Here is a 72,089-nt window from a genome sequence, read left to right as displayed (position 1 = left end):
AGTCAGTTCTACATTTTTTTAAAAATGATAAAAAGACGATTCATGTCCAACGGGGGGGGGGAGAAGAGAAAATTTACTAAAAACAAACTTACTCCAGCAAATATTGTAGATGAAAGTAATATCTGAGCAACACTTTTATGCCTCAGGCTGACATAATTTATTTTCAGGACAGTAGACATGTGCAAATCGTGTCTTAAAGCAGGTTATATAGTTACAGCAGTACAATTAAAATCAAACCTTTGAGAGCAAATATATTTGAATTATCAAGGCATCTAAGGAGTTTTATTCATAAGACAGTATTCTAGGGAATAAATAAAACAGAATCTAGGTACTGTGGGAAAGCCACTGTTGTTTTCAAGGTTATTCTATTATCTTGTAAGAAATTTTCATTATTTTAACATTTTACATTCAATGAATAATAGATTCAAGAGACTTATAAATAATGGACATTTACATTTTGAAAGTAAGAAATGTGATATTAACAAAATGTAACATATTCACTCTAAAGAAAAATTTAAAACACAAATGCCAAGATTACATTAAGATTACACTCATAGTAATGACTAGCCATCTAGAGGAAATTAGAGTGAAATATTAGAACTGTTTTCTAGGACAAACTTTCATTGCTAGCTGAATCTCAGGCCTGTCTTAAATCCCTAATTAAGATGAAAAGATGAAATATTGCAAAAATATAAATAGCTCAAAACTAAAGATTTTTTTATTATTATTACCATTACTCTCTCTAATATAGTATACAATTAATAATCTGTATAATAAAGTGTTCCAAACAGGAAGTGGAACATCACAGAACACAACATTTAGTTAGGTAATTCAACTTTAATTGAGAGAGTAGAAACTTTAATCTAGATTTTTCTTTCTGTAACAGAGTGAGCTAATTAGCTATTTTAAACCATTTGCCGTATTCCCTTTTAATCTTTATCAGCACTTGTTTTAAAACAAACAAACAAAAGAGAATTGCATGGTCACATCACTTTGTCTCATTTATTCAGATACAAGTCTAACTAAACTCCAAAGTCATTGCTATGCTCAATGACTTTTTCTCAAATACTATGTGGAAGACTTTTAATATCAGCAGGCACTTCTCCCTGGGACTAGGGACTGAGAGTCACAGGAGGCCCTCACAGAGGCCAGCAGGTCAGGGCTTCCCTAGCCAGTGGCCCATCCTGACCAGGAGACAGGACAGGCTGGACGTCAGGCAGGATGTCAACCAGGACATCCAGATAAATCTAAGGTCAATGATAGAGGTCAAATCAAGATCAGACAGAGGTAAAAGTATGCAAGTCCTGGACAAAGTCCAGGAAGTCCACGGTAAAGCAACACGTGGGATGAAGGCAGTCTGTGAGTCTTGGACAAGGTTGGAGGGATTCATGAGCAGCACTAGCATGGGTACAATACTACTGCAGTATAGGCATAGTTGGTAGTTAATCGTGAGAACTCCACTCAAAAGCAGTGTTATGCTCAGATTCTTGGTAATGGGCAAAGGAAGCACATATATAAATACATATATACTTAAGCATGCAAAACAAAGCATTTATTATTACTATAATGGGAATCTTAACAATGTAATTCAAAGGTCATCACTACTGTAGACCTAATTTTACAAATAAATAGACCTAATTTTACAAATAAAAAACTCATTATTAAAGAAAAACAAAGAATAATACTGCAGCTGGAGTAGCAATAGCAGTAACACAATTATATAACAGTTAGTTTTTACCCCTTTTCCTTATGTTACTCTCATACTTCCACTGCTTTTCCGGGTCCTATGGTTGATATTTTCACTCTGGTCTTGATTTGGCTATGGGGGCATTATCAGAAGTTGACAACATTTGGAGTCTTTCACTGTGAAAAAATGTTCAATTTGATGCTTTCTTCTTCCTCTCCTTTTTTCCCTTACAAACACACATACATACATACATACACATTCCTTTTACACCTTTCTCTGTTTTCACTGGTATGCTGATCCAAGTTACACCCAGAATTAGTATATCTGATGCTCTTTATATATATTAGATACTACTTCACTGTTCTCTTTGTTACCCCTAAAACAGTTTTGAGGAGCTTCACTTTTTTTTTTTTTTTTTTAACTCACCGTTAGCGAGTAGTTTATAGCTACAGGGTCTCTAGTAGTAAGTCTGTACACCCACCCCCCACCCATCCCCATCATCCCAGGCCTGTTCTTTCACCACATCTTGTGTCTCCACTTCTCAAGAAGTATGCTATCATACCAGTCCTGTGCCCCTACTGTGTGTGCTAGGATCATAAATACCCCATTGACTAGAACAATTGCTTGTTACTGTTATCTATATAAAATTATAGTTATACCACATAAAGACAAACAAAGCTAAAACAAATTAGGTATAGAAAAGTTAAGGCAGAGCAAGCCCAACAAGCCTCAGTCCTGAGGCCTCACAAACTCATACAAGCCTTATTGTTTCTAGCAATTCTAGCAATACAAAGTTACAGCAGCTCCCAAGTAAAAAAAAAAAAAAAAAAAAAAGCCTTTGTTGACAAGCCTTTGGAGGCTTCTTCTTGCTTTATATAAGGTCAACAGTTACTCTTAGCCCTGGCAGACATATTACCAGGATAGGGAGGAAGGGGATTTTTTTGGGGCCCTGAAATGGATGGTTTGGTTTCTGGTTTTAGTTGTACTGGATCTTATGGGAATGTTTGTTCTGAAGAGTTCAGGCAACGGGAAAACATGAGAATGCAGAATTATTTACTAATCAGCCCACTTTGGAGGTGGAAGGATTATTGCTGTAGTAGCAAGTTACTGTGTGTGCTATTTTTTGTGTAGAGTGCCTGCTCTCTACCCCTCGCCCCCCCCCCCGAAAAAAAAAAATAGAAAAAATATTCTATTACATTCCCACAAGGAAAATTAAGAAAAATGGTGGAATGAAGCCATAGTTGGCTGAACTCTTAGATGACTGAAGAAGTGAGGTTCTATCATGATCTCTCCTGGGCTTGAGTCTTACAAATTAGGTAAATGAGTAAATACTTAATAAAACATAATTTTGATACTGTAATAGTACGGTTAGAGAGCTCTTTTGGAATGGATCTCATTCCACATAGGGAATATTTTGTACTTAAGAAAACGCTTTGACTTCGGAAAGTTACAATGACCCACGAAGTCAGGAAACAATGTGAATTTTGAAAAAGGTTCATATGAAAAGGTAAAAGCATTTTTGAAAGTAAGTATATTTGTGAAATAGTTCATTCTGGTTAGCACTGGTAGATCTCAGCTGGAAAATTTTGGGATGCCACATTTTAAGAAAAACTGATAATGAATGAAGACTAAAGGATAGTAAAAAAGAGGGGAAAACATTTGGAAACCATAAACAATAAGAAAATGTAATTTTTAGTAAGAAAGTGTAGGGTTTGTAGCAGGTACAAATCTATGATGGGCTTTAATTGCTTAAACATTGATGTCTAGAGTTGATTTAAATGGCCCATATGTCTTGCTTAGCTTCCAGCAAATGTTTCAAAAGGACATGCATATCCTGTAGGTTCGATGCCATATCTGTCAGCATTTTAAGGAAATCCTAAATGCTTTAGAACATTCAGAAAGACACAGATGCCTGTAATTTGAACAACTGAATCTCGATCTACTTGTTCAAACATACATGAAGAATACCAAAAAATTCCAGTAGTTTGCAGCCATACAGTCAGTGACAAAGACAACAAAGACAACAAAGGAAGCAGCTGAGAGTCAATGATTCTGCAATTCCATTTGACAGAGGTCTGTGGAGAAAAAGAAAAGGAAAAGGAAAAGAAAAAGAGAAAGGAAAAGAAAAAGGAAAAGAAAAAGAAAAAGAAAGGAAAAGGAAAAGGAAAAGGAAAAGGAAAAGGAAAAGGAAAAGGAAAAGGAAAAGGAAGAGGAAGAGGAAGAGGAAGAGGAAGAGGAAGAGGAAGAGGAAGAGGAAAAAAGGAAAAGGAAAAAAGGAAAAGGAAAAAAGGAAAAGGAAAAAAGGAAAAGGAAAAAAGGAAGAGGAAAGGGAAGAGGAAAAGGAAGAGGAAGAGGAAGAGGAAGAGGAAGAGGAAGAGGAAAAGGAAAAGGAAAAGGAAAAGGAAAAGGAAAAGGAAAAGGAAAAGGAAAAGGAAAAGGAAAAGGAAAAGGAAAAGGAAAAGGAAAAGGAAAAGGAAAAGGAAGAGGAAGAGGAAGAGGAAGGGGAAGGGGAAGAGGAAGAGGAAGAGGAAAAAAGGAAAAGGAAAAAAGGAAAAGGAAAAAAGGAAAAGGAAAAAAGGAAAAGGAAAAAAGGAAGAGGAAAGGGAAGAGGAAAAGGAAGAGGAAGAGGAAGAGGAAGAGGAAAAGGAAAAGGAAAAGGAAAAGGAAAAGGAAAAGGAAAAGGAAAAGGAAAAGGAAAAGGAAAAGGAAAAGGAAAAGGAAAAGGAAAAGGAAAAGGAAAAGGAAAAGGAAAAGGAAAAGGAAAAGGAAAAGGAAAAAAGAAAAAGGAAAAAGAAAAGGAAAAGGAAAAGGAAAAGAAACAGAAAAAGAAAAGAAAAAGAAAAAGAAAAAGAAAAAGAAAAATAAAAAGAAAAAGAAAAAGAAAAATAAAAATAAAAAGAAAAAGAAAAAGAAAAAGAAAAAGAAAAAGAAAAAGAAAAGAAAAGAAAAAGAAAAAGAAAAAGAAAAAGATAAAGAAAAAGAAAAAGAAAAAGAAAAAGAAAAAGAAAAAGAAAAAGAAAAAGAAAAAGAAAAAGAAAAAGAGCAAAAAACAGAAATAGAAAAAGAGCCTTGAAACGAACAACTTTTTGTAATGCAAGCACACTCAGTTTTCCAAGCACTCTCATTCCTACCTAGAATAGGACAACAAATTCAGTGACATCTTGCAGTTTTTTCTATCCTGCTACTTTGTGATTTCCATCTGGAAATTAATCTTACATAACTGACTGAATCAATTAAAGTTTAATAATATTTTCACTTCCATCTCATGACAGTGACTGTTGAGCTTCCAATAGTTCCTGGCTTTAAAACTGGAGTGAAGCATCTCCTCCAAAAATTTATTGTAAAATTAAATAGGAAGTAGTATGGAGTAGACACCTGACAAGCATCATACATGAAAATGCTACCCTGCTGAGAACAAAAATAAATAAATCACATTTTAAAATACATATCTCAGATTGTTTAGCAAGTGTAGGATTTAAGTAGTAAGCTTTCTAAGCTTTCTTGCATACGTGTCCAATTATGCTGAGAATAGAAGGGAATCAGTTGTTCCATAAATAAATACACTTAAAGAGAGAGGAATATAAAGGGGGAAAAAAATCAAAACAAAATAAATGGAGCTTCCTATGGTTTCAGATAATCATTCTTCTTCTAGTGCTTTTCATGGTTCTTATCAGGGAGTATAGCTTCAAATCTTACTGCAACAGCTTTTGTTCAGATGGTAATTTAATCTTCACTTCAAATTAATGGTATCTGGTCACAATGACTCTTCTTGTAAGTTTTCTGGGTACTTCTTTTATCGCTGCAGATGCAATGGTATAGAGTGTATGTTTTAGCTCATATATCTGTAAGTTAAAGCTAATTTAAAATTTAATTTCAATAATTTCTCTAAATATGAAACTTCCTTAGTGGTGGAAAAGTCTAAACTAAACAGAGCTAGTAGATCAAGGGAAAATCTGATTGAAATTCCACTATTTTTTGCTCTGTAGTAGTGTATATGTTCTGCATTACTTATGGATTAGGGAACTGAATGCTGAAATTGATCTGTGTGTGGCTTTCAACCACACTTAGGAAAATGTTGACTCAACCGGATGTCTATTGTCTCCAGAGGTCTTATGTGCAAAGAAGAACAATACTCATATGTGGATTTTTTTTTTTTCTGACTTTATCAGAGTTATTCCAATATATAAAAGAAAATGATCTGTCATTGATGTATACTGCACATCTAATAACTATCTTATTAGTATTATAAGTTCCTAAAACGTCCTAAGGAACCAAACACCTGTTTGTGCTCTGGGGAGCACAGCTGTGATTCTTTTCTCAACAGTCTGAATCAGAATTTTATCTAGCATGGAGCCTTTTATAGAGAAAAGTCCAAATGCCTTGCACAAAGTGCAAGATTTGACTTCAGAATGCAGAAGAATTGTTGAATTCATTTACACTTCTCATAAGTTCTTTACCCATTCTGTAATCACTGGGAAAATTGGAGTTATATAAAACAAAGATTGTACCTGGAACAAAAGCTTCCCAGAAATTGCTCTTCAACTAGTCTCTCAGCTTCAGAACTGAAGTTGTTCTCAAAAACAAATGTTCCAAAATTCATCCAACACCGAATTGAACCCAACTATAACTGAACAACATATATAAATATGTAGATACATAGAAATATGGAAATATGGAAATTATTGGTATGCAATTAAACAGTCTTCACATACCAGAAAAAAAAAAACCAGAAAAAAAAAAAACAAGAAAAAAAAAAGAAAAAAAAATATAAAATGGGCTATTCATCACAAAGAGAACACCTCCAAAAAAACCCACCCACCCCCCAAAAAACAAACAATAACAAAAAAAAACAGTCATAACACCTCTCTGTTTTCTCAGTATTTCCTTAAAATAAATCTTAAAAAATGAATAAATGTATATATATATATACACAAATCAAAGCAAACCAAAACAACAAAAAAATCTTGAAAAGACTAGACTGGACAATAAAATATCATTAGTTCTCCAAAATCATAAATTCTAGAGATAATTGTTTCATGGATGGCCATAATTCATCTCATCTTTCTCCTTTAATAGATTTTTGGTATCAAGTCTCTTTTCTTTCAGACAGTCTGATTAAGGTATCTTATTACATTCACTGCATTTATTCAAAAACTAGTACTCAGATTTGAAAATTGCTCCTTCAATTTCTGAAGAGCTTATAGATCCAAAAGCTTGTCTCTTTTCTCAAGCTATGCCAATTGATCTAAAAAAAGATACTATATCTTCCCACAAGCTTTACCTTATTTATATACTTACACTGTCACAGCTACAATCAATATAATTGACTTAACTCCTAAGTTATGGTAACATTAAGTGAATGATCATAATGTCTTTTTAATGCATTTAGTTAAAGTTTAAACATTCTTTGTTTTCCTGAATATATCTGCCTCCACTAGTTCTAAGAAACCTATTCCTGTTATATTCTCTATATTACTCACTGTTTTTAATATATTAATCTTCTCAAGAACTTGTGCTGCTTTTATGGGTTTAAATCAATCATACATTCAACATTTGTGATTTCTCAAGTTCACCTAGAAAGTCTGTATGGAAAAAAAAGCACAATGCAAGGCTACTAAACCCTAGATTATTCTTCTAACCTGTAGAAATAACCTTTTGCTCTCTCATAAATGTAGGTAAAAAAAGAAAAAAAAATCCACCTTATGTTCAATCAATATGATTTTCTAGCATAGAAAATTTTTATGAGTCAAACCTACAGCTCATTTTAAACTGTTAATGATACCCAGATCTCACGTTAGTTTAAGGTAGTGTGGCATAGTTGAATTACACAGTTATGGCAGTAACTGCTCAGGGATACTTGATCATGATTCTTTCAAGTAGAAGTACATAAGAAGAAGTGAAACAAAGATTCATTTTTTCTCATGGTATTTCAGTTACTTTGTTTAAATTTCTGCCAAAATTTGGAAGTAAGACATATGCAAGTGGTCCAACTTTACTCCTATATAGAAATGTGAAGCTCACTGTAATTTCACGTTCCTCAGCTAGAAAAGAAAATCTTTTGAAATCTAAAACTATATTAAAGAGGTTTCCATTTCTGGAAATATATATGGAATATATATGAAACATATTTCATAATAATAAAAACATAGTAAGCTAGAGAATTTAGTTTAATAAGGAAAACACAAAGGGAAAAATTGCATTTTCAAAGTTTCATATCCCACACTGATATTTCAAGCAATGTTTCTGCACATATTAGAGATAGTAACTACCCCAGAAAGAATAATTCTTTGACAGGGTTACCTCTCTAGTTAGATCTTTTTATTTAACATTCTAGGCTTCTAGTTGGTTCATAAATCTGATGAGGTTTGCAAGTGTTCTTCTCATATTTTCTTTAACTGTGACCACAGTGACAGCAAAATTATCCATCCTGGTGAGTAGACAACTATGCATCAATACAGTGTAAAAATGCAAAAGAAGGAAGCTGGAAAATATATATATATAATTAATTAATGTAAAAATCTGATTCGTAGCTCTTAAGTAGGTGAAAAGGTAAAAATTATTCTTTTTTTTTCTTTTTTTTTCCACTAGTATTGCAGTCAGCTAATGAAATAAATATGAAGCTCTGCAAATTATTTCTTAGGTTAAGTCATAACATTTCCTGAATTATTTGACTGACTGAGAAATAATAACTGTTTGATTTGCTAATTGGCTTTTTTTTTTTTTTTTTTTTTACATGATGTGCTGCCCAGCACTTTCTTACTTTGTGGAGTTTTGTAGTTCAGTGGCTGATGTTTTATATCAGATTGATAGGAATACTATTAACATTTTTTTAAGTGACAGTTAAGAATTACTGCAGAAAAATGCAAGTTTTAAAAATAATCTAAAAATTACAAGCAAAATTGATTTTTTAGTCCTCCCTCTCCTACATCAGGGGGCTGTAGGGGTGGCCTTTGTCAGAAAAGTCCAGAAGCTACCCCATGTTAGATAAGAGCCAGTTTCAGCTGGCTCCAAAGGGGTCCCACCACTTGACAGAGCCAAGCCATTAAGTGATGTTGTTTGCCCCTCTGCGAGAGCAGATTTAAGAAAGGCATATTTAAGAGGAGTGAGAAATAGCCCTGCAGACCCCAAGGTCAGTGCAGCAGGAGGGCAGGAGGTGCTCCAGGCACGCAGCAGCAGTTCCCCTGCGGCCTGTGGAGAGGCCCCTGGTGGAGCAGGCTGTCCCCCTGCAGCCCATGGGTCCCACATGGAGCAGATCTCCATGCTGCAGCCCATGGAGGAGCCCCCGGTGGAGCAGGTGGAGGTGGCCTGGAGGAGGCTGCGGCCCATGGAGAGCCCCCGCAGGAGCAGGCCCTGGGCCGGAGCTGCAGCCCGTGGAGAGGAGCCCACACAGGAGCAGGGGGTCTGGGGAGAGCTGCTGCCCGTCGGGGACCAATGTTGGAACAGTTTGCTCCTGATGGTACGGAGCCATGTGGGAGCAGTTCTTGAAGAGCTTCTGCCCGGTGGAAGCCCACAGAGGATCAGTTAGGAAGGACTACATCGCATGGGAGTGACACCACGTTGGAGTAGGGGCAGAGAGTGACTGGGAAGGATTGGCAGAGGGGAGGATGTCGAAGAGGGTGGATGGCGGAAAGGTGAATTTATTTTGTTTTTTAGTTTCTCACTGCCCTAGCTTGTTAGTAATAGGTAATAAATTATATTAATCTTCCTATGCTGAATCTGTTTTGCCTGTGATAATAACTCTTGAGTGATCTCCCTATCCTTATCTCAGCCCTTGAGCCCTTTCCATTGTATTTTCTCCCCTTTACATCCAAGGAGGGGGAGTGAGATAGTGGTTGTGGTGGAGCTCAGCTGCCCAGCAAGGCTGTGTCACTACAATTCTACACATCAAAATCCATTGCTGCAAACCTCAGGGCATCTCATTACCACTTGTATAAGCAGAAGTAAAGTTGCCAGCCTAATTGTAACGTTTTTCCTGCTTCAACATTCTTGAAGTACAAAGTTATCTAAAGACCACTACTCAGAGAAACTCTATTCCTTGGGAAACATAGCTTAAGGGGATAAAGCATCAGGTCATTGTAGTGAGGATTTCTGTCTGCAGCTCAAAATTGTTCCATTTTCAGTAAAATTCTAACTTTATTCCAAATGGTCAGTCACAGAAGTTCATTTACAAAAACAGTTATACTAACGTTAATTAAGCATATGAAGGTAATCTTTAAAAGTGCAATTTGTGCTGTTTTTCCTCCTCTCCTACAGTTTTGAACCCTATGTAGTGCTGCTTAAAAAAATAAATTTGAAGCCAGTGAAATTGTTTCCACTGCAATCAGTGAGTTTTTGAACCAGGGCCACTTATGCAAATGAAATAAAACCGAGTGAGCCATTTGCAATGCATAATTTAGCTAAAAATGTTAACCTCTCCTTCTGTTCAAGGCTTATCCACAAGCAGATCGCATGTTCCTTGAATTTATTTCTATTTAGGCATGCTTTCTGGGAAAAAAATATATTAGTGTAGTGGCTTTATAATCACAAATATTCATGAGTATTTGGTAACATTTATTTATAGTTGTGTCTGGTAGTGAGTACAGAATTATTTGTTATTTCAATTTCTATTTCAAATGATGCAGTTTAAAATATTTGCAGCTAAAAAATCTCATTTTTTTTTTATTTAAAGAGAGAGAGTGACCTGTTTATCCTATTCTTAATATTCTAGAATACTGTATAGAGCTTTGAGAAGGAAGATTTTCCAGACTACCTGTACTTTAAGTCTTCCTATTTCCATAAAAGCTGGAATGTATAATAATGCTGTTTGAAATGGTGTATATGTCTTGCCTTTGCGAGAGGTCACAAAGATTAAGACAGAGTTGTAAACACACTGATATCTATAAGCTATTTCCATACAGAGGAAAATTTATTTGCTGACCATGCACAGACCTCACTGGGAGACCTGTGACCATACTAGCACACTGTAAATGTTAGTATCATAGAGCCCATCTCTTAGCTTTGATTTCCAACAGACTGGACAGCATGGTGATGCAGCCTCCTGTTGTTTGGCTTATAAGACTCAGCTTGCATCTGTTCATGTCATGAAGAAAGTGTAGCTAATCTGCAAAAAAAGTGCCAGATATACTTTCTTTTTGAATAACAAGGTTATTTTCTTTTTCTTTCTTTCTCTTTCTTTCTTTTTCTTTCTTTCTTTCTTTCTTTCTTTCTTTCTTTCTTTCTTTCTTTCTTTCTTTCTTTCTTTCTCTTTCTTTCTTTCTTTCTTTCTTTCTTTCTTTCTTTCTTTCTTTCTTTCTTTTTTTTTCTTTCTTTCTTTCTTTCTTTCTTTCTTTCTTTCTTTCTTTCTTTCTTTTTCTTTCTTTCTTTCTTTCTTTCTTTCTTTCTTTCTTTCTTTCTTTCTTTCTTTCCTTTCTTTCTTTCTTTCTTTCTTTCCGTCTTTCTTTTCTTTCTTTCTTTCTTTCTTTCTTTCTTTCTTTCTTTCTTTCTTTCTTTCTTTCTTTCTTTCTTTCTTTTTCTCTTTCTTTCTTTCTTTCTTTCTTTCTTTCTTTCTTTCTTTCTTTCTCTTTCTTTTTCTTCCTTCCTTCCTTCCTTCCTTCCTTCCTTCCTTCCTTCCTTCCTTCCTTCCTTCCTTCCTTCCTTTCTTACTTTTTCAATAAATGAAAGAAATAGGAAGTACAATTCAGTAGGTAGGATTTGGGCCTAATTTATATAGTAATACTTTACTATCATAATAATAGTTGATGAACATTGAAGAAAAACAATTATTCTTAGTAAGTTGTAAACATATTCAGCCATAAAATGTTTGTAATTTGCTGATATCGTGATTTTGAATAAGCAGTGTCTTAAACTTATGAGTATTTAACTGCAAGGAATAAAAACAGATATTCTAACAAGTTTATTGAAAAGAAAATTGTAGTGCTAATAAAGCTAACAGTTTATAAAAGAAATAATACAGCATAATAGAAACACCAATTATAGCAACATAATTATGTAAATTGTTCTCAACACAATTAACTAAACAGCATAAGACATTGATTGGGTGTCACCCATAAGCAAGAAAGAAATGATCATACAGAGTTTAAAACAGAAAAAAAATAAATAAAAATAAAATGGAACTGTGTTATAAACACCCACCTAGATTTGCTTCCTATAAAGGGACATAATTTCCGCTGCAGCTTACTCAGCATCCCCTTTCCCAACTGGTATTCCTTTGGGTTCACACTGACAAGGCTTAAATGAATGTGTATACACTAAAATCAAAAAGATCTCAAATCCAGCTTATTTTATATGTCTTAGATGACGTCTTTTGGATTTACTGTATTTAATTAAAATACTTTTTCAATATGCAAAATTTATTCTATATTCCTCCCAAATGGAATTAAGCATCTGACTGAGGCCAACTTCAGTCATTGCCAAATTATTATTTTTTTTGTAATTGATTAATTTACTCACAGAAACATGTTCTCCTGCTTTCTAAGGCAGGAAGAGGAAAGTTTTGAAGTAAAAGTAACAAACACTTTATCATCAAAGGAAGCATAAACTTTGTCTTATCATGCTCCTGAGCTACAATGAAAATTCTAATAGCATGTGCTTTGAAATGCCACAAAGCATAAAGATTTTAGACCTTGCTTCCTGTTTTCTTATATTCCTATATATTATATCTGACATTTTCTTTAATATACATACATGCATTTATTCAGGCTTCCTACCCATAGGGAATTATCCACATCCCTTGAGAGTGGATTGAGTATTATTCCCTAGCTCTAGGAAGCTGAAGGAGTTCTACTTGGTAAACCACAGTAGAACATTTAAAATGTAAACATTTAAATTTAAACATTTTTGTGAACTGTCAAAGAACCTGGTTTACCGCTGAAAAAAAAAATGTGTGATCTGTTGAATCCCACAAACTCAGGCTGAATGGGGGAAAAAAGGCAGGTGGCAATGAGGGGTTCACCTGCACAAAGAGGCATTTTTTGGGGGAAAAAATCTCAGACTTACCTCAGGATTGAATGGTAAATGAATTTGGACTTTTATATTAAGGCAAAGTTGGAAGATAACTTCTGCTTAGAGTAAGGAACTGAACAGCCTAATTCAATTCCTGTGGTAACACTCATAAGAATTGATTGCATTCTATATTAACTTGATAATTTGATTTCTGAATTAATTTGTTGGCCTGTGATTTAATTCAGTCCCACTTTTGAGCTTGATTTTCTAATTATAATATCTAATTTCTTGGACTAATATTTGATAGTGATTTAGACTTAAAGTGACTGGCTTGCTTTTTTATTTGTTTCTTTTATAGTTTTTCATAAAACTTGTAAAGATATATAAAAACAGATTATACAGGAAACTACCAACTCATACTGGCAGTCTTGAAGTTAGTTAAGTACATCCTTTTATCTAACCAAGTAGTTGATTTTCTTTCTCAAACTCAGAAACTGATTCCCAGGCAGAAAGACAAGAGTGAAAGGAGTGCTATAGTTTGGCCAAGTTATCCATGACTCTAGGCTATATGTTTCCCTATATATATTATATGATATCTCTTATAATTCCTGTGTAGACTTTGATGTAAGAATACCCCATGAACAACCAAAGGTAAAGATGGTGGTCATAAATGATTTAAAAAACAGTAACTTTAAAAACCTTGTAACTGAGTTCTCATGAACAGGAAAAAAAAAAATCTTTTATAAGTTGTAAGCACAATAGCATTATGACATAGTAGAAGCAAATTTTAAAGTAGTTAATATTTTTTAGCTACTTGCCTGTTGCAACTTGCAAGAAAATAACGTAAAAACGAGAAACAAAAATCACAAAATTTCATCTCTGCTCTGTAAACATACTTTATTCTTAAATAACATATATGTACACCTTCAGATTTTCCCAATTTTTATTTATTTATCTATTTATGGAATCTTCTATGACAATACGACATGTCAGAGCTAAAGATGTAGTTAAAAGCTTCACACTTGAATTGTCAATTTATTCTTTTGTGTAGAATTGAATACAGGAGTCCACACTTTTATTCAGTGATGTTGAGAAAACTGACACATAAATGAAAAGACTTAGAGTTGAGATTGTGTGTGCATTTGACAAGCTATAATGGAATTGTTTGCAAAGTTTTATTAAAATCCCTGCTTTCATTTATCTTTGTTAGCACAGCTACTGAAATCTATGATATTATATTCCTGTATAAATTAAGCTAACTTTAACAGAATTAGACAAGGAAAGGAACAGAGAGTAGCATATTTTATTCTCAAAGAAAAATATTTTTACAGTAAAATATTTATACATTATTACTTTGATTTTTATATCAATTAGTTTTTAAGAATGTCTAAAACTTGTGAGAAGCTATAATCAAGTTTGTGAAATGAAGTCCTTACTCTCTTTTGTCAGAAGGGGAATTTGAATACACTAGTGAACTTTAATTCAAATGTTTCTTCCTAACCACTGAAAGGGTAGAATACCATTCCTGTAAGTGCTTTGTTCTCTTCTGTGTTCTCTCTCTGTGTGATGCAAGGCAAAAAAGTCCAAGCCACTCTTATTTGTGTGTGCTGAATAAGGGACTAAGTTTGTACAAGCATTAATTCTGAGTCTACCAAAATATTTAACTTATGCATAAAAATAAACATTCAATAGGCCTCCAAATTCAATTGAATTCAAATGCTTCTATCCCCAGGTCCTCACCAAAAAGACTAACTGGAAAAGAAAGACATATTCAAATATATTTTCTCATCATTCTACACATATTTAGACTATGATATCAGTTAGACTATAGTTAGACTATATATCTTCAGGACAGATGTGCTCCCAAATCCAATTGAAAAACAATGAAAATTCACCTGTTAAGGGAATTCAGATTCAATTTTTTATTTCTACATTTCATACTTTTAGTATGTAACATTCATAAAATTAGTGAAAATATCTAAGAAGTTGTTTTAGTCAAGAAACTACAGTTTCAATGGTATATTCAAAAAAATTATGTTATTGCAAGTTAAGTTACCATCCTGGGGAAAGGTAAATATGAAAATAACAGCACTATCTGGACTTCCCACATATAAAGTGAAGAGAAAAAAATGCAATGAATATTTTATATTGGCTTGCATGAGCCTCCAAAAATTCCTGTGACATTGCAGTGTGTGACCAAATTAAAAAATATTGGAAAACAGAAAGGGCATATTAATGATGATGCAATTTTTAAGTATAGCAGAAGCAGCTAGAAGGAAACACAAAACAAAGTCTTGGAGAGTTTATGCAAGTTTTCAGAGAAATAGGAAACAAAATATTTCTGCTCATTTAAAGGGTAACTTCAAGAATATTTTTGTACCTGCCTTTCACAATGATGCAAACTAGATGATACAAGAAATCAAAATATGTGAAACATTCTAGGACATATTAAAGTAAACTATTCCATAATTCAGCAGAAGTACTTAATAAAGGTAGAATTTTGTGATAACTGTGAGTAAAGAATACATTACAACCATGAACTGAACATTGTTTTCAAGAGAGAACAGCCTATATCAGCTAGTCTTTTCTAACCCATTACTGCCTGCTGTCTATTACCCTACTCCATCCTTTCCCCAAACCACTGCAATCCTGGAGAAAATAAGTGATGCCTTGATTCTAGAAATTAGTCTAAAATATTTAATTATATAAATTATTTAATTATTGTTAATTGGCTCATTTAAATGTTATTTAATATTTAAATTTTCATTACTTTTCAGAAAATTGAGGTCTGCATGCTTATGTGGAAATCATGCAGAGCTGTAAGATATTCTTCACAAAATATTGGTGTGGATTGCTAGAAAAAAAAAAAGAAAAAGAAAATTCTCAAGATTAAAGTTTTACTTTACTTTTTGATCCGTTTTACTCTGCTAAAGTCAAACCAGATAAAAAATGTCTATGCTTATGGAAAGCAAAATGTATATTGGTATCTTTTTAAGAAAAAAAAAATAATTAAGGATTATTCACAATTTTAACCATGTTGTTTACTAAACACATCTGATAGTTTGGTAATATATAGGAACAAATTATATTTCATTATTTAATTTTAAAAAACATTAAATGCAATCGCTACTAATTTAAGTAAGCAGATCCATTCATGCAAATAAAAAGTATCTGCCAAATCCTAAATCCTATCAACCATTGTGGATATCAGGCTTCATGCTTAATATTTTCCCCTAGGCATTTTCTGTCCAGTCTTGCCTCACAGGGCCATGCTTCATAACAAAAGGTTCTATATAAGTAAAAAAAACCAGCACCCTCAAAAAAGGAGGCTACAGCATTTAAGAGGAAAGATATATGCAGGAGTCCTTTTATTTAAAAGTTCTAAATACAGAGCTGTTCCTCTGAGTTTGGGTGAGATGCTTCCATTGAGTAAGTGAAGAGGAATTTTTTTTTTTATATATTTTTTTTAACTTTTAGAAATATTTTCTGAAATGGTCCTGGACAAATGAAGGGAAAATAAAAATACAGAAGCCTGAAATTAAAGCAAAAATATCAGAAATTTTTTATAAACACAGTTTTACTCTACATTCCTTCAGTCCTGCAGTCTGTGTTGTCTACATTACTGGTAGCACAGAGAACGATTTTCAGAAAGTAAACACGTGTGCTCACCATTTTATCTTACTTTAAACACATCAGAAACAAAAATGCATTTTCCTTTGCTATGTTTTGATTTTCCCTATAGCCACTGCTTAAAGATAAAGGTTGCTATGAAATTACCGCTGAAGAGTCTTCTGGTAACTGTACTAAACATCCCCTGTACATGGAAGCCTAGCCATCTCTCATTCTTTATACAAACCTGCCAGGTGCTGAAATGATTATCATTATTGGAAATCCAGCTACTTTGTAATCAAAAGAGTTTTCTCACAGGCTTTGCAAAAAAAACCAACCAACCAACCAACCAACCAAACAAACAAACAAAAAACCACCAAGATTTCACCTTATAAATTAAGTCAAATATTTAGAATTTTTGACTCTTCCACATGCATTTGGGAACCTGAAAAGTCCCAAATTGTGCATAGCAGGAATTCAGTTCACTTTGTTAGAAATAATTCATCTGTTTACTTATGCAAAATGCCAGATACAACTCAATTTTCTTCTAGGTATTAGATTCTTCTGGTTAGCTACTGCCATTGTATTATGCCCTTCTCTAGAAGACATTTACTAGTGATTAACTTAAGTATTTTAGTATCAGCCTGACTTGAGCTTTACATTTTTTACGAGCTTTACATTTTTTATTATAGGCATGCTTTCTATAATACTTATGAGTATGTTCATCAAGAAAGCAGTGCTCCTTTGCAGGGGATCACTCACTGTTATACTCACAAACTAATGCTGAGGAAATGTATAAAAGATTTATCCCTGGTTTGATACATTCAGTTTGGAGTCTGGAGAAACAAAATTTCTCTTGCTGTGAGAAGAGACTAGGGTAATTTAAACACTGTATGTGATTTGAAATGCCTTACTGTGCTGGTTGTCCACTCAGTTTACATGAACTATGAGTGATTATGCTGCTGTGGGTGCATTTCATACATTAATAGATGATGCAGAAGGAGGAAAAAAATGCTTCAAGCTTCTTTAATACGATAGACCTGACTCTTAATTTAGTATACTTTCCCATGCCATTGTGCCTCCACTTACTACTCTACTCTAGTCTACTCTATCTCAGACTGCAGCAAAGAATACACTTTCTAACTAGTCCTTCCACTCAAAGCTTGTTCACATTTATAAGCAAGTATGAAAATTATTTAAAATGATTATCAGGTTTCTGTAACTGTTCATATCAAATGACCCCTATCACATACCAGACCCTTATTTTCACTTCAAATACCTCTATTCAAAAAATGCTATGTTATATAGTGTACACTGGGAAGTTTTAGAAAAGATAGTTTCAATGCCATCAAAATTATGCTTATAGAGATGATATCTGAGTGTCATCTAGCCCATGTGTCATTGTTAAAGATATATTCATGCTTAAACTGTCTCCAGATGTCTATTATTATGCAGCAAAGCTTAAATCCAACTCAGAAATAGTGGAATGGATTTTTTTTTTCTACTTGCTTCAGCAGGAATAGGATTTTCACTCATTATATTTTTCATAAATCCAAGCAGAGTATTCAAAGGCTGTGTTATGGCACAATAATTCTTATTGCTTAAAGATCAACTAGTAATTTTCTTGCTAGTCTATATATAATTTTATTAAAAGTTGCTTTTAAGTGGAATATTTGTTAATGAATTAAATATAGGTTGTAATAGGTTTTGCATTAAAATTTCAATTAATTTTTTTTTATGAAGAGTGACTGTGTAACAGTTGGTGTCACTGATAACAAACCAAAAAGTTACTTTGAGCAAAATGATCCTGGTTTTCGTCTAAAATAGATTTCTTGTCCAGCATGTTTCTGAAGTTATTATCCTCTGAGATATTTAAAATATAGGCTGCTAAATTTATGATTCATTATTCAACAAACTGTTACTTAAACCTTAGACTTCCACATTACCAAAAGCAATATGTAATCTCTTTTCTTTTTTTACAGGATTTTAGCTAACTAATGGAATTACATCATAATACCACCCCCAACCTTGGCAATGTAGTGAGGAATCTAGTCTGACTTAGGAGAGATTTAGCCTTTAAAACCTGTGACTTCCTATCATCTTGTTTTCATTGGTATTAGGCAAAAGGTGTTCCTCAGTGAAACTAATTGAAGAAGTTGAGAATTGAACTTTCATCAGTATTTTGTTTCAGTTTACATTCTCTGGTACAAGCCATTGTGGTAGAGATACCACTTTCCAAAATTTTTAACTACATCTTCTTCACCTTTATTAATACTGTCAACTTAATTTTACAATGGGGTGCACAAAAGTATGAAAGTTGAAAATAATTTTGCAAAAAAAAATTGACAATTTGTACAGATGTCTGGAACATTAAAATTTCAATAAAAAATTGAGGAACATATTTATTGGAAAAAAAAAAAAAAACTTTTTTAGATATCCTTTTGGGATTCCTTATACTTGAAGGTCTTCTTAACCCAAACAAAGCCATCAGACATTTTTTTTTGGTGGGATGATATATTCCTCTAACAGAAAAGGCCAGTTTTGGAAATGAGGAATCCCGTGAGAAATTTTAGGAGGTTAGAGATTTTTGACAGGACTAACACATGAACAAATTCAATATAGCAGAGTATCTGATTGGCACATAAAGTTCAGGGAGATCTTTGGCAATATTATATCCTTCTTACAACATCTTCATTTATAGCTTTTCTTGGCTTTCTCCAAAAATAGCTTGAGTCATGTATGAACCTGCTATATAAATGAAATGTACCAAAATTCCAAAGGAAAACTGCACAAATCAGGCATATTTTCAAATGCAGATATCTGTGATATCAAACAGGTATCTTGAAGGACACTGGGCAAGAAAGTTTACATACCTTTGTCTGCAAAATTTTTAGCCAAAATTTAGGGCCAAGATGCTTTACAATTTCATGTACTTTTCTTAGTCTTTGGCAAGTTGTTTCTCTGTATACTGTCTGATAGTTATGTGCCTATTCTGAGACAGCACAGGTGTTGCTGTCACTGAAGTTGGGTTGCCCTTCTGCAACATGGTGACCACATGTATTATTATGACGATTATGAAGGGAAAACCACTATAAACGCTGAATAAGCTCATACAGAAACAGGCAAATAGCTTTATAAATTAGCATAGCAGAAAAAAAATGACAGTAGAAAAATGCAAGGTTGGTCACTTGGGACATAGAAAGACAAAAGTCTCCTAACTGTTCAGAAATGAGGTCAATAATTTAGAAAGAAAAAACTCATGGCAGCCTTTTTCTCAAGTTGAACTGAATTCCAGTTATCAGCTTGAATTGGTATCTTAGGAGAATGAACTAACAAGATGAGGTCAAAGCAAAAATAATTCTTATTTCCTGGAGAAAATAAAAAGTAGCATTTCATTAAGATTAAAGTCCCTCTTGTGAAAGCCACAGAATATAATGAAATATTTTGGATTTTATATTTAATTCTTCTAAATTGCAAAAGCTTGGCAAGGCTTCAGTGGTGAATTAGGGTATTTTTTTTGAAGGAACAGAGTGCAACTAACTGACCACATGAAATATTGTCCTAAAGGTATATTTTGGTTTTTTCCACTTGAAATTCAAGATTTGCTCCAGAGATATTTTCATTGGTAAAAATGGCATTCAGGGGTTCGAATCTGTATTGTCTTTTAAATGATATTTAAACAGCTCACAGGCCTTTTTTGAAGAACCCAGGCAGTGGTAATTATAATTCCACAGTAACTTCAATATATACTGTTTACTGTTAGTTAAGATATTTTAAAGATTGAAAAAAAAAATATTTAAAAGCTTGAGAAATAAATATATATATATATGTGTGTGTGTGTTCAAAGGTAGATCATTCCTACTCTTGTGAGGGGAATGTGAAGAAAAGTTAACCTAGTTATACTTTTGTCCTGGTTCCAGTTAGGACAGAGTTAATTTTCCCTCATAGTAGCTGGAAGGGTGCTATGTTTTGGATTAGGATGAGAAGAGCGCTGATAACATGCTGATGTTTTAATTGTTGCAGAGCAGTGTTTACACCAGGCCAAGGACTTTTCAGCTTCTCGCTCTGTCCTGCCAGCGAGCAGGCTGGGGGTGCAGCAGGAGCTGGGAGGGGACAGACCCAGGACAGCTGACCCAAACTGGCCAAAGGGGTATTCCATACCATCTGACGTCATGCTAAACAATATATAGGGGTGGCTGGTCGGGGTGGGGGGCCGGCTGCTCGGGGATAGGCTGGGCATCGGTCAGCGGGTGGTGAGCAATTGCATTGTGCATCACTTGTTTTCTTACACATTATTAATACTATTATCATTATCACTATTATTATTATTGTTATTATTATATTCCTGTCTTAATAAACTGTCTTTATCTCAACTCATAGGCTTCACTTTCCCGTTTCTCTCCCCCATCCCAGAGAGGGAGGGGGGAGGGTGAGCGAACGGCTGTGTGGTGTTTAGCTGCCAGCCGGGTTAAACCACAACGACTTTTCTTACAAATTAACAGTGAAGAGATGAGAATATTAAAAAATGCACTTAATTTTCAAGCTTGTTTTTATTTCCATTTTTCCCCTGTTGTCTACATTGTGTCATATTCATGGTAATGGCACTTAAAACTAAAAATAAACATGGGCTATTTTCTACAACTTTTATTCCACAGTAACAAAGTATCATGCATGTCCCCTCTGATTAATTTGGGATTTTGAGTATGAACATAAAAGTTTTCAAGCCTTAGGGTACTGAATATTGGCAATATTTCCATTTAAAGATATTTTTTTCTTCCTGAATCTGCCTTAACTGACTAGATCATTGGCTGTGAAAGAACTGCATATTACACAAGTCTAAATGGTAAAGACAGAGAGAGTTTATGATCTGAAAATGTGGAAACCAGGGGAGAAGGTTCATTATTAAAACAGTATTGTACACATATTTGACAAAGGAATAACAAAATGAAATCTAAGCCACTCAAACTGTTTTGAAAAACTCAAAAGCCCTTTTATGAAATGTTTATTTCCAAATATTTTTGCATAACACCCTTACTTATCATCTCTTGTGAAGTTTCAGCTGTGACCTCATTTACTTTGTTAGAGATCAAAAATTATTGTACATGAATGCATTCAGGTGCAAAAGTGTTGCAAAATCTAATAAGGGCCAAAATGCATGTAGAAATGGATGTAATTCAGCTTGCCATAAGCAAACTTTCCTTTTATACCTTTAAGACCATCTTCTCTGTTTTACCCTTTTCTCCATAACTTAGATTAGTTGTTCTGTTCTGACCCTATAGTAAAAATAATGAACAATTGGAGTTTAGTTTGTGTTAGTGTGAGAAGTTTTCAATCTGCCATGGGGTAAATTCTGCAAAGTGTCAAGGGCATTACTAAAGGCAGAGAATAGACTCATTTTATGTTCCAGTTCCATGAAAAAAAAAAAAATCAAAGTTGTTCAGTAGTGAATAACTTTTCTACCCAAATATCCTATTAATTAAAGAACTGTACTCTTCTCTTTTCCTCAAGGACCCCAAACCTCATAAATTTTGGTTCTCTGGGAAAATTAAAGTGTGTTCAAAGTGATCTCAAATTCATTTTTCCCTAATCGGTTAGCTCATTAAGCAACTTGAACCACCTTATGTAACAGCTTTTATGTTAAATAAATTATAGTAAGGAATCAATAGTAAAGCTAGCCTGATCAGGGAGATGATCAAAGCTTTATATACAGATTATTGGCTGAATGTCCTTGGAATGTGATCCCTATGAAATTAAAGGCAGATGTTTAACAGTCTATAGAGTGATTTTTATATTGCAAGTACGCAGATACATGCCCAGTCCTGCATGTCTACAGGTTTTCAAACAGATGCAAGTACAGGTCAAAACTTATAAATGCATGTGTTCTTCATACCTTAAGCTAATTAAATTCTATTCCTTGGCATGCTCATATTTTAATGAATACGTTAACAATACCAAAAACAAAACACTACTAAACTGTCTTTCTAAAAATAACTAGTTTTTTGATGTTAAAGAAACTGTCATGTTGTCTTTCCTTCACCATTTGCAATAATATATGTTTAGATAATATTCAGTAAAGTTTCTAATTTTCCAGTAATACAAAATGTAGGGTTCCTTTTCAGGAAATTTAATGATGTTAGGATTGTTATCTAACACTAAATGGATGTTATAAATGTGCAGATTCATCACTTCCTGTGTGCATGAAGGGGAAGAAAATAGGGAAAAAAATAATTAATTTAAAGTTCTTTTGAGAAAAAAATCATACAGGACAAGAACAGCCTTTGATTAAAGATTTGCTCTAGAATGCAACTTTGTAAAACAAGAGTGTGCGGCTCAGCTTTTATTTTAGTAATTTGCAGGGAATATCTGCTTTGTGTACAAGTGGAAGGACTATTTATTCTAATAGCCAGGTCAGGTCAATGTACGACCTAAAAGACAAGAAAGTTTGATATGGTTTGGTTTGGTTTGGTTTAGTTTTACTTTTGTTGTGTTTTGGTTTGTTTTTAATCCTTACTCAGGTATATTCATTAATAAAGTTTCTGTAACTGCAATTTGGCTTCTAAATTTGTGAATGACATGGGAGGCAGAATAGAATAAGCCATTCTTTTATTTTACAGACTTCTTTAAAGGTAATAAATCTATTGCAAGCTTTCTTGCTAAATGCATCAGATAGATTCTGAATGCCATGGAGTGTTTCCTCAGAAAGGACCTGATCCTATCAGGTTTCAAGAAACATTAAGCCTCACAAATCCCAGACTTAGTCACCCTTGCTTCCTTGGACCACTTGATATTACTCCTTTCTGTTCTCAAAATGAGAAAATAGCTCATGGGAATTGTTTCTTTGCTGTACCCAAGTAATCAAGCTTCAGAAACAAATGAAAACAACAGAACTAGTGGAAACAGAACGGCTCACTTTCCTGTAAGTTTGTATTTTATTGCTCTTTCACAGCAAACCCTTGTCTCATCACCTGCTATTTTCAATCATCTAGTGGGAAAGGGCACTTCCCATTCAGACCCTCCAGAGTGAACAGGGATTGGAGAATAACTGCTAGTTTGCTTTCTTACTGCTGGAAATGCTCGTTCACTGTTAGTGATAGTTACAGTGAAAGAGTTATTTTCATACTCAGTCCAATTGCTTTCTATTTTTGGCTGATTCAGACCCATTTTCTAAGATCAGAATGCTTAATCATTCTGTCATGTATTTAGTGGTTTACACATTGGCAGTTTAACTTTAGAATCAGAAGATTAAATAATGCACTCAACTGAGCGCTGTGGCTAGCCACCTTGATTTTGTCTTGCACTTTCTGCGTTTCTTTGAGTTGTTAGTACACTATTTAGTTACTGAGAAGTGCAAGTTATGTTTATAGATCTCAGCCGCTCAGGGCCTCTTTCTGAAGACCGTTCATATATATAAAATACCTTTGCTCCATGCATGATGCCAGGAAAAAAAACCAAGATTTTCAAATACTATGATAAAGGTGATCCTTTTTAATAGATGTGAAAACAATTTTTCCAAGTGACTAATCTAGGATGTCCAGATCAGTCTTATTTCGACTTTTAAATTATTATCTATACCATAATAATAGTCAGCCCTGAGGCTGATCTGCAATCTTAATTAAACTGTTGTGAAGTCAGTTCTCAGTAATGAATTAATTATTTGTGGTAGTGTTCCTAAACTTCAGAGAAAGATACCTACTCCACAGCTGGAGTGGACTCAACAGGTGTATGTGGATGGTTACTATGGCTGAGCTGACAACTAAAAATTTTTTTATCCCACATATATGTAGTCAGGTCTAGTTGCTGGTGCTCCTCCATGTCAGTCATGACAAACTTATTTTATCCTGTTTCTAAACTGAATTTACAGAGTGAGTCTATTTCTCTACTTAAGACAGCAGGTGTTAATGGTTCTTTTAAAAGCTCTAGACAATACACACAAGATTCACATTGGAACTAAACCTGTTTTTTGACCTTCTGCATACCTTTAAATAGTGTGCAGGTATGCTGTTATAGTTGGAGACTTTAAAAAATATTTCTTAGAGTTTTATTTCACTGAGTGTAACTGGATAATAGCAGGGAAGAAATTTCTAAATTCTGACTGTACTAAGGTCTGAATACCAGTTTTCAGATCAACATTTGTAGAAAGAGAGAAATGATCACCAAATACGAAACTGTTTTCTCCTCCAAATACATCAGGAAAAAAAAAAAAAAAAAATTAGTTGCTGCTAATTAGAAATGTCAGTCATAGGAATATTTCCAAAATGCTGCCACCAGCATAACATGTTATGTATTACCACATCTCTTTCCATGTTTGTAGCTTCTTCTACCAGTTACCCTGACTCAAAAATAGTTGCACAACAAGGGTTTACATAGTTTCATAAGAGAAATAGAACACCAAAAAAGTTGTAATTCTTTCTGTCCTGATCTGAATTGGATTAACTTCCCCCTGGACAGATGGCAAAACTAAATCTTGTCAAGCTGTGAGATACAAGCTTCCTTTACAGTGCAGTCTCATGAAGAGTTTTATCTATACATCACCAACAAGAAGTATCTCTGTGTCGCTGTATTTAGCCTAAGGTAGACTAGGCTCATGAGAGACTCACTACATGAATACGTTGTCCTAGAACAGGGTGGGCCAGGATATCTCTTTCACCCAGACTGTTTTGTTTAGGATGGCCACACTGATCTACGCTGAAAACTACTTGTCCAGTCTTCATTTTACTGTTCCACGTTTCTTCACCTCCCATATTTTATGAAGCAAAATATCATTCTATTTCAAGCCTTTCACCATGTAATTATCTCTTTTTTTCTCATGTTGTAGAACTGGAACAGGAGATGCTTCTTCATCCACGTTGTTTTGATCCTTCATTATTTTACATATATTCAAAAAAAAAAAAAGACAAAAAAACATTCTTTTCATTTATTATTCTTCCATGCCTTTGAGCATTCTTGTTTTCTCTGAATTCTCTGTATTTCTCCCTTTATTTGTTACAAAGATTAGCAAATTGTTACAAAGATTAGCAAATTAATTTGACATTTAACAAATTATTTATCCTTATTTTCAACCTCTATATTCTCAACTGAAAACTTTCTTTCCTCCTTTTTATTATTACACTGAGAATATCATTTTTCTGAAACTGCATAACTGATTTATTAATCATTTATATTTTGATATTTGTCATTATAGTTCTCATAAAATTGCAGTCAAACAGAGGAAGAGCAGATCTCCTGTATGAATAGATCAAATACATCCTATGAATAATATTACAGCCAAATTGTAACTTTCAGTGGGACAGACTACTCAAAGATGGACACATTTTTGAAAAAAAAAGATTCTGTGACTTAAGTCCTTTAAAAGTTTATCAATATTCAGATTTTTAAATTCTTAGATTATAGAAAGGCATGGATCTCAGTCATTTATTACAATATATTTAATAGTTGTAGAAATCCAGGGTGAAAGACTCTGAACTTAACATTCATAAGGTACAAATTTTCTATATTAGATGCTTATGTTAGACTTAATTCTTGTTGAAGACTGAGGGCAGCATATGTGTGTGTGTCTATGTCTGTGCATGTATGTGTGCAGGGGATGAAAGAGAGGAGGTAATTTTAAGAGTTACATGGGCATCTAAGCCATTTCCAGGGATTTTAGAAAAAGCCTGACAGGTTTCTAGTGTCTTTCAAATGCAATGTAATACCTAAGTCATTTAAACCTCTCCAGAAATTTTTCCCTTAAATGAATGACCTGTGATAGAAAAATGCAGCTCCTTCTACTAAAACTGAAAATATGGGTTTAGGATTGTAATTTTAAACAGTAATTTAAAAGATGAAATGTTAATAATCAATAATTCAACCTGAGTTAGCCACAAAATAACCTTTCCTACCTCCTTTTGCCTCCTGCTTTTTGTTCATCCAATATTTCTTTATAAAATTGTAAGTCTCTTCAAAAAACAAAATGGAGCAGTAGATGTTCAGAGGTATTATTAATGTGCCTGTCACAGCAGTTTCTTGTCCACTGGGAAATTGTTCATTTATGGTGAACCAGACCTCGACTACAGATGGAGCTTTGCGAGCTAAAAATATTTCCCTTCTCAATAATAAAGAAAGGACTTTGAAATAATATGTTAAAAACGTCATTGAGGGCACTGTAGATGACTAATGAGTGACTTGAAAAGAATGAGTGCAATGTTTTTAGCCTTATAAGATTATTTACTGACTGGATTTTTACCATATCTATTTTTGATTGACCTTTTCTGAAATATAAGAATTACTCTGTGTCTGTCACCATATTTATGAGGTTTTTGTTCTAGTGATTAATGGTTAAAGAAAACAGACATACCACTAAAGATTTGGTCTCCTTTCTTATTATTTTTTAAAAGGGATATAAGTACTACCAATACTACATCTATGCTAATGCCAGTCTGCAGACTCTTGCAGGTTTTAGTCTTGCTTGTTTTATCACAAAATTCATATCTGTTAATTTGTTTTTAAACAGAAAAGCCAATAACTTGAATGAAGAAAGTCTCATATGCTTAAAAAATCCATTTTATCATTAAGTTGGTTAAAATTCTAGGCTAATTTTACTCAGATCAGAGTCCAGTTTATTTAGCGAAACAATTCATAATAAGTCCTTCATAAGAAAGAAAGAAAGAAGTTAAAACAGTTAGAAATGACATGAACATTTGAGAGGAAAACCAAAACAAACAAGTATTTTTTTCCTCCCTTGATAGAAGCACGGATAGGAATTTTAACTTTTATTACAATTTCCTGGGAATAAAGCATATTTGATCACTTAGCAGCACTCAAAGTTTTTATATTTAAATGAAAGTAGAGAACACTGAGCAGGAGCTGATATGATTATGCCTGTAGTGATGAGTCACAACTAACGACACAGTTTAATACTCATGAAGCAAAGCACATGATGTAAGTGAGAAAGATGCAAGTGGCAAGACTAAAAAGTCAGTGGAGGAGAATATGCATCTATATACCTGTGAGGTTTAGGTAAAAAAAAATAATGTTTTTCTAGAAGAAAATGTTTCAGATAACTTTTTGGACAAATCTGCTTACTGTGTAAGAAATTCCAGGAGGAACCTCTGCCAATGTGTAAACTGTGACAGAAACTTTCATATCTAACATTTAGAAGAAAATCATAGAAAAAAAAATCAGTTACATTTTACAAAGAGTGAGATGATAAAAAGACAGAATCATAGATTCATGGATTGTGTTGGAAGGGTTTAAGACGACCTTAAAGACCATCCAGTTCTGAATCCCCTGCCATAGGCAGGGACAACTCCCACTAGACCAGGTTGTTAAAGCCCCATCCAACCTGGACTTGAACACTTCCAGGAGTGGGACAGCCACTTTGCTGAGCAACCTGCTCCAGTGCTCAACCACCCACACAGTAAATAATTTCTTCCTTATGCTTAATCTAAAACTGCCCTCTTTCCGTGTAAAGCCACTGGTGGATGACTTCAGTTGCTCATTTAGAAACAAATTCCATACTGTTTTCAGTGAGTTTATCCAACCTTTAATGTAGAATTCACCTTATTGAATTCTTTTCTACCTTTCTTTTTCTGTTTAGTGTTTTTCACACTTTTGTGAGTACTGATTTTGTGATTCCAGAAACTGTGATTTTATAACTGACATTTTTCTCAATTAGACTGTATTAAGATGCCTCTTGTTGAATTGTTCTTTTAATGAAAGTACTCAAAACATTCCATGACAGTAAGATGTCAAAGTCCATCTCTAGCAGTGAATTTATGCCCGACTGGATAACTCTTATGCTGTTCCCCTAATGTTAAAATGTCTTCTGACTTCCTTCATTAACGTTAAATTCTATTAAATGCTCTCCTTTCCATCATAATTCATAGACATTTTAAGTTTGTATGACAGGGTTCAAAGACAAATAATCAAGTTATTTACTCTTTGCCCAGAGAGGTTGTAGAACCTCCCTCCACTCTGTCAGCCTGTTTCCATTATGAGTGTTTCATTTGTCTTCCTTTTAAGGGACATCTACAAAGCTACCTAACTATCATAACCACTGTTATACCTCAAAACACTCAAAATATAATTCCTAAAATAGACAACTCCTTCCCCTCTTTGCAGCAGTGCTGGGCTGCATAAGTCTGCTCAGCTACTCAGTCTAGGTGCCTGGATGCCACCGCAAGCCTTGTGTGAGACCAGGCTCTGTTGCTTGTGCAGCAAGAGGAATCTGAGTCCTGGTGTCCCAAATGCTAACCTGTCCTGTGAGGTGAATGATTCTCAAAGATAGACCTTCCTTTATTGCATAAAAGAATATCAGTGTGTGAAAGAGGAAGAAAAAGACTATATTTTACTCTCATGACACTTGTCAGGGGTATGCAACAGAGACAATTCAGGGAGATTCTAGTCACAGTGTACTTGGGATACATATGGAAAAGTGATACAATTTTCAGCAGTCACTGGGAAGAAGACTTACTTCAGGATGCCCCAAGACACCTGGGATTTGCATATGCACAGCAAAATGGAATTCAAGATTTGGCTCTAAATCTCTTCCATGTGGCAAGTAAATATTTTTCCTTGTGAGTAGGTGCAGTTGCAGTTAGCTCTTATTTTTCATGGATGGAGGGAGACAAAGTGAAAATGTCTCAGTGTAAGAAAATTCAAACCCTAAAAGTAGGTTTTGTGGCAGGCAAGAGGCACCTACCCCTGCTTAGAACAGAAGTTTAGGAGCATAAATTGTACTCTTTTTTTCCATTTCATACCCGGAACATCTGTGACTCTTTTCACAGCCTCTTAGTTCTTATTCTGAGATCTCCTCTTGTGTGAGAAGTTTGGTTTGCCAGATGTCCCCTTAAATCTGGATATTCAGTGCTGATTTTACCCCACTGTACTACTCTTTTTTTTTTTTTTTTCAGGAAATAGCCCAAGGAAATATAGATTAACACAGTCTGAGGTACTGTCAGAAAAAAACACAACTGTTCATCTATGCTCCTCTAGTACTCAGTAAATACAATGTAATTAAACATAGCTAGGTTAGAAAATAAAGAGTAAGGACTGTTCTGCATTTTATTTTGCCCAAATGTCCAAGTCCCCCCCTTGGGAACTGTTATCATGGCTCAGCTGGTACACAGTAATTAAACTGTAAGAGTTTTATTGTATGCAAATCCTTAAAGTGCTTTCCAAATCTCTTAGAAAGATCCTTGAAGAATGGTTTGTGTCAATACCTCTATACTAATTTCCTGCCTTCTCAATAATTCCACAATTAGAACCCGTTTTCTTCCTCAGTTCAGTGCTGGTCTTATCACTCGCATTCTCCTTCACAGCTACAATATGTGATCCAGATTCTCCATCTATTGTGAAACATGTCAGAGTACATGCCTGTCTGATTAACAATATCAGACTTTTGTCTTATCTTCCTACAATTGAACATACTTGATTTTGAGGATGTAAGGGAATTCAGTTAGAGATGTCCTGTATAACCCTGTGAAGATTAATGTACACTTCTGAATCTCTGACTACTGGAGTTCCCAGTGGATGACAGGATGAGAAAAGTAGGATATTTTGACATGACATTATGTCCTAGTTTCACACTCCATGGTACAAAGCAGTCATTCAGCTCTGAGAGAAGTTACTTGCAGGGATGATGAATACAGAATATCAGAAAGCTAAAAAATAATAATAATAATAATAATAAAAAAATATAATGAAGCATTCCCAACCTCTTACTAAGAAGTGCTATAGCTTGTCAATTACATTATTTAGCCTCATGACTCTGTGTGATTCTGTGTGATGGAGACTAGCACCTTGCATATATTTGCTACCCTGCATGATTTGGAATGCCAAGTGTTTAAAGTAGTTCTCACCTCCACCTAGTATGTAGACATCCTCTAGGCAGTTGTATCTAGACCTCCTTCTTAATGTAGTTGTGCAATATGTCTGTGCTGTAATTCCTGACATGCTTCATGATCACACATGGAGCTGGATTTAAAAATAGTAAATACAATGCTTACTTGTGTTATTTCTCTCAGATAACAGACTGTCTCCTTCACAATGTTCTGCTCCATGTTTTCCTGGGCTTAAAGACTTTCAGAGTGGCTCTACTTCACTGCTGTTCTTTATTGTCATAGTTTGTTTAACATCTTGGTTTGAGGTTCTCTCATTTCCATACCTAGAGCAGGTAGGAGAGGTTCCTTCTCAAAGTTGCTTTAATGATAAAAGGAATATATTTATAACAAATGAGGGGCATCTTCAGAAGGCAACAGAAATTCCAAAAATAATGACCTGTTGTGCAAACTGTGTCAGATTTTGGATCCACTCCTCTCAGCTTTCACCGTTATATATTGGGGTGAGGATGTATTACATTATGTTTAAGTGGAATTTCAGTATTATAGAATAAACAACATTTTTGGTGATAATAAAACTTTTTTGAGAATATTAGAGAGGAGAGGATGAGATGAATGAAGAGGATTATATTTCCACAAAAGCCCTAAAAATACAATTTTTATGTGGTAGCACACTGGGGAGAAAAAAAAAAAAAAAAAAAAAAGCCTTGGTTACAGAACAGAGAGCTCTGGAGTCTTTATCACACTACCAATACTGAGCTGTCAGAAAGCTGCTCTATATTTTTTCTTTCTTTATTTATTTTTTCTTTCTGTAACACTTTTTAGCCTCCTGCAAAAAGGGATTAAAAGGAAGCAGCTCTGGCTAGCCTTAGAAAGGTTATTTAGTTTGCGTATTGTGGAAATGTCTTCCCCAGTTAGTTACTGCCGTTTTATAACACTGCAGCATATGGGATCAAAGACTAGAACTGCCACCTCCTGTTTACAGTGGGCTGGAGCAGTCACAGAAGTGTCACAGCTGCTTTCTGCCTCAGTATGACTGGGAATAGGACTGATAATGGTAGGTTGCTACCAACAGGTTATTTATTTATTTATTTGCTTGTTAGTTTGTTTGTTTCCTCTGCAATGTCAATGCATGTACTGCTAAAATTTCGTATTCAGAAGGGAAAGTACATCTTTGCATAATTTCAAATACTTTTGACTACACCTGAAATACCACTCACAAATATACATGCAATTCTATTGTTTCAGAGAGAATTTCAAAAGCTAAATCACAGTGAAACAGGAAATAAAAATTAAAAATAAACATTTATGTGTATTCTAGGTTTGCAATGTATGTTATGATGAGACAAGAACTGCAGTTAAACTTCACTGACACTATATTCCAGGGCTTGCATTTAGAAAGGGTACTTTTATAACTCTGCCATTATCAAATCTCTGTGAAAACAGTGAGCAGTCTTCATTTTGCAGTGACAATATGGTGTTTAGTAATATCATCTGGCTGATAATAATAATTTCTTTTAAAGTTGATAATTTCTTTTTAAGGTGAAGTTACAAAGGGTCCAAAGGGTGTAAATCTGGAGCGTTGTTAAGAAAATTGGCATTTGGCAGCCCACATTATAGTTTATGCTTCTTATTTCTCTTTCCAGCTCTGAGCAATTATTTTTATTATTATATCACCAAATGGAGAAACAGAACAGAGAGACAAGAGAATGTAATTTTCTAGTAAATCAAATGAAAACTTTAAGATTCACTCCACTGACTGTGCCTCTAAATTCAGGTACCACAGCAGGAAGATATGCATGGACCTTTAAAGATGTATTTCCAAAAGGAGAAAGAAACACAGAAAATAAACTTGGGCACTCATCATGTTCTGATAACATGAACTCAGGTGAGAGACCTGTACCTTTCTTCTGTGCCACCTCTGCATATACCCTAAACAATGCTATTCCCAGTCCTGCATGTGCACTATGCAAGAGCTAGGAATTACATCACTGTGTGCAATCAGTGCTTCTAGTTGGCTATCCAGGGGGTGATATCCATCACATGTTAAAAACAAAAGGATAAAGATGAAGCTGCCTACTGCTTTCTTTCTTGCAGTGGCCTTGGAGGTAGGCTAAGACCAGAGAGCAAGATGCACACGGCATGATAACACCAAGGAGTTTTTGACCTACATCACTGTAAAAGGTCCAGATCTTTTGGTGCATGCTTTCTGACTGTCATACTGAAAGGCTGACTTGCATGCTCAGGCATCAGTTTGAGGTCTCTGGGACTATATAAGAACTTATGCTTGGAGACTTTGAAGATTTCTACAGTCTGTACAAGTGCCTTTTATTTCTTTCACGGTCTTCTACATCCAACCAGTACTGCTTATATTTTCAGCTCTGGAAGTTTCTGATTTAGCTATGATGGTGATTGTGCATCTATTTCTGCCCCAGAGCTTGCATATTAGGTGCAAAATAATTAATGTGCTTAAATTTTGATAAGATTCTTTCCTTGGGTCTCACAACACTTTATGAAAAAATAAAGGAATGTGAACTATTAGGTACATTGCATAGTTTGGAACATTAAAAACAATGTATATTATTTTCTATACACTGATAAATACATTTTCTGTAGAAATTTTACCAAATTTTAAATGTATAGGTAGAAGTTTTTCCTTCTTAAAGGTGAGGACCTGATCCACAACAGCAGAGCAACTTGTGCAGTTTTTAGCAATTAAAAATTCCCAAATAATTCATGGTAAGGATAAAATTAACATATAAGCTTAAAAATTATGCTGGATCAAAAGTTATATTTGAACATCCTTTCTTTATATTTTTGTGTAAGAAAATGTACCTTACTTGTGTAAAACATTTCAGACTAAGAAGCACACGTTTTCTTAAATGTTTTTTCTTTGTCTACATTGAGAGATCGGCAAGTAACTCAAATATCTTCAATTTTCTCTCTGAACTTCTCTACAAAAAATTGAGAAAAAATTTTACATTTTAGATCTGTTAATACAATCAAGAAATTATGTCAGTAGAGAAATGCAATCAAGAAATGATGTCAGTAGAGAGTAATTCAAGAAAAAAAAATGGTATTTGACATCTCAGAACATGAATGGGACTCTGAAATGTGTCTCATACTGAAGTCCTAAAACTCTCAGCCCCATTCAGCTGAACTGTCATAACAAAAAGTGATTATAATAACTGCTACCCAGTTATACCTGTATCTTCTAATTAATTACTTTTTCTCACAGACACTGGCACTCACACATTCATGCATTAACATTCAGGCAGTATTTTTTAATCTTCTTCTTCAAACCTTGGTGTCCTTGTCTGTGTTTGCTCAAAATAGAGGCCAAGAGGAGCCATTTACTTCCTCTGTATTTACCAAAAGTTGTTATTAAGTCAAGTGTTCAAAGAACAATTGCTTCAAATCTTGCATCTGGCCTACTTCAAACAATATCCTTGTACCTTTCTAACTACTTCTTCTTGCCTTGTATATTGATTTTAAATATCTCCATCTAGTTCTCCTCTATGTGTAATTCTGTTTAATAGGGTGCTGTGTAGAAAGCAAAACACTGGTAATTACAGGAGCATTCTAGAGTAAATTTTGCTGCCTCAGGTCCCCATTTGGAAAAATTATTTATTTTGGTAGCGACTCATCTTTCATTAAATCTTGAAAGCATTTTGCCATGGAACTGAAAAACCCTAGTTTCTGAGGAAAGCAAGAATGTGTTCTTGCTGTGTAGTAGACTGATGATTACATTGCCATTTCTTTCCTCTTCTCTTCTAGCTGTAACCTGCAAAAAACATATTTAACAATGCTGTCACTGAGGGGAAAGATATCCATGGAAATGTTCATTCTGTTAAAAGCATTATTAAAAAAAAAAAAAGTTTTAATTTTAATATTGTTCCTTAGGCAACACTCAGACATTCAGCATAGATTATCACCTACTAAGAAGGAAAATGTCTGCAAGTGCATGTAAATCTAGTTTGTGTCATTTCTTTATACTCATGGAAAATGACCGGTTAATCTGTCAGGCTGTCTGGTCAGGTGTCCTCTTGTTTATACACCTAACTACTCACCTTCACATCTGACAAAAATAAACAAAAGAGAAAAAACAATTTCTAGCTTGGTTGCTTTCCTTATTCATAAATATGAATAAAGAAGTTAAGCATTTCTTAACTGTTTCACCTGCGATTTGGATTTCATTTTTCCTATCATAGAACAGAATTGTGAGGATGGTGATTCTAAAATCCTTTCCCTTTGTTGATATTTATAAAGCACAGAGGGTGGGGGTTAAGCTCTGACCACTTTCAAAGGATTTTCTCATCAGCCAAGGGCAGGAGCTGAGCTCCAGAGGGACCTTGGGTTCATAGCTGTATTACCAATGAGTAATGCCTTAAAACCGCATCTAGTTCTGCCACATTTCAGATGTTTATGTGGTGCCGGTTTTAGTACCTTGATTAAAACTTAGCAGTTAACATAAAGTAACTCTCTTGTCACTATATATTTTCAACACTTTTGCTATTTTTTTACCACTCCTCTTTATGATCAGAATAATAAATGCACCTCTATAGGCTTTTCCCTGCCATTTTATGCTTCTGACTCCATCAATAAAACCTGCTGCAGCAAGACTAAAGCAATGTCTCAGGCAGTTAAATAAGCTGAATGACCATATTAAATACATATTTTTCAATATTTAAAACTAAAAGATACAAAAAGACAAAACATAAGCAGTTGGCCTTTTTTTTTTCTTTTAATTCAGTAAAAGACATACGAGAAGAATTGTTCATTCCTCCACCTACAGCTAAATGTGGAATAAAGCAACTTGGGCAAATTTACTTTCAACAGAATATAATTATGAATATAATTACACCTAGATTTATTTAAGATTACCCCTATTCATTCCTGGCATTTTCTTAGAGATTTGCAGACCTGCTAGCTTTTCCTCTTCTCTATTTTTTTTTCTTTTTTTCCCATAGTGTAAAGTGATGATCAGGTTCAGTGTCTAATGAGGCAGCCACTCTGAACATGTCGAGACAAAGAAATGGTTTCCGTAGCAACGAGGCCCATGCCAAAGCTCTCAGAACAGTTATTTCCCTGCATTAGGGTTCCTTTCTGTTTAGGAAGCCAGTTAGTTTGAGTATGCAGGCAATGCCTGGCAAGATTCGCAGAGATTATAACTTTTTAATATTCATAATAAAATACATCTAACACTATGCCTTCTGATTAAGCTAAAGAGTGGAGAGCTGACATGTTTTGTCATTTTTATGTCTTGATTTACAGAAGCTTAAAACAGCTACTACAAGATCATTGCATGTGTCTAAGGTTATTAAATATACTACCTGTATCTCTTTAAAACTGAACAGATCTCAACAAAATTTGTTGGAGTTTACTCAATTCTGAGCTATATTCCTGCTGCCCTTAGAATAAGTACTGGCCTAAGCCTTAGTTCTGAAATACAAATGAATTTCAGTACATAGAGGTGTGAGTAAAAATTTTGAATCATATAGAATATAATTTGGGTTTAAATCTGTGTTTAAATTCAGAGAAATATTACTGTAATCAAGTATTGAAATATTAACCAATTTTTGCTATTTTTAGTAAAAGGTAATTAAAGTAAAGCTTATTTTAATTAATTTAAATCTTTGTTTCCTTGGAACAATTTGAAATCTATGAACTTTCTATGAGAAAGACTTGTAGGGTCAGATCAAGAGACAAGCACTTGCACATCCTTACACTATCCAGAGCAGGCTACTACATCATCCATGCTGACCAGTCCCAAGTTTGGTCAGCATCCTGAAGTTGTTCATGCAACTATTCAACTCAGCTGAGACCTGCTCTGGGAAGTGTTTTCAAAGTGCACCTACTCACATATGTTAAAAATATACCTGCAATTTTCATTTTAGGACAGAGATATTAATCTCATGTCCAAGACACTCACTGGGGATGTAAAAAGTGTATATTTAATTGCATGTTCTTCAAGAGAGAATTCAAATCAGCTACCCTCCTTTCTACCTCCCCCCTTCATCCCTTCTTCCCTTCTGTCCTTCTGCCCTACTAACCGCAATTCATTGTATATAGCATTGTATGGAGGGATGGACAGTATGTGTCTGAATATTTTAAGGCAATAACAAGGATTGTTTCTGGACAAGTACTGCAGCCAATAGATTTTTACTGCAGTCATCAGCTACTGTCAGTAGCTGAACTTTTAAATCATTAATCCAGTTGATTTTTTTTTTTTTTTGAAAGAAAGATCCTGAGCATTTTAAAGCTCTTCAAGTGAAAATTCAGGCATTAGGATCCCAAGACCTCCTTGCAGCCTTGAGTAAAGAATTTAAAAGGCAGAATTTAATATCAGTCTCTTCATTATTCACTATTGATGATCTGTAGGAAGCTATATAAAGAGTGTCTATGCATACCGAGTAGAGTCCTGCACATTCACAGAGGACCCTAGGCAGGTGCTTCCACTGGGATCTTAAACAGATGGCATACTAATTCCCTCTGTGTGCAAGATAGGAAGCAAGGTTTTCTGATTGCCCTGTAACTATTGGGAGCCTAAAAAACAGACTTTGCAGAGTACCTTGGATATGGTTCTTATACGCTAACTAAATCACTTGTCACAAGTTCAGGTGGGACTGATAGGGCCAGGAAGATATTGCAGCTCTCCTTTATATCCTATCTCAAATTCAATTTCACTGTTATATGTAAAGCCAAGCTAGTTGCAAAATAGTAGATCTGAGGAAGAGAAATAAAAATGAGAACTAGGAAATAAATAAAAAAGTGGAATTTTGCTTTGAACTAGAAAGATTATATTCTCATTTTTTTCCCCCATGAAGATTGCAAAGGAAACTCATTTCGGCTTTGTAAGTCCACAATGATTGCTTCAGACACAAAATGAATCAGGCCTCTTGTTGTATTATGTGGGTGGCATTTCTACTCTTCCCTAGTGTGATAATTCACAGCCTGCAGCTGTGGCATGCAAACTTAAATATTTTCTTTTTCTGTTTGGCTTTAAAAGGAAGGACCTGCATTCATTTGCTGTTTTTTTTTTTTTTTTAAGAAAAGATAAAAAAGGTTGAAGGCCCATTAAAGACCAGTAGTTTGAAATAGAGCAGTCATAAAAGAAAACAGTGTAAACTCAAAGTGAATTTGTTTGTCCTGATAACAGCATATTTCTAGTGTAGTCAGTCTACTATGGGACACTGAAGAAAAATATGTGCTTGTTCAGATTTATAAATAATAAGATAATGGTTGTAAACAACATGAAGTCCCTTTTGCACTGTTATCAGTCATAAAGAACACTTTTTTCATCTAATATTTACTTACCTGTTTTTAAATAATCAAATTTTCTCTCTGCACAGAGATTTTTTTGATATTAATACCTATTAAAACATATTTCTAGGATTCTGTGTGCAATTTGAATGAATCAGATAAAATATAAACCTTAAACTTCCTATTCTGTATCATTACAATCACTTAACAAATTCCCAGCTGAACTTTACTTCCAAATACATTTTTATTAGTCTAGGAGTGTCTTTTCACAATTAAAAACAACAACAACAAAAACCCTCTTGAATTAAATGTTTCTTTGCTTGCTGCTACAACATAAAGTTGATCTTCCATGGCATGTTTCTTAAAAGCTGCTCTAAAAAGTTTTTCCATACCCTGTAAATTATTTTCTTTCCCTAATGGCTTGTTGTATTGTTTGCCAGTACAATGACTAGTACAGCACTATTAACACTTAAGCTAATTAAGGTTTTAAGAAAACATTGGTTACGTTGTTCTCATTAACAGACTTAAAAAAAAAAAAAAAGGAAAAAAAAAAAAGCATGCTATTCAGATGTATGAAAAAAGAAGAAGATTGCTTTTAAATCTCAAGAAATGAATGTAAGTGTTCATATTCTGGTACATTAACAGTTTGTTCCAGTACATTGATATTTTATGTGGAAATCCTACTCTGCAATTAATATGCCTGATGCAAATTGAAAAACCCATAATCCATCCTTCTCTGTTGGAATGTAAGAGCATATTATTATTGAGGAACTACAGGATACCAGAACCGTTTTTTAAAGTTGAATGCTCATTACCTTAAATCTGCCTATAAAACGGTTTTCTTCAGACTAGGTAATATATAACTGAATATATCATGATATACATGAAATTGTAACAAATAATAATAATAACAACAACAATAACAATACTAGAGTGTTTCACCTCTACAGAGCTATTTATGTCTTCTAGCATTAGAAATTGAAATTAGCTAGAAAGTAAACATGAAACAGTAATGAAATACTTGACTATTCTGGCTATCAGGAGATAACTGGCTAGTCAGTTCAGTTAACCCTGAAAATCAGGTGATTGTTATTAACTTGCTAGGAGTTTACCAACTCTACTGAACAAAATAAACCTGGTTTTGTAAATATCAGTTAATAATATTGTAAGTGTAAATTAAGTATGTCACAGATAGTTACTGCCTTCTGGAGACATTTTTAGCTGCAGTGATTTTTTGGGCAGTCATTGATAGTGAGATACCCTTTCCTGATAAGATGTGAAATGTTTATTATGAAGGAGCAGAGTGCTGTGGCTGTTAAGGACACAACTCTCCTATGGGTAGAAGCAAGAAAGATTTGTACATTTTAGTCGTTTGTCATTTTATTGATCTTCTGGGTCAAGTCCTCTCAAAGGGCTTATCAGAGCCAAAATAGATGGCTATCATTGGAGATGTCATTTCCTGACCCAGTTTTCAGAAGACTTTGTCTTTCATGCTGACAATAATGTGAAGGAAAAGGTTTTCAGAAGACTTTCAAACATTAGACGCAGATCTGAATGTAAAATTGCTTTCTGATTCAGGTAAAAAAGAAAATATCATTGAAGAGTTTGAGTTATTTAACCTCTATCTGAAATTGATAGTGGCAGGTTTTGGAAGACTGTAGAAATCATACCTGATTTCCAAAACCAAAAATACCTAGATGTCATTTGTATGACCAGCAAGTGCAGAGCTTTTTCACAAACTGGCGTACACAGTCGGAAATTTCATTTACCTTTGAAGTTCTCTCTCTCTCTCTTTTTTCTTTTTCTTTTTCTTTTTTTTTTTTTTTTTTTCCCAGTCGCAGTCTGTCTGCACATAAGAAAGAGTCATGTTGCAAGAGTCAGGTTGTCATATTTGGCCACAGAACTGAGTAGTGTGAAGTTCTGGGTCTCAATGCACTCTATGTGAGTTTGGAAAGCGACTTTGCCTTTCTAAAATAATTTCTCCTTCTGAAGTCTGCAAGTTGCAATTTTTCCTTAGGAAAAATGCATCTATGGGCGGTATATTAACTGCAGGCTTTTTATTAACTGCAGTATTTTGCTCTGACCCAGCTTAGTCTTCCCATTTGGTGTTATTTTTTCTTTGAGTAAGGAATGGGTTTCTGCTCTAGCAATTTTCTTATTAACAGTGATGACAACATCTCATTGTATTTTACTCTTTCAGAAATTGAGACAAATCCCCACAAGGTTTACTAAATGAAGGTATTAATTGTCTATCACATTGATTTGCACAAAGTGAAGGTGTATTCCAGAAAATCTGAGGTTTTTTTGTTTGTTTTTCAATTCTGTTAAGATTTGGTGTAAGAGGTAGAAGGAGAGGAATTGTTTTTGAATCAAGAATCATTTATGCTCTGCAAATGCTTGCTCTTGTTGTGTATCACTTAAAGACCAGTTGCTACATTGAAAATAGTATAAATTGCTCTGTTTATTGAGCTTACATTTCAACAAGTTGGTTCTTTGTTAATAAAATATTTGCATGGTTTCTTGTTCCATGTGCATTTGTTACTTATTATTTGCATGAGTGGCAAAAATAAATTGACTTTAGTAAAGGCACAATTTGTGGTGACGTGGAAATTGGGAAGGAAAATAAAGTAGATACAAACAGAATATTACTCCTCCCTATAAATTATCACAAGGTAAACTCTGAATAAAACCAGCAAACTGGATTCCACAAAGGTGTTTTAATAAGGTTGATTTTTAAAGGTCTAGATTTGTTCTTGCTTATAGATGTATTTTTTCCCTAATATGCAATGAAGATAGTAATAATAATAATAACTAAGCCTTAAAGAAAAATCCATTGATACGGTGTCACAGTTTAAAAGCTTGCTGATTTTGAAATTGTCAGAAGGCCTTCAAAGATTTCTTGATTTCATAAAATATGTTCTCTTGATTCTTGCTCAGGAAAAAGAAGTCACTGAATTTTGTATCCAAGAAGAAGCAAATCCACAGCTAAATATGGACTGTTGTCACTCAGCAATGCTAGTTCACAACTAGTGTCAAGTTTTCTATTCAAGTTTTCATCTCTTTAGTTTTTACTCTTTCTCTCTAAATGTTGTTGATGAATTTTGATTCATCCTTAATCTCTTAACTTTCCTTCTTTGATGGGTTTGTTACATTTCTCTTCTATCAAGAAAACAATAAAGTTGCATTAAAAGAAACACTTCCTTCTGTTACAGCTAGACAAGAGGTTTTTTTTTTATTTGTTTGTTTATATTTGATATTTGCAAAAACATATAAAAAGGAAAAAAATCCATAGAAAATCTTATTTATCTTTCCCCATTTACTGTTATACAAAAAAAAAAAAAAAAATCTAGCAAGAAATCCTTTTTTTTTTTTTTTTCCTAATTGTCATAGTGTAATCAAACTACTGCCCCTTGATGTCTTCAGCTCTCTGTAACATCATCAGGAGCACAGATCACCTCTGCTGCTTCTTGCCTTGCAGGTTTTCTCTTTCCTTGTTCAAACTGTTTAGTGCTGAGGCAAATGAAGGGAGACACGTTTTGGACATAGAGCATGGTCTAATGATTGACATCAGTACTACTGCATGCATATTTCTATGAAATACATACTGCAGTAGAATGTCAGAATACAACTCTGCTGCTTTTTCTTTGATGTTGTGGCAACAAGTTTACATGATATATCAAATCAGCCTTTTGTACAGAATGCAGAGACCATATTTTGAAAATGTTTATCCTATCACCCCTTACTCAATTTCAAGTGAATATCTCAAGTAATGTAGCTTTTCAGAAGGATCCTGATTACTATATTATTTAAACCTTTAGCAAGCAGAGTAGGTTAGAAACTTCTGTGATTCTTCAAAGATCAGTCAATGTCTATGGTGCCCTGGTGCATTCTTAAAGGCTTCTGGCTTGAAGCCCTCAATAGAAGATGTCACCTTGAAGGTAACATTTTGCGTTACCAATTCCTAAGCATGTTATCTCAGTGGACAAACAGCACCTTCCCAATTTTGTACTGGAATGCTGAATACTGTGTACTGTGATTTTAGGTATTTCCACAGCTGTGGGAAATTAACACCTCAAATATTACATACCCTGAAAAATTCTTTAAAGCCAGACAAAGATTTAAGTATCAGAAAATAAGTAGTACATAGTGATACCTCTACACAGTCCAGAGACACCATGTTTCTGCTTGCACTTTAGAGCCCGAAGAGATTTTGCTTTCTGATTCATGCAACAAAAGCAGCTGGGATACTGCCTGAGCTCATGAAAGCAAAGCCTTCCTTCAGAGGATTGCTCTCTGAACAGTTCTCCCTTTCTGGGGATACATGCAGCTTTCAGAAACCAGAACCTTACTGAGACCCTAGTCAGACTTCAATCTATCTTAAGGATGTCAGGAGGTAGCTTTTAATCTTCTTCTTTCTACAGAAATGTAAAATGGCTGACAAGAAATATTGCTGCCATTTGGATATTGCAGTGCTATCATAAGCCTTATCTGTAAGCAGAACATGCAAACCATTGCTCCAGTACTTGCCTATAAACAAATAGTTCACCCTCCCCTGCTTGATTGCTTTGTACTTTGAAATCAATATTTTTTATAAACATAACCAAAAATAACATCATCTTACAGGAAAATGTAGCTCATGCCTAGTTTTTGGTCAAAATAAGACATCACAAGAGCAAAACTTTGAGGTCATAAAGGAGGTGATTTTGAAGGGTCCTGTTGCAGTCACCTACAAAAAGATGCTAAAATTCTATGAAAATTTTGTCAAATATAATTGAACTTTTAAGACTATGTTTTAAAACTCATAATATTGATTTCTATAGCAATTCCTTTCTTACTCTGTTGGAGCTGGAATTGCATTAGGTTATGGAGTTGTTCCATTATTCCTGTATCTCAAGCTATGTAGGTGTATGAACTTTAAGTATATATACATGTTCTAAGAATAGCTAATGCCAATCTAAGAGAAAGCTTTCCTTTCCCCTGACTGCTACTTCCTGCTGCTGCCCATCTAGTAAGTGTGCTTACTAGTACACTATTCAGTGACTCCTTTTGGAGCTCTATTGGAGACTATTGCCATCTTGCGCTTAGAATGGAAAAGTCTCACCCCCACGTCCTCTTGAGGACATGCTCATGACTGAGCAATGTCTAACAGGTACAACTTTCCCTTTGATTTAGTTTGAATTTAGAAAAATACAAATCAATTTGGGACAAAAATAGGTTTTAAAGTCTTTATTCTCCACCCCCAAATGACTTTATTGAATAGCATTTTCTTGTTGGGTTCTATAATTTGACGTAGCATGGAACACTACCATTGCTTACACCCTGGCATCAACTGCAGTCCCTATGAGAGATATCAGGCTGTCACAGACAAAGCAGCTAGAGAGACAAAGTGATCAGCACACTGTAAGACAGACAGCCACATACTTATGGCTGAACACCACTCTGGTGGCAACAGGTTAATAATGTTTGGAGTGGCTGTGACAGCTGACAGAATGGTACCTATGAAATTTTCTTTGCACTAAATAAATTCTCAAAGAAGGAACCTGAGTACTAGCAGTAGTCATAGCAAAAATGAGGACAAAACTTGAAAGAATGAGATATAATTTTAAATTAGAGTTTTATATGCAATTTAGCCTCCTTTGAAGATAACTGTATGCTATTTGTAATTTGGGCTCTTCTTTTTAACAGCTTTATTCCTTCTCTTTTCACTCCCTACCAGGCAGATCTCTCTCTATATATCTCCTCCCCCCCTTCGCTCTCTCCACGCATTTTACTCTCTCCGTCCCCACCTTCATTCTCTCTCTCTTCCTCCCTTCACTCTCTCTCTCCCCCCTTCAGTCTCTCCCCATCCCCTTTACTCTCTCTCACTCACCTTCACTCTCTCTCTCCTCTTCGCTCTCTCTCCCTCCTTCTCTTTCCCCCTTTCCCTACCTCTCCCCTTTGCTCTCTCTTTCTTTCTCTCTTTCCTTCATTCTCTCCACTCTCTCACTGCACATGCTCCACTTTCTTCCTCTTTCACCATCCCACTTCAAAGTCTCATGTTAGACAAAGTTATTTTAATAAGTTAGCGCTTTCCTTCACAGAATTGCAAAATTGTCTGGGCAGAAGCAGTCTAGGTATTGTTGCAATTTATTTTTTTTTCCTTAATATATTCTATGCCTGTTACTGCTGGAAATGCCTGACAGAAAGGCAGTGACCTGCAGTTGTCAAGGGAGGTCACATGATTTATTCTCCCCATACCACAGAGGGATTCTCAGTCTTAGTCTGGAGTCTATTCATCTATTACATGATTTTACATCTATAGTCCCAAGTGAAATCAACTCCTTTAAATGAAAGAAAATTCCTTACTTTACAAAGTCATGTTTTCTGATGATTTATTTTAATAATTCCTTAGTTTTAAAACTCCATGTAACTCCAAACATTTTTGGGGGTGGTGGTGTGGACTTGAAGTATTTTTTATTTAACTATGAAGAGCAAACCATTTTCAAGTCTCTGAATTCTGAATTTATATCATTGTTTAATGGCTGAACTGATGTTCTTTGTTTTGTTTTGGTTTGTTTGTTTGTTTTGTTTTATTTTGTTTTTCTTTGCTGTAGTCCTGAGATCTACAGAAGTTAATGAAAGAGAGAACTTGAGGCCAGATATTTTATTTCAGATGAGCAGTGCTTGGATGTCTGTCAATCACTGAAGAAACTGTGATGCAAGAATTATGATGAAGACTGGCTCAGACCAGCTTAGTCTTACCTCATAAGACAGATACTCTGATCCCTCAGTCATCTTTGTGGCTCTACATTGGACCCTCTCTAGAAGTTCTGCGTTCCTCTTGCACTGGGCAGCCCAGAACTCCACACAATATTCCAGGTGTGGCATCGCCAGAGCTGAGTAGAGGGGGAGGATCACTTCCCTTGACCTGCTGTCCACACTCCACCTGACGCAGGCTGAGATCCCATTGGCCTTCTTGTCCACAAGGGCACACTGCTGGCTCATGTTTAACTTGTTGTCCACCATGACCCCCAGGTCCCTCTCCGCAGAGCTGCTCTCCAGCAGGTCAGCCCCCAACCTGTACTGGTGCCTGGGGTAGTTCCTCCTCAGGTGCAGGGCCCTGCATTTGCCCTTGTTGAACCTCATGAGGTTCCTCTCTGCCCGACTCTCCAGTCTGTCCAGGTCCCTCTGAATGGTCACACAGGCCTCTGGCATGTCAGACACTCCACCAAGCTTTGTACTGTCCACAAACTTGTTGAGGGTGCACTCTGTCCCTTCATCCAGGTCACTGATGAATAAACTGGACCCAGTACTGACCCCTAGGTGACACCGCTAGCCACAGGCCTCCAGCTAGAAGGCGCCGTTGAGTATAACCCTCTGAAACCACCTGTTTTCTCTTTTATATGAAGGTTTTAAATATTATTAATTTGCCAGGAATTTTGGACTACCTATTGGGCTGAATATCTTTTATTTGTAAAAGATGATGTTATTAATAACCCTTTTTTAATAATTTCAATATATGCCATATATTTTTATAAATTTAGACAAAGCTGATAATTTACATAAGGACATCTCTGTAAGTATTGACTTTGAAGAGCCAAAAAAAGTTATGTCACACTTCCATTAGGAAACTGAAGTTGTGACATATAGCAAAAGGCTTTATGGTTGTGATGTCGGTTTCAGTGAAGGAAATCAAATCATAGAATCATAGAATCATAAAATATCCCGAGTTGAAAGGGACCCATGAGGATCATTGAGTCCAACTCCTGGCACCACACAGGTCTACCCAAAAATTCAGACCATATGACTATGGTCCAAATGCTTCTTAAACTCTGACAGGCTTGGTGCCACGACTACGTCCCTGGGGAGCCTGTTCCAGTGTGTGACAACCCTCTCAGTGAAGAACCTCTTCCTGATATCCAGCCCAAACCTCCCCTATCACAGCTTAGGTTCTAGCTATCGTTGGCAGGACATTCCAAAGACTAGAAGGATAATTGTGAATTAAAAAAAAAAAAAAAAAAAAAAAAAAAAGATTCAAAGTGAAATATAAATTTTTCTGATCTAAACGAAGAACTATTACACAGATATCCACAGAAGACTTCCAGTAGGTAATTGTTAGTTTCTTCAGTCTTTCTAGCTGCACACAGTTTCTCTTCCTTTAAAATTAATTTTACGGCAGAGTACAATGCCTAAAAATTCTCTGGGGACTTTAGCTAACTACAAAAGGAGAGCTGTTGAAGTATTGTGTACAAGACGTACTTTTCACTACTCAGATACAAGCATCTAAGAGACACTACCCAATCATTTCAGTGATTGCTATGTGTTCTTTACGGTAGAGAATGGGCTGAACTACACTTTAATCCAAACACTCTTTAAACTTGGACTGTGCCAAATCTACTGCTAAACCAAAGACTGATACTTGACAATTAGGTTCACCTTTAACCTCTGTGAGTTTGCAGAGGGATTATGTCTGATGGTCAAAATGTCCTCGTGTTTCCTATCTGAACTATTCAGATCACTGTAATGTAAATCCATTATCTAAAATGTTATGTTTTATGCTGTTACTTGTTGATTCCTTTTGAGTTTATTGGGAAGTGTGTTTAAGGACTTTTATCTATGTTTAATTTGCTTCATATATGATACCCTCCTGGTCCTCCCTACACTGCCACACTGTACAGTCTCCAACAGGTCATACATAACAGGATACATAAAGGGATTGTGAAAGCTTTACTAAACCAGAATAAGTATAGTCTTCTGACTAAAAAAAAAACCAAAAAAAAACAAAAACAAAAACAAAAAAAAACACTGAAGGGAGATAACTTTTCAGGCTTTTGCTAGTTTGGGGGATTCTTATAATTTTTATAATGACAATAATTCCAGGCCAACCCTGAGGTACAGACACACTTATTCTGATGGAAGACCTTGTAATGGATAAGGTTGTTTTTTCAGATATATTTTTCATGCTGCCACCCCCATGACAACATGCAGCTTCAATGTAGATTAAGTGTGTGCCAGCTGCTGTGTTGTTTTTTTTTTCTCTCAGCTCTCCATTACATAATCTCTGCTTTATTAACAAGACCATATTACTCACAATAGTAAAAACAAAACAAAACAAAACAAAAATATTTCCTTGCATATTTAAATAGGATTGTTTTTATTTTTGTTGACTTCAAATCCTTAGCCCATTATAAATTTTCATACTATTGTATTTATCATGATTTTACAGAATTCTGAATGTTTCCTGTATAACTGTATGGCAATTACTAAGAAATATGGAAAGGTAAGGCAACATACAAACACAGACTTATTTCTGGTTTTGACTTATTTACAACAAACATACAGTAAACACACATCTTCATAATTCACAGAATGTTAAGCCAAAGTCATCAATTTGAGTGAACAAATCCATGTTTTGAAGCCTATGTTTTGTCTGATACTCTAAGGTGGATATGCAGAAGATCATTATGTATTCTTCACCACAGGTCAGTTGCTTAGCTACCGGAGAAGTAGAGAACTACTAATTGAAAATATTCAGTATTGCTGGCAATATTTGCTGCAGGACAGAGGTCTTGAAAACAGTCAGGTATAAATGATGCAGAAGGAGAGATGAAAGAAAAGCCTGTACAATTCCATGTTGCTAAAATAACAAATGTCTTTCTTCAGTACTGATGTATGGATTCTCATCAGTAAAATGGTATTGATTCTGATGATCAGTCATTAAATGATCCTGTGATTAATTTAGTAGTTGTAGAGATTAGTTATTTCCAGCAAGTTAATATACTATGTTTATATTTTAAATGTAATTATTGTTCAAACTGCTGGAGTAATCGCTAATATAGCTCCAACACATTTCCAAGTGTTTAATTATCATCAGGAATCTCTAGCTAATAGGTACAGCTATTAAAAGGGGGAAAAAAAAAAGAAAAAAAAAAGGACTGGACAGAATATCATCCTCTCACGAGAAAACTCTTGCATTTGGTTCAAATATAAACCTGAAACTCAGCAGCAAAAATGAACATTTTTTTTTTCTTTTTTATCTAATTATTCTTTGTTATATCTTAGGTGCGTGACTGAATCAAATGTAACTTTGCAGGGCTCCAACTTGTAACTCAGTAAATCCCTATTTCTAATTGCATCATTCATTGTACACTTGAAAAAAAAATAAAATAAAATAAAATTACTTTTTGTTTAAGTTATACAGTTATCCATTACAGAGTAAGCCTAGGACTGACTGTCTCTTTGATGCCTTTGTAAAATGTCCCAAAGCCTATTCGCCAGGGAAAGTAACAAGTGCAGCTTGTTGTAGACAATTTCAGCTCACAAAACTGCATATTCTAAATAAGACACTCAGTTGGATATGCATATATTTATGACTGCATCACCTTGCAGTGAAGAATAGGCAGTAAGGCAGTTTACTTTGCCTTTTGTAGAACTGAAACACGATCTGCAGGGAACATAGCACAAAAGATCACCTGAAGTACAGAGACATGTTCAGTATATCAGGACCTCCTTAATTCTTACCTATGAATTCAACCTTGTACTAAATTTCCTCAGACAAAAGAAATTTTCTCTGTTTCTATAAAACAGTTATAGTTCTACAAATGCTAAGACATCACTAGGTAGTCTGAGCTGACAGATGACTTCCCAAGGCCTAGGATTGCTGTCAATGTTACTGCTTGTTTTTTATCCCATGGGATGCAGTTTCTGTTGTATTTAAGCCCTGCCCATTAAGCCCAGGTTTTCTTTTCTCTGTTTTACACCTTCAACTCCAAATTACCTGTTCCTTGGAGAAAGTAGATTTAACTTCATAGATGTAGCTAGAAATGTTAACATTGTAGTTCCTATAGAAAATTTTTATTGTCTATTTCATCTGTCTTATATTTAGTACAGGTTCAGAAATACTTATCTGGTCTGTAGGACTCATCTTCCTCTAGAACAGAAAGTGGGATAGAAAATGTGTGTTCATTCCAGCACTGTTGCCTGCCTCCTGACACTCTCCTGCCAGCTATCCCTGCCACGATGGCCACTGTTCCTTTGTAGCCTCCCTCCCTCAAAGGAGAGGGGAGAAGAGAGGAAGGCTCTGAAGGAGACATCCTGTCTTGTCACTGTCACTATCCATGTGCAAGAAGCTGTGCCTCACATTCCAGAAACTGCCATACAGAAAGTAAAGAGAAGACAGCAGTCATTAATATGTCCCTGTCTAAGATCAAATCTAACACCTCTCTAAACTGACTTTTTAAGGCTAATTTCCGAAATAACTCTCTTATCTCCCTAGCAATAGCAAAATTTCCTTATACCACATTACGACCTTCCCTGCTCCTTTTGGGTAAAATTCATCCTCTTTCCTTTGACAGGTGCTATTCTTGCCTTGTCGTCTGTTTGAAATGCCCTGAAATATATATTGACAATTCAGGGGTCAATGAAGATTTGGTCCCATTTTTTTGGTTCCTATTTGATGTAAATAATAAAACTCCTAACATAGAAAATATGAGTGTTTCTGTAAATAATGTTCTAATAATGTTAGGGAAGTATTCAGGTGGTGATTGAAGGAAAAATAAATACTTTTCATCCCATCAGCTATTAAGCAGGATGTTAGACAACAACTAATAAAGTTGCACATTTAAAATCAGAAAGAATAGATGATTTGCAAACAATAATTGGAAAAGGCTAAGCTGATGAAGCCTCTGGATCATTAATATTCAATTTCAACAACTCTGAAGGTTACAAAAGACTGATAAGAAACTGTCACTGCACATCTGGTTTAACAGAGTAAAAACAGTGGACCAAAAAATTATAGATTTTTCAGTCTGACTATTCTCACAGATTAAACAGCAAAAATCCTGATGCAAGATTCATGAAGAGATTTAAAGAAAGCTAAAGTAATTAATGACAGTTAAGAACTTTTTAGCAAACAGAGCTATCCTTGAATGCTTGGATGTATGAACAAGAACACTGAATGGGGTAATACAGTATCTGTATATGTCACTGGACTACTGTGTCCTCTTAACAACTCAAGCTGCACAGTGATAAATTTAAAGGCAAAACAAAACAAAACACACGGGTATACAAACAAACAACAACAACAAAACAACAACAACAACAACAAACAGTAGAATCTGAGAGAGCTGGGACTTTTTGGCACGGGAAGAGAATAGTCAGGGGGGATCTTATCAAGGTGTGTAAATACCCAGTGGGAGGGAATAAGGAAGACAGAGACAGATTATTCCTAGTGGTGTTTACTGAAAAGAAACGAGACAGTGGACATAAACTGAAATATAGTGAATGTCATTTAAACAGGAAAAGTTGTGATCACTGTAAGTTGATTGAACACTGAACAACATTGAATGTTGCACAGAAAGTTTGTGGAATCTCCATCCTTGGAGACAGTCAGAGCCCAACTGGACACATTCCTGAATAACCTGCTCTGGTTATTTTTACTTTGAGCAGAGGGATTAGACAAGATAGCCTCTATCTAGATGTCCCTTCCAACCTTAAATATTCTTTGATTCCATGATACAATAGCTTTTGGTCATAACCAAAAGAGGAGACAGTTGTGTTTCTGATGTTTACTAAAAAAAACTGTGACCAGAGGTTTGAGATGACGCTTCCCATAATTCTTTGTTATTAGATATTGAAATACTTTTAGATGTTGAAGTTAACCTATGAATTGTTAAAATAAGTTATGGACACTTACCTTATGAACTTTCCCGTTTTTCCCTTTCATTGTCCAACTCCTTGGTACACATATGACCAATATGTTTTACTCTCTCTCTTTATACAAACAGACTTATCATACAATAACTGAAAATTTTGAGATACTCTCAAATTTGCTGTGAGTTTTGCTGATATTTCTCTTTGTCAGTTTTCATGGTATGATCCCTGTTTTTAACAAATAGGTGCAACAATGAGATGCCTAAATGGTATGCACTAAACCACACATCTCAAGGTTTCAGTTTCCTACATGTTCAACAATATATCAGAGCTGGGAGGTATTTCTCTAAATTCACATTTAGAGAATGTTGAAGGATGTTTAGAGATTTTGAAGTTTTACAGTAAAAAATAAAAAAATAAATTATTGTAAAATAAATATATTTCAGTGTTTTCCTTTCCGGGAATTTTCAGACTTTTACCTTTTTTCAGTTCCGTCCTCCACCAATTTTCAGAATTTTCTAAGGACTGTAAAATTCTTACCAGGTCTATTATCAAATACTTTCTCTGTATTATTTTTATACTGGGAAATTAAGATAAAAGCAAACACTTTTTCCACAAGTGATAAATAGTTTTCTTTAAGAGCTTTTTTCCACTAAATTTCTTGAAGAAAAAAAAAAAAAAACCAACAAAAAACAGAAAAGCAGTATTCAGAACAAGAAAAAGTTCACTGAGAGTCCCATTATCTCTTGCTTCTTAACCCAGCATCTAATTTCCTCTTCATTCATATATCACTTACTCTGACATAGAAATATACAGTACCATGCTATTAAATTGGTGGCTTATACAAAGGAATGGTTTCCCACTCATTTTCTGACTCTAAGCTAGTCTTTGAAAATGTCATTTCTGGGTAATAACCTCCCATCAAAAAAATAAATAAAAAAAATCGATATTTGTTTATGCCCAAGTTTATTCATAACTTTTATGGCATGTGCAGAAACTGGGCTCTTAAACTGAACTTGCAATTATAAATCAGGCGTGCTGGTCTCTGAAAAATTATTGTTATTACATTGCTTTTGTCTCCCTGATATAGTTATTGATTGTGCAAACAAAATCAGTCTGCTTGGTCTCACTGATAGCTGTGGTTTGTTAGCTGCAGAATCAACATTGTCACAGAGATGGTAGTAAGCTCTTCCCACCTTGTCCTCATGACTGTTCTTCATACCAGAAGAAGCTAGTCAAAATAGTCCTTGTTAGGAACAGTACCACAGCAATATATTAAAATCTATCAATTAATTTGTTAAATTGTCACATTGTTTTAGAATCTAATTGTTTTAGAAATTTGAAATAAAAATAAAAAAAAAATAAAAATAAAAATAAAAATAAAAATAAAAATAATAAAAATAAAAATAAAAATAAAAATAAAAATAAAAATAAAAATAAAAATAAAAATGAGTAGGGGACCTCTCATACTCATAATGAAGCTATAATCAAATCTCCATCTCTGTTGCAAATATCTTTCTTGGTAATGCAGCCAATAAGTAAGACTTCAGCAAGCAGTTTGATTAATAGTATGGACCAAAAAAAGAATCTTTTATTTGAGTAAAGCAGGTGTTTACCTTACTCTTTCAACTCACGCTGTTTTTTATTACCTATTGTTTCATTCCAACTACTCTTATTGTGTTTTCCTATTTTTTGTTCTGATTATTAACTTTATTTTTAGTTACTTTACAGACAGCAAGAAGTCTGACACCATGCCAGGAGTCTCTGCATCTCCTTTTTAGGTGCTCTACTCTGAATTATAAATGCACTATGCCCACTTTAATCCAGTAGATACCTTGATCATCAAAAACTAAAAATGTTCCTTTTACCCCTCCAATCCTGCTTTCTACACCACCCTACTTAAAATACTGTGTGTCTTTTCAGATTTGCACCATAGGCTGAAATGAGGGAGGAGCAGGCAGGTTTATGTCCAGTAAACTTTTAAAGCAATAGAATAATATACACAGAAATCCAGAAAAAGAATAATCCTCTAAATTCGTACTGGTTCTGTTATTTTAAGTCACCCAAGGTGACGACATATACTGAATTTTGACTTATCTTAAGTGTGTATTCTTTAGCTCAAAAATATATGAAGTGTTCATTTCCTTTTCCATATGGATTCAGCTTATGCTCAATTTGTATGCAAAGCAAATAATTTGCTCATACTTGTAAATGATATGCATTATCAGAACACAACACCTGCAGGACAAAAGAGAGGTTAATTTCATTGTTGCTATGAAGCAAAGGAGATCATTATAGAGCCTGCAGTAACCAAGCTCTGTGAAATAGCTGCATTAGTCATTAACTTTCCAGCACTAAATTTCATATCAGACTCAATTAACTACTACATGGCTTTTAATGACAATATTTATCAGATGCAGCTCTTGTTTACTAATATGATTTCCCATCATAGCCATCTTTGCCATTACTTTGCTGGTGTTAATATTCAAGTCTTTAGTTTCTCCATAGAAAATGGGGCAATGAAAATCACATTTGCTGAAAGTACTCCTTGAGTTATGTTTCAAAATTTTAAAGTATTTAAATTACACTTTTCAATAAAAGGCAATGAGAGTATACAAGATGAAAGTCATTTATGCATTATAATCACAGACTGAAGTTGTCAAAGAACTTCTACATATGTGATCAGAAAATTTCTGTTGCTTGAGATTTTCATGATCAAAGCCCTTTAAATAAGAAGTGACCTTTAAATTTGTTATTATCTTATCATACTGAAAGCCAAAGCTCAGAATAAAAGTCACAAAGTAAATATAACCATGAAATAATTTACTTAAGTAATTAGCATAACATGCACATATCAATAGCAGCTGGATTAAGAGATCAGATTGCCCACAGTCTACAGAAAAATATTCTAGTCTTTGTGTTTCTGGTGTCCACCCACAATTTTGCTCTTTTGGAGGGATGAAGGAGATCCTTAGATTCAGATAACACCATCTGTACCTTTACCTTATTTAATTGATTGGTTTGATGCCTTTATGCCCTTTGTATTACTGCTAGTTTATTATCGTTATTATTATTATTATTATTATTATTATTTATTGTTTTTGTTGTTGTTGTTGTTGTTGTTGTTTTGTTATTGTTATTGTTATTATTTATTAGTCTGTGCTGTGGGAGAAATTACAAATGGAAATGGCCAACTTATAAATCAGAGTTATATTTTCAATTTGAAAAATACCCATGCAGTCACAGCTTACCTGTGAGAAAACGTAGTTTTGAAAACACTTGTGAAAGTACTTCTCTCTAGTTTGGAAAGAACTGCAAATGATATACTTAATATCTGTAGTCAATGTTGGATTGTTGTTGCTTTCACAGCCTCAGAAAGCCTGAGTAACAAGGCTGTACAACAAAGAAAGAACTATTAAACAGTGGCAAGTTTTGTGTACATAGTGTGCAGAAATAATTAATGAAGATATCCAGTGGGGGAAAAAAAAAAAAAAAAAGACTTCTCAAAACAAAGGGTAAAAAGTAATCTTTAAAGTCGATTCATATAGACTGTACTTTTTCTAATGCAACATAAAACGTGCTAATGTTGTAGCCTGGTATGTTTTTCCCTGTTTCTGTGACTTCTTCTCCAGCTTTCTCATCTCTTTTGTTCAAGATCATCTCCTTCAGCATGTTTCTATCATTTGCTGTGCTTTACTATCTATCATTTGCTATGCTTTACTATTCTCTTCTGGATATGTGACTGGGACTATAGGAAAGAATCATGCAGTAGTGAATAAGAGTTATGCTGTTTTCATTTGATTTTATTATTTATTTATTTATTATTTTTTTAAGGAAGTTATGTAGCTTAGTGACAACCATCAGGAAATAAACAAACAAATGAAAACCTCTACCAGTTACTGTCTAGGACAAAGGACTTATCAATCACAAAGCATCGGTAACAACTACCATCAGTAAATTTTGTACTATTTGTAAAGATCATGTTATATTGAGAATGCTGGAGTAAGATCTATTCATGTTTTCTCACAGATCCTGTATGGGGCATTCACTATCATTCTCCTTGTGCTGGGACCAGTTGGGATTACTGCTTTATTTGTACCATTGGGTATTTTCTACAGGTATTACTCATCTGATCTCATTTTGATTAGAAAACCTATGGGAGTAATATCTAAATGGTATGGAAAATCAAAAGAAGGATCTATGTTTAGGGCAACTCTCCAGTAAGGATTGGGATTGCTACCAAGAGCAATATTTATCTGAAAGAGCATATTTATGAGCTCCGGTGAGGTTCTGTGTAGTAATATGATGTGACATAGAGATGATGCGTTGTATCTCATGCTGAATCCTGATGTTATAAAAACATAATGAGGGAGCCCTCGCCATTGTGTTCCCAGAAGCAAAAACTATTTTAACATGGGGCTGCCCTCAGTGACCTACATGCAAGATTGCAGAAGAGAGATAGCAACATAAGACACAGTAAACAAGCACAATTGAACTAAAAAAAAGAACATACTCTTACCACAAAGTACATAGAGTGGGGCGTATGTCCATGTGTGTGTGATTATTTTTCATTCTAAAGCTCCCACCTTAGATAAAGAAATATGGTTTTCAGGTAGATCACTGTCAAAGAAAAATGTGTTGTTAAGGAAATGATCCATCTGTCAGATGAGCAAACAATCTGAGAAAAATGTGGTGGATTTGAAAACTGTTTCGAAGAAAGCTGTTAACAGTTTTGCTCCCCCACCTCATCCTGTGCACATAGAAGAATCCTACTAAACAACAAAAGAAACTAAGTTAATTTGTCTTTCAAACAGTGTTGTGGAATAAGACTTCTCAGGTAGACTTAATTAACAAAACAGAGTTCACACCTCCTATCCCTTTTCTCCAGTATTCTTTGCAAGGCAATTGTATGGGGTATTTCTCATGTTATATGGGGAACAATTCTTTATTTACTAAAGGGGATAATCTGTATTAATAAGGCCAAAAGGTCTCATGTGTGAAAACTTTGTTGTCTAGTCTAATTATTTTGTATGTTGATCTCACAGAGGGAGATCTCCAAGGTTATACAAATTTAATACAAATTCAAAACATAATTTGGTGTAGGTTACTTCTCAAAGTTTACACAATTTTAATTTGAATTGTGGCCTCAGGGGTGAAAGGCCATTAAATAGCCTAGTGATCCATGAAGACAATTTCAGAATGTACAGTAGGTAAAATAATATGAGATTGTTTCTGCATTTGCATTTTTAATTTGTTGCTGCTAAAGAACATTATTAAAAATCTTCATCTTTGGTATATGTTTTTTTCCCTCTAATGAACTAGTTGAGCTTTTCAGTACTGACCATTACACATTCCCTGTGAAACCTCTCGTCCTCCTAAAAAAATGTGTAATGATCAGCTCTCTGGATGCTTTCTGTACTGCCTTCTATCTCCCACATGTATCCTGTAAGATAACTGGGTTTATAAGTCGGAAAGAGCAAACTTCTCCCTTCCTCCCATCCAAAAAAAGTTGTAAGCAATCATAATACTCTTTACATGCACACCTGCAGTAAACAAAATCACTTCCTTCTGAGTAGTGATATGGTTTAGTGGAGGACTTGTCAGTATCAGGTAAGAGGTTGGACTGGGTGATCTTGGAGGTCTCTTCCAACCTAGACGATTCTGTGATTCTGTGATTCTGTGAGTATCTCACCTAGTTTTTTGCTTCCTTTGGTGAAACTTGACAGTAAATTAATTGAAAACATTTCATTACTAAGAAGATGCAACATCCTGAGAAGAAATGATAAACCTCTTTTCACATGGCATGAAGTGTTTAATGGCAGGTAAACATTCTAAAGGATATCTGTTGTCCTTTGCACCTTTAAGTAGATGACTGGCTACTGCAGAAGTTAATTGCAAATTGAAAATGTATATTTCCAGGAAGAGACTAGCTTTTGATTTTAATATTTTCAAAAGAAAATGTTGTATTCCTTTACTGTTTTTAAAATAATAGATTCATTAATAAATCTAGATTTAAACAGAACCGTGGAAGGCCATCTTGTCCAGCCTGGTTTTGAAAGCAGGGCCTCAGATTAGGTTTTCCAGGTCCCTGTCAAGCCAAGTCTTGAATATTTCCAGTGAGGGAGATTCTACCACTCCTGTGGGGTAACCTATTTAAAAACATCTATTATTCTCATATTAAAGATTTATTTACTAAAGGGGTGCACTGCCATTTTCTCAACTGGCTGTTCAGCAGAGCCTCCATGTTTCTATTTGGGATTATTTTTACAATTAGAGTTTGAATAATTTTAAATGGTCTTCCTGTAAATGATGAATAAAATACTACTGTCTACAAGATTAACATTTTTTTCAGCTTGCCTTTTTTTTTTTTTTTTTGCCTTTAGTTTGCAAAAGAGATGGAATTTGATAAATTATAAAAAGGATTAGATAAAAATGGCAGAGCTACTGCAGTCAGAAATTAAAATATTATCTTTGTATTGTCCTGAGGTACATTGTATTTTTCCATGTTGGTTGTGACTTTAATATAGCTTGTTGGGAATTGATCTGTAACTTGGATTTATAAGGTAATAAAAAGCATGGTATACAGTAGTACATTGCACAGAAGTGTGCAGGGTAACAATTCATGCTTTCCCGTGACTGTGAGGGGATAGACTCCATGACTCCAAGGTTTATAATTCATATACATCAGATGCCAAAGGACTTCTGAAGTGAATACTCACGTATTAACAGTCAAAATATTTCTCATTACAAGTGTGAACTGCTTGAGATTTCAGAAATAATAAGCAATTGGATAATCTAGATTGTTCTCTCAATTTCAATGTTAAGCCATTATATGTATTTCAGCACTTTAAGTTGTATCTATTTTTTCGTGAACGTGACACTCTAATTTTACCTCTGTTCCTCAGTTTTACAGAGTTTTCAGCCTAAAACTTACTTATGTTCTTTCTGAGTATATATGTTTATAGAGATTAGACATATAATATTCCCTCTCTCTTTGGTGTTTTAACCACAGATATGCAAATAAGGATATATGTAAAGGAAAAAATCCTCTAAATAATTGTGGGAATATAAAGCTGCTTATGGATATGACAAATAAAAGGGTTGTTGACATGATCCCATACAACAGAAAATTCACTCCAATTTCATACAAATGTTTGCAAACATCACCATCACAAAAAATGTCTGGCTGCCAGCTGAATGGAAGATGACAATTGGAGCATTGCAAAGGACCACACTGTTGCAATGGAAATAAACAATAGAGCATGTGAAGTACAGTATCAAGAGTGAGAAAATAAGAAAATAAAAAACAAAACCAAAAACTTCAGCTAAATAAGAGGTGCAGAAGACATGGGAAGATGAAGGCAAAATAATACTGCTTTAGAAAGAAACTGTCGTTCACATCACTATAGCACTTTTTGGTACTAAGCCTGGGCCAGGGATAAATTATGCTAAGTTTTGCAGAAAAGCAGAACAAAAGGTAAGATTCTCTATCCCCCAAATTAAGAAAACACAGTAAGCAACAACAAAATCAAACTAAATTTCCAAGTTTGTTCAAATTTTTCCAAAGTGTTCATTTTTAGGTAAAATTCATAAACTTTCAAAGTAAAATAACTTTTCTTTTTAGTGAAAAGTCAGTCTTTTAACAACAATTTTTAAAAGGGCAAATTAAAAATAGATATTTATTAGAGTTGAGCTTCCTAACTAGAGAAAACATAAGAAAACTTTCCAAAGTGGCTAGATAAGAGAGAATATATATACATATATAAAAGCATATATAAATATTTATATATGTATATATTTTTATATATATATATTTTGTATATATATATATATATATATATTAATGAATAATAGCCTCCTAGCCACTGAGTCTTTGCCAGGCAGGTTTGCATTTCTGATCTTGCAGTCTCTAGAACCCTCTAGAGTGCTCAGTTGTTCTACAGGGAAAGAAGAAGCTCCAGCTCATCCCAGAGTTTCATCTACTACAATTCCTCTCCTTAAAGAAGCATAGCTTAGAGCTAAGACCACACAAATTGAACAAATGCTATCCATTGAAAAGCTCCAAATACTTTATTGAAGAACAGCTACCTAAACAAATGTTTCCAGTCCTGATTTTGCATGGTTTTCTTTTCTATTTTTATATTTATTTAATGCATACACATTTATATGCTTTTATATATATGCTTGAACACCATCTACGGGATAGGCTATCAGTTTTTTAAAATCTTTTTAACTCTCATGCTGTCAGCATCAGTGCTCAGAACTCTCCTTCCCTCCCCAGAAAATAGTCCACCAATTTACTATTTAATATATTAATTCCACTGTTTAGTAGTAAAAATATTAACCAGAAAGAGATTCACTTGAAATACCATTCTTGCTATTTTACTACAACTTTTGTCACCAGAATAAATTTAGATTGGTTTATAAATTCCTTTAATTAAATCTACACCTTCATCATAATAGAACAATCACTTAAATTGTCTTCTGGTTTTAGGTTTACCATATTTCCATACAGGTATCCTCTTACTCTGACAGTCAGTCAGCCAGCCAAAGCAAGAAAAAGGGAATGCTTAGGAACAATATGTTTTTTTTGTTTCTCCAGTAAATTTTGTTCGGTATTATACCGATTAACTACAATGTTATTTTTATTAAAAATAAGGTATTTTCCTAATCCTACTGACAGATACACCAAAAATAGCTGTAATTTAAAGTTCGCTCTATATTAGCTACTTGGGAAGTACGTTTCAAAACACATCAGCTATTCCTGTTTCAGTCTACAAACACTGATGTTGATATTTCCAAACTTCAAACTTGTATTTTTATGCATTTCATATGAACAACCAGAAAGTTCCCAAAGTTAAGCAGAATGTCTATAAAATGAATATAATACATCTAGTAACATCAGCAGTGACCTTTTGTCTTTATGTTTTTGAAAAGAAAAAAAAATAGAAATTGCATCTAAGTGAAGTAAAAAAGAAAAAAAAATCTATTTCCCATGTTTTGTAGAACAATGTCATAAGACAGGTAAGATTTATCTCTTCCTGCCCATACGATTGCACTTGAAAATAGTTATTGTATATTTTTACAACAGAACAAAGAAAGCTAAATCTTACCACTTCTTTTAAAATTCCTTTCCCCATGCTATTATCATGTTTATCTTCAGCCTACATAAAGCTGCACTACATTTTATATACCTTGTAATTTCTAACCATGTCATCTGAGCTTCTCATTTCAAAACCAATCAGCCCCCTATTCATTCACCTGCTCCTGGATTTTATCATCTCCCCAGTGTTGTTTTAGCTTCTTTACTAGTTTCTGCCTTTTGCTAGCTCTTTTCAAATTTTATAGACATAAGCAAGATTTCTTTTATAAAAAAATACGTTATTGTTCTGTTTTTCACTTACATTCATCAAGAGTTTTTCAAGTAATTCTTCACTGTCTTTCTAATATTCTACTGGATTCCTCTATCAAAGAAGGAAATTCACAAGTCTCTTTTTGAATCCTGGAAAAGTATGGAATTTATTAGTGGAAGGTATGGAAACAGTCATGCACCAGGTTGATTCAAAGCTAAAGTCCTTTCTCCTAGTTTCAGCATTCAGATTATGACTATAAAACAAAAGCATGTTTACCACTGTAATTACCTCTCTTCCGCACAAATAAATCAGCCTGTTAGGAGAAGAACAATGTTGTTGTTGTTGTTTTTGTCTTTGTTGTTGTTGTTAATCCTTTGATAGCAAGCAAGCATGAATAGAACTTACAGAATACTCTGATTGGTGACCTTAGAGGTTACAATCCCCCCAAGAAAGGTACTCGCAATATGCAGAAAACTCTAGTTTTCCACTAATATAACCACATAACTCATAACAATCCTTCATGTGGTGAAAACCTCCCAATAACAGCTCCTCTATATCAACATAAGAATGGCATTAATATGCAAATTCCAGGATTCAGAAAGTAGGTTTTCTTTAGTCAACTATGCTGCAACAACAAAAAAAATACTTAGGGACCCACACAAACCTTAAAATAAATTTTGAAATCATCTCATAAAACATAACACTCATACAGTGTTCTCACAAATGAACCTAAGCAAACTTGAAGACTATTAGAAAGGAGTGGAAACTCAATGAGAAGTCACACATTCCACTTATTGAGAAGACATTCACAGTGGGTGACCATACAATAATAGCTTGTACAATCAGGATTCTTAAGTCTGAATTTTAATCTCCCTTGAGTTTTCAAAAAGAAACCTCATTTATGTCTTCAAACTTTAGTCATTCTCTAGCCTTTTTTTAGGGGTCCTTCCTTTTGCTTCCTACATGCAACAGTGTCCTTATAGTTAGTTTCTTATAAAGCACTGTGATTATGTTCAAATGCAGAGCTTTCAGAAGAACAGTGACAGGCTTACACATTGATCATTTATGACTGAAAAAGCAAAGAGCTACTTAGTTGGAGTAAGACTTTCTGAAATGCAAGATTTTTGTGTTGAAAAGACACTTACAGGGATGCTGAATTTACCAGACTGTCATGCAGGATTGTTGATATGAAACCAGCTCATCTTAAACATCCACAAATTTTTGGACTCATTCATTTTGAACTATATCAAGCCACTCAGTGTTTCTTCTGCAGACTCTGAAATATCAGAATATATTTCCATTAGATTTGCTTGGCTTTCTTATCTTCCTTAGCCTTTTTATTTCCTGCAATAAATTTCTCTTAAAGAAAGCTTTTCAAATAAACAACTTATCACTAATGAGGTAAATATATTGTTTATAAAGTTAATATTAGATTCAATACTTTTTTCATAGTCATAGTTTCTTCTGGTTCTTATAGTTTCATACTATAAGAGCATTCTTAGACTTATCTACTTTACACCTACCTCACTTTTGATTTATAGAGAAAAACAACTAGCTTTAAGAGCTTCAGGATGGAAGGAGGGGAATCCCCAAAACTGCTATGGGAAAAGGACAGTTCAGAGACTGAAAAATTAAAGTGTCAAGATTTTGTCACTGTTTATGAAAAGAAGTTAGATTTTTCTTACTATTCTACTTGACAGCAACATCTTCTGAACAGCTGCCAGTTATTACTACAAAGATGTGGTTTATTAAAACTGGGAAAATTAAGAACTACCAAATAATAATAATAATAAAAAAACGTTAGTTTCATAAGTGATTTTTTACAGTTGAATACATTACATCTTATGTGCATGTAATTTTCTGTTTTACTCTGAACTTTTGCAATATTTGCAATTAATAAATTTGGATCCATAACAATTATGAAGCTTCATTTACTATAACTGCAATGTAAAATATATTCTAGATATAAAATATTATTATGCAAACTAATCTGTCTTAGGGAAAAAAAAGTATATATATATATATATATATATATATATATATATATGTCCGACAGCTAACATAAGAAAACAAGGAAGAAACAGTTAAACTAGTAAAATGACCAAGCAGTTGAAAAACTTTGTTTGTATATTTTCAAACATATTCTATACCATGCATTTAGCAATGATTCTCCTTAGTTCTCATTTCTTCCAAGTCTGTTAGCATTCCACTAATAACCTGCTTACCTAAGTGTGTCAAACTTCATGGAATGATTCTCAAGCCCTTTCAAACTCTGCCAGCCTTGACTGAAGAGGTCAGCTCCTTTTGTCCTTTTGTTCAGATTACAGAATCAGAGAATCACAGAATCACACAGAATCATCTAGGTTGGAAGAGACCTCCAAGATCACCTAGTCCAACCTCTGACCTAACACTAACAAGTCCTCCACTAAACCATATCACTAAGTTCAACATCTAAACATCTCTTAAAGACCTCCAGGGATGGTGACTCAACCACTTCCCTGGGCAGCCCATTCCAATGCCTAACAACCCTTTCAGTAAAGAAGTTCTTCCTAACATCCAACCTAAACCTCCCCTGGTGCAACTTTAGTCCATTCCCCCTTGTCCTATCACCGGGCACGTGGGAAAACAGGCCAATCCCCACCTTGCTACATCCTCCATTAAGGTACCTGTAGAGCGCGATAAGGTGGCCCATGAGCCTCCAGGCTATACAACCCCAGCTCCCACAGCCGCTCCTTGTAAGACTTGTTCTCCAGACCCCTCACCAGCTTCATTGCCCTTCTCTGGACATGCTCAAGCACCTCGATGTCCTTCCTGTAGTGAGGGGCCCAAAACTGAACACAGTACTCGAGGTGTGGCCTCATCAGAGCCGAGTACAGGGGGACAATCATTTCCCTAGACCTGCTGGCCACACTGTTCTTTATACAAGCCAGAATGCTGTTGGCCTTCTCGGCCACCTGAGCACACTGCTGGCTCATATTCAGCTGACTATCAACCAATACTCCCAAGTCCTTCACTGCTAGGAAGCTTTCCAACCACTCATCTCCCAACCTGTAACACTGCTTGGGGTTACATGTACTTTCTTGGCAAAAAAACTATGGACATGTTCCAACATGGCTGGAAGTTATCTGAAAAGGCAGTTATAATCATTACCATTTCTTTTTATCCTTAATATAAGGGTTATTGACAATTAGCTTAAGAGCTAAGCTCTGTCTTATCTGTGATGATGAGTCAATATATTAGTGTGTATTTCAGTTCTGTCCTCCTCTCTAAATTGAATGTTTTAGTGTTTGGATTAATCTCCAATCCATTCGGACTATCATACCTTTATTTATGAGAACAATTGAACATTTAAGAAAGTTTATTTGTCTGTGAGAAGTCGGTAACATAGTAGCATCTTTTTTTTTAATATTATTATTATTATTATTTGTTTAGTTAATTAGCAGTAGTACTAATCATGTGTTTTTAAAAGTTAAGTTTTTTGTGATACTTAAAAATATATGCTGGCAGATGCAAGCAGTTTTGAAATTGGATGCGCTTTTTGTTTATTTTTACGGTATGCATTAATATATTAAGGAAACTGGGTTTAATAACAAAACTGAATTTCAGAAATGAAAAGATAATCCTCTGTGATGCCAGGTGTTTAATTCAGGTGTTAAATTTCTATAATTAACATTAACACTGAAAGCCCTTGTTTATTATAAGCAATTCATGGGCTCACTGCAAAAAAACTCATATTCTCTTCACAGGTGCTGTTAATTCTGTTCCTTGTTTGTAGGATATGCTGCTCAAACCAGCATATTAAACATTTCATAAAATTGTTATCAATTATTTCATTTCATATTGATAACAATGGACAGAAAACAAGCTAGTCAGCTCATTCCCTACAAATTTCCATCCAGGCCAGTCAAGGGAAAGACTTTGGATCATAGATTTACTATTAAATTTTGCTGAGAGGAGGAAAATTTACAAGATAGTAAGTCAAACATGAATTAAAAGAAATAAATTCTTACTAAAACAAAGAAAAAACTATGACAAAACAATGAAGTAATATTCCATATCTTGAAAATAAACTGGAAACCTCCAAAATAGTCTTGACAATATTTTCTTGTCTTGACATAAAAGTCCAGGTGTATTAATCAGCAACACTCCAAAAAATCTTAAATATTGCTTTCATGATACTTTCATGATTTTATCTTTTCATTACTTACTGTGTATACAGATGTTCATGAAACACCTTTAAAATGAACTCCAAATTTAAAACCAAATTTAAAATTACATTGAATTTATCTAACTGAAGGTGAAACTCCACTATGATGCAGTTGGATTGCTTTTTATAAAAGTGCATGTTCTTATGAAAGGATATAAATGTGTCTTTTTTCCAGTTCTAAGTATTGAAAGATAGACATGATGTTCCTAACATCTGATGGTGAATAGTCCTTTTAGTATTAATTTAGTTTTAGGACCTTCATCCTCATTTCTGCTACTTATGTTCTACTGAAATTAAAGATGTAGTACAAAGAACATGTTAAATATGAACTATTTTAACCTCTTAGTTCCAAAAAAAAATGTATTAAATGTGTTCATATTCAAAAAATTCTGTTGAAATTAAAAGCATATTCCTGGATTGATGGGTTGGTTTCTTTGTTTTTGTTTGTTTGCTTGTTTTGTTTTGTTTTGTTTCTTGAGACCTGAAATGGTCTTAAGAACTGGCAGGTTTACCCGAACTGTTACAAAGGCACCTCCTTTTTTGGAGTTTGTTTCCCAAAGACCATATATTCTTCAAGAACAGATAACATCCAAGAGTTATCTTATATATAACCAAGATAATGTGCAAATACCTTGGAAAATTTCAGAATCTGAAAGTCAGTTTCAGTCTGATCTTAAATTAAAATTTCAACTAATCATGATTCTTATTCAAATAGTACCTCTAACAGAAACAGAAGACTTGTACCTTTTCAACCCTAAATCAGATTTTTTTTATTATTTTTTTTGAGTGAATGAACAATAATATATTAAATACTGCACAACCAGTTCAAGGTTTTCACTAAAGTGTTGTAATTATAGCTTCAACCATTACTTTTACTACTGTAATTTAAACCAATGTTAGGTTGCTTAACACTCCCAGTTTTACCCATTTAAGAATACTGATACCTCAGCTTTATGCTTCAGCTTTATACCTCAGCTTTTATATGCTTCCCAGAGATTTCTATAAGACGATGTTAGAAATTACAGCAAAGGTGTATATTCAAATCCAAGGTTGTAATGATGCTGTAATGATGTTGTAATGCTTAGAGTAATTTCAGGCATGGAGTTAAAAGAAGGCTTCCGTCAGAGCAGAGACATTCTATGTCAGAGCTGTAAAAATTGCTGAGCCAATGTCATGAGATCACACACCTTTTCTTTGCTTGCTTGTACAACAAATCTAAACTGTGAATAATAGACCTCATACGTATACCTCTTAAGTAAAGATAAAATGGGTGGTGGATAGAATTTGTGGTGGGGAGGGGAGGGGAGGGGAGGGGAGGGGAGGGGAGGGGAGGGGAGGGGAGGGGAGGGGAGGGGAGGGGAGGGGAGGGGAAGGGAAGGGAAGGGAAGGGAAGGGAAGGGAAGGGAAGGGAAGGGAAGGGAAGGGAAGGGAAGGGAAGGGAAGGGAAGGGAAGGGAAGGGAAGGGAAGGGAAGGGAAGGGAAGGGAAGGGAAGGGAAGGGAAGGGAAGGGAAGGGAAGGGAAGGGAAGGGAAGGGAAGGGAAGGGAAGGGAAGGGAAGGGAAGGGAAGGGAAGGGAAGGGAAGGGAAGGGAAGGGAAGGGAAGGGAAGGGAAGGGAAGGGAAGGGAAGGGAAGGGAAGGGAAGGGAAGGGAAGGGAAGGGAAGGGAAGGGAAGGGAAGGGAAGGGAAGGGAAGGGAAGGGAAGGGAAGGGAAGGGAAGGGAAGGGAAGGGAGAATCTAAATTAAATGATAGAGTTCCATCAGTTCAGAACAACAATCTTTATAAGATTTTATCCTTGAGCAGCTTCTGTAATTGAATGTGGTGGAAAATTACTTCTCATGAAGTACATTATTTTTAAAGATATTAATGTTATATTTGAATGGTTTTGGTGGCCAATACACATGCAGTTATTAGCCATGAAATCTAGCTATGTAGGATTGAACCGATGTTTTGATTCACACTGGTTACAACTTTTAAAGCAATGATGCTCCCATATAAAACCAAGATTCAATTTATATAACTATAAAGGTGAAAGACCAACCTTCTGTTGGAATATCCATCAGTTGAATTGGATTCATAATGTGACTGCACTGCAGATCTGCAGACTACATTAATTTAGAGCTGAAAATCAGCAGATATACAGCAAATATTATACACTTCATACATACAGTGCAGTGAAACAGCAGTTGAAATGAGGTAAGGATGTAGCAACATGTCATCTAACCATATTTGCTATCCTGTGACAAAAGACCTCTTTTGTGGCACAGAAATCATTTACTTTTTCACACATTCATGGATCATAGACTCCAATTAAATACAAATAGCTTCAAATATTTGACAAGTAAGCAGATTTCACAGATATTGTTTAAAACAATTTGAGACAATCAATTCCAGATGACCAACTGATTGTTCTTATTGTTTTAAGTGAGTAGCAATATTAAGAAATAGTATTTGCTTAACTATACATTAGCAGAGAGCATTTCAGAATCCTGAGCTTCCAAGGCAGCAGGATATGATGCTTTGTTATAGCTGTCAAAAATTTGCTGCATTGCAGGCTAATGGCAGTGGTTTAGGACAGTAGTGTTAATGCTAATGTTCAAAGACTGTCATTAAGCAGTACACTTGTTCTAAAATAAGACATTAATTGACCCCACAGGAGTGTTAAAATGTAAAAAATATTGTCTGTTAATTCTGGACATTACTCAATTTCTGCTAGATTTCTACCTCTGCTACTACAGCAACATAACAAAACCAGAAACAAACTTTTCATATAGAAACCTCCTCAGAGAATTGCTTATACAGTTGGACAGAAGAATGTAACAAAGAAACGTTAGAGCTCTATTTCTGCTCTCTCTTTTACACAAATATACATAAAATACCTGTACATAAACATACATATGCATTTTGTTTAATTTCCCCAAATATCTCTGCTGCCTGATATCTACTTGCAGCTTGCTTTTCAATTTTTCCTGTTTTATTATATTAGAAAAAAAAGTCATAACTCAAATAAAAATTAATAGATACTGCAAAATTACATAAAAATATATAAATCATCAGATTTTGTTTTCTGATTGAAAACATCAACTATTTGACAGTCCCAAATATTGATATTCAATGAGATATTGTGTCTTTACCATGTCAAGTTTTTTGGCAGCTATCCAGAAGAGATTTCAAGAACAAGCATACACACTTGCACTGAAAATTACAGCATAGCTTCATATGATTAGGTCTTTCTGCTTAAAAGATTTCTCCTTTGTATTCTTTAGAATCTTCATTTCCATATAAATTTCCATGAAACTGCTTTCCTCACTGGGATTTTATGTGATCCTAATTTAGTTTTTTGGAGCCTTAAATTTCCCCAAATTGCACCAAAAAAATCCATAAACCCAACAGGTTCTTTCAAAACTTGTAGTGTTCTAGGAACCCAACCTGTATTCTAATGGTCCCATCACTAAAGTCAATTACTTCCATTTTCTACAGCTAGTGCACTATGCCTATTATCTTCAGGGCACCAACTTGTAATTGCTATTCATGTAAGGCTTTTATCTCTAGAACGGTACATACACATTCACCAAAGTGGTGTACAGAAAGGGTGAAAAGAAGCTTAGAAGGTAGTCGGTTGCTCAGTAGCTTGTTGTCTTAAAAGGACGTACTGTGATCACTGAACCAGAGGTACAAATCCTGTACCACTAAATTGAACCCTTCCTATCAGAGGTTCCATATAACTTACAGGCATGTTGGTGCTATCTGCTTTTGTCAGAGGTGAGTGTTATATGGGAGAAAATTAGCCTTGCACATGCAATTTAAAAGGATTAGTCACATATATGTCATTGCAGAATATGGTACTTCTATCTGGGTGATTAAACTGGAAGCTAACTTTAATTGGTCGGCACTGATTAATTGAAAGGTTGATGTAAGACCTTTTTTTTTTTTTTTTTAAATCTTGAACTTAAGATCAAGAGATTCAAATACAAAATTATTTGTGATATTTGGATAGTTTGTTTCTTGGAGCACTCTTGTAGAAAGTATGGGTTGGGAAAGAAGAGCCTGCAGCAGTGATCAGTGGAAGAGGCTGGAGGCTTTGATACTAAGATCATGGTTTACATGAACAGGATAGATGATGAATGAGAGGGTATACTAAAGGGCATCTGGAGTGGTAGAGTGCATGAAGAATTAGACTGAGATAACTCAGTCTTCCTTCTGTTCACCTTGAACTCTGGAGAACCTTTCTATACAAAGATCCCAAACATCCCAGCCAGGAAAATCTTGGCTTTCAAATAGAGGTGATGATCTCGATTTGCTTTTCTAGACTGATTAAATGAAATGGCATTATGGAAGATTCCTTCCTTTCACCTCACCTGGAGGCCTGGGCATCTCTTCCTAAACTCTTGAGAACACCAGAAAAAGAGAAGGGGATTTTTTAGAAGACTTATACACCTTTCTTCCATACTTTAGCTAAAAACAAGTCAGAGATCCCACTACTTTCCTATGAGGCAAGACATGTCCCTGTCTTTTCCCCACTTTTTTTTTTTTTTTTTTTGACACAGGATTTTGTCTGTGCTAGATTCTAGTACCTCAGACTGTGCCAGAATTTAATAACGTGGGGCCTTTTGATATCCTTTCTCTGAGATAATATTTCAAGAATCCATGATGCTCCTGTAAAGGTAGGAATCTCTGGATTGCAAGTTACTGCTGAACTTTTAAAAAGAAAAAAAATAAAATGTTGATGCTTAAACCATAGCTGTGATTTATTTTCTTGAGCTTTCAGCTCCACAGCAAACCACCCCCAAACATTCAAAGAATAATTATTTACCCCACAATTATATTCTAACAAGTAATAAAGAATTGTAACTATGAATCATATAGCAATAACTTTGTTATAATACTATTTGAAAATCTCAGCTACCAAAACAGACATCAGATTCTAAAAGTAACATTTCTGTTTCTCTTTGAAAATGAGGGATACTAAGAGATTTAAAAAAAAAATAAATTAATTAATTGTAGCTCTTCAAAAATGACAGCATATCTTGGATATTACACACTCATGCTTTATATTTGTAGATAACATAACAGTCAGAGAAAAGAACAAACTGAGTGAAAAAGAGACTATTTCTCACTTCCAAAAGAGACTATTTCTCACTTCCATATTCACCTCCAAGGAGGGCAATCAGTCCAGTGAACAATTTACTCTTGGATTAGTCAGGAAGTCTGCTCCAAATTCCATTATTTGCATCGTTACTGCTCTTCTAAAGTTGAATTAGGTCAATGTGCTCACAGGGGAATCAGTTCAATCACAGAGGTTAGAAGTGGGAAAAAAAAAAAAAAAAGAAAAAAAAAAGTGTGAGAAAAAAGAAAAGAGGTGGTCTTTCTTTCAAGTTTATTTTTCAAGGTTATTTCCTTCAAAGTTGTTTCTTTCAGGTATCCCTTTCAAGGTCACTCAAGGTGCCAAAGATTGATACTGATTCATGTGTGTCAGACTTTTTTCTTACTGTATACTACATCCTGTGCTTCCCCTTTAGGGAGGCTATTTCAGAATGTTTTGATCACATAATAAGAAATACCATCTGATTATAGTCCCATGCTTATGCACTCCCTCTTCAATGTTTTTGTCAGTTGTTTTTTTTTTTTGCTTGCTTTAGGTTTTTTAACAATAAAAAGATTAACAACTTTGATGAGCTCATAACTGTGGACACCAAGGCAAATGCCTAGTAAAAGCAAAAAGAAAGTTAAGTGTTGCATTTGTGTTTACTTGCAAAGTATACATAGAAGTAGGCACCTGGGAAAAACACATGGGAGGGATTTTATAACTACTACCTATTCGACTCTTAGTGATTCTGCAGAATAAATTCCAAACAGAAGCCCCATGACAGAGTTTCTGAGCTGTATCACGAATGATCACTAATAGGTTCCTCAAGAAACACTAAATAATCAAACTTCAGAACCTGCAAAGGCTATCACCACTGTTTACCATTTGCTGATGTGAAGGCATATTTTCTTTCTAAATGTGATTTTTAATTTTTAATTTTTTTTTCCTCAGTTCTTGCTCTCCTCCTGAATTTTATGACAATATTTAGCGGTGAATGTGACATTCATTTTTTGGCAGACAATTTTCAGATTAAGTCTCACTAATGGTATAATATTGCATGTCTTTATTCTCAAATTAATAATCCAAATTAGGTAAAGAAATCAAAAAGAGAAATCCAAATGATTACATATATTTTAATTCAGAACTGTTTTTTAGCTCAGATGCAGATTTTCATTACAATCTTTACCCTGAAGGTATTCTTCTGCCCTCTGCTGAAGCAAAACAATATGTATAGCAAAAGGAACTAGTTCCCTTTGCTAACTCTGAATGAACATGCAGTAAGTGCATGAACCCCCATGCCATTTTGTAAGAAAGTTTTTATGCAGAAAGATCTTGCAAATGTAAGAGATGCATTTTGAATGTGCTCTATTTTCCCTCATTTCTAGGTCTAATTTTTTATCATATTCCTTTTGAGCTGCAGACTTAGGGATACTACTAAAGAGACTCATTGTAAGGCAGTTCCTTGAACCTTCCCTATCCACAGGTCAGATTTGCAAACTTCAATGCCATTTCAGGTGTTGACACATATAAGGATTGCTGACAGTAAGTGCTAGGAGGTGGCTTTCTCGGTCAAGTCTAGAGGTTCACATCTCCAGTACAAATCTCTAATTCATAAAGAAGCTCAAAGACAAAAGGAAAGCTTTCATCATACTCTCTGGAATGCAACCCCTAGTCTTTAGCTGACTATGATATTGCTATCAACTGGAAAAAACCTATGGAAATCTGTTTCTTGTGAGGTTACAGTTTTGTCTTTTTGTGTTGAGTCAGAAACCCTTGAACTCTGAATTTGCTGGAGTGAACTCAACATCATAAAGATGATACACAATAAAAATGATACTGGCTAATCATTTCACAAAGTAAATAAGGGAAAATGTCAATGTCAATAATAAATATGAACATTTAAATATTGGTATCAGAAGTCCTAATTCAAAATACATTAATTAGCTTGTATAAATTTCATAGAACAAGACTAAACTAAAAATACAGATAGAGGAGTTAAATTTGGAGAAAAGTAACCAAATTTAATTTGCTGATTTTTGTTTTAAAGTTTTTAATGTAAAATTTATGAAAACATTAATTATTATTTAACTTTCTATTTCACTTGAAAATTCTGCTTTCAGCTTTACAAAGTGATTGGAGACTTGTCCAGTGATGAATTATATTTCCTCAGTAGAGAGGAGTGAAGGTTCAGGGACACATTTCCTGGCTTAGTCTGTCCAGCTCATTTGCTGTCAAGGCAACAAAAATTTCCCCAAATTGTTTGAATACATATAGATATCCATATTAGTACTTCTACCTCTCTTTTCGTAATATGAACATAGGGGACATTTCAAGGCTGGGGGAGATTATGAGCAAAAGAAAAGCCAGATTACATGCTTCAGTGATACTTCAATGATGGATGTTCCCTAGTGAGCTGAAATGATTTAAGTTTGTTGGAATTTGTTAAAAATGACCTTAGAATCTGTAACAAATTATGAACTTTTCCTATTGGACTTACTTCTTGGAATACTTATTTTTAATTATCATTCATTTTAATGATATTGAGAGGTCCCATTCATTGCCCATGACTCCTATATAACAGAATATGTTTGTATTATTACTGTAGGCAACCTACCTATAAATTCTCCTAGTGTATGCTCACAAATTTCAGTGCGGTGACAAGTTCAAGAGAATTTGACAATGATCTGGAGAGTATATTTTATTGTTCCAAAAGAAATGTGTTTACAGAAATTAACAGAAAGTCATACGTATGTGAAAAAAAAAAAAAACCTCTATGCTGTTCCTACCACAAGAAGTTTCGCTTAAATTGCCATTTTCACTTAATAGTATTTAAAATTATTTTTTCTTAATATACACTCTTGTGAAAACAGAATGTATTGTATGAGATTTTTTTAAGGATCAGATGGATTTGGCCTCAGGTAAGCACTTTAAATTGTATAACAGTATTAAAACCCATTTCATATAATCATAGAATGAATTGGGTTGGAAGGGACCTTAAAGATCATCCAGTTCCAACCCCCCTGCCATGGGCAGGGACACCTCCCACTAGACCAGGTTGCTCAAAGCCCATCTAACCTGACCTTGAACGGTTTGAGGGATGGGGCATCCACAGCTTTTCTGGACAACTTGTTCTAGTGCACCACTACCATCATAGTAAAGAACTTCATCTGAATATCTAGTCTACATCTATCCTCTTTCAGTTTAAAGCCATTACCCTTTGTCCTGTCACTACACTCCCTGCTAAAGTGTTCCTCTCCAGCTTTCCTGTAGGCCCCCTTTAGGTACCGGAAGGCTGCTGGAGTCTTCTCTTCTCCAGGCTGAACAACCCCAACACTTTCAGCCTCTCTTCATAGGAGAGGTGTTCCAGCTCTCTGATCATCCTTGTAGACATCTCCTGGACTTGTTCCAGAAGGTCCATGTCCTTCTTTTGTTGGGGTCCCCAGAGCTGAATGCAGTACTCTAGGTGGGGGTCTCATGAGAGTAAAGTAGAGGGGAAG

At 34.7% G+C, this 72,089-nt stretch overlaps 1 long non-coding RNA gene across 2 annotated transcripts; it reads left to right on the top strand.

The window, feature by feature from the left end:
• Window positions 1-20,102: 20,102 nt before the first annotated feature.
• Window positions 20,103-63,672, top strand: LOC310900467. 2 transcript variants are annotated; one of them, XR_014585145.1, is made up of 4 exons: window positions 20,458-20,490; window positions 31,832-31,942; window positions 43,911-46,778; window positions 53,977-63,672. It is a non-coding gene; the product is annotated as an uncharacterized lncRNA (long non-coding RNA). The 2 variants fall into 2 exon arrangements; XR_014585146.1 differs by lacking the exon at window positions 53,977-63,672 and having other exon boundaries at window positions 20,103-31,111; window positions 43,911-46,083.
• The last annotated feature ends 8,417 nt before the right edge of the window (window positions 63,673-72,089 follow it).

This window comes from Anser anser (genome assembly GCF_964211835.1).
Source record: "Anser anser genome assembly, chromosome: 5".
NCBI lineage: Eukaryota > Metazoa > Chordata > Aves > Anseriformes > Anatidae > Anser > Anser anser.
The sequence above is the reverse complement of the archived record's forward strand: the minus strand, read 5'-3'. Positions and strand labels throughout refer to the sequence as shown.